Genomic DNA, 72,089 nt, shown 5'->3' with positions numbered 1-72,089 from the left:
TTTAATTTCATGGCTGCAATCACCAACTACAGTGATTTTGGAGCCCCCCAAAATAAATCTGCCACTGTTTTCACTGTTTCCCCATCTATTTCCCATGAAGTGATGGGACCAGATGCCATGATCTTCGTTTTCTGAATGTTGAGCTTTAAGCCAACTTTTTCACTCTCCTCTTTCACTTTCATCAAAAGGCTTTTTAGTTCCTCTTCACTCTCTGCCATAAGGGTGGTGTCATCTGCATATCTGAGGTTACTGATATTTCTCCTGGCAATCTTGATTTCAGCTTGTCCTTCTTCCAGCCTAGTGTTTCTCACGATGTACTCTGCATAGAAGTTAAATAAGCAGGGTGACAATATACAGCCTTGACGTACTCCTTTTCCTATTTGGAACCAGTCTGTTGTTCCATGTCCAGTTCTAACTAGTGCTTCCTGACCTGCATATAGGTTTCTCAAGAGGCAGGTCAGGTGGTCTGGTATTCCCATCTCTTTCAGAACTTTCCACAGTTTATTGTGATCCACACAGTCAAAGGCTTTGGCATAGTGTTAATATAAGCCAAAACTCAAAATATCCCAAATATCCATCAATAAGTATGCCCATAAACAGACTGAGGTTTACTCATAGACTAGAATGAAGTGAAAACTGTGTCACCCTCTTTGTGACCCCATGGACTCTACAGTCCATGAAATTCTTCAGGCCAGAATACTGAAGTGGGTAGCCGTTCCCTTCTCCAGGGGATCTTCCCAACCCAGGGATCAAACCCAGGTCTCTTGCATTGCAGGCAGATTCTCTACCAGCTGAGCCACCAGAGAATCCCAAGAATATTGGAGTGGGTAGCTTATCCCTTCTCCAGTGGATTTTCCCAACCCAGGAATTGAAGCGCCTGCACTGCAGGCAGATTCTTTACCAACTGAGCTACCAGGAAAGCCAGAATAGTAATTAGCAATAAAAAGAAATAGGCTTCTGGATGAACCTTTGTTAGAGAGTCCAAGCTCCTACTGCTCACTGCAGGACAGACCAATATATATGAGTTGTTGGGGAAATGTATAGGGACTTTATTTGGAAAGCCAGCAGACTGAGAAGACAGTGGACTAGTGTGACAAAGAACCATCTTTTTCAAGTCAGAATGCAGACTTCTTTTATGCTAAAAGATGAGGGAATGTGGCTGGTTGTTGCAAAACTCTTTGGGCAGGAATCCTTGGCCCTTGGAGCTGTCAGTGTAGCTCTGGTTACAATGTTCCTATAAACTTCCAAAAAAGACAGTCATTATTTTCTGTTCTGCAAATAAGTGTTACACCTTGAGAGGTCAGAGCCTTGAGAATGTGTCATCATGTATGTTTGAGTATAGGCAACATTCCTTTACACAGGTGCTGAGCCAGCATGACAAAGCACATGCAAAAAAGCATAAAGGTTAGCCCTGAAGAAATAGATCTAATATGAAGTAATGTTTGTTCTTTTCTGTGACACCTTGATATAATTATGGTGAGTGAAAGTAATCAGAAAAAAAGTACATACTTTATGATTCCATTTATATACAGCTCTATGGATTGCAAACTAATCTACAATGATGGAAAGAAGATCAGTGGTTGCTTGAGAAAGAAGGTGATATGGAAGGGGTGGGTGGGAAGGGTTGACTGAAGAGATTATAAGGGGACAAGGAAGTTGATGGAGGTAGTGGTTATGCTCATTATCCACACATGGTGAAGGATTTGCAGATGTATACAGATAAAAACTAATCAAATTGTACACTTTAAATATGTATATTATGCTTTGCATCAATTATACCTCAATAAAACTGTTAACATTTTCCTCATGCATCTCTGAAATGATCTGATGAGTTGAGTTGAATTCACTCACTCAGTCGTGTCAGACTCTTTGCAACCCCATGAATCACAGCACGCTATGCCTCCCTGTCCATCATCAACTCCCGGAGTCCACACAAATCCACGTGTGTTGAGTCAGTGATGCCATCCAACCATCTTATCCTGTTGTCCCCTTCTCCTCCTGCCTTCAATCTTTCCCAGCATCAGGGTCTTTTCAAATGAGTCAAATTTTCGCATCAGGTGGCCAAAGTATTGGAGTTTCAGCTTTAGCATCAGTCCTTCCAATGAACATCCAAGACTGATATCCTTTAGGATGGACTGGTTGGATATCCTTGCAGTCCAAGGGACTCTCAAGAGTCTTCTCCAACACTGCTGTTCAAAAGCATCAATTCTTTGGCACTCAGCTTTCTTTATAGTCCAACTCTCACATCCATACATGACCACTGGAAAAACCATAGCCTTGACTAGACGGACCTTTGTTGGCCAAGTAATGTCTCTGCTTTTTAATATGCTGTTTAAGTTGGTCATAACTTTCCTTCCAAGGAGTAAGTGTCTTTTAATTTCATTGCCGGAATCACCATTTGCAGTGATTTTGGAGCCCAGAAAAATAGTTAGCCACTGTTTCCCCATCTATTTGCCCTGAAGTGATGGGACCAGATGCCATGATCTAAGTTTACTGAATGTTGAGCTTTAAGCCAACTTTTTCACTCTCCTCTTTCACTTTCATCAAGAGGCCCTAGTTCTTCACTTTCTGCCATAAGGGTGCTGTCATCTGCATATCTGAGGTTATTGATATTTCTCCCAGCAAGAAATAACCCTAATTGCCAACATCCGGTGGATCATCGAAAAAGCAAGAGCGTTCCAGAAAAACATCTATTTCTGCTTTATTGACTATACCAAAGCCTTTGACTGTGTGGATCATAATAAACTGTGGAAAATTCTGAAAGAGATGGGAATACCAGACCACCTGACCTGCCTCTTGAGAAACCTATATGCAGGTCAAGAAGCACCAGTTAGAACTGGACATGGAACAACAAACTGGTTCCAAATAGGAAAAGGAGTACGTCAAAGCTGTATATTGTCACCCTGCTTATTTGACTGCTATGCAGAGTACATCATGAGAAACACAAGGCTGGAAGAAGCAGAAGCTGAAATCAAGATTGCCAGGAGAAATATCAATAACCTCATATATGCAGATGATACCACCTGCCAGGGTCCAGCCCCGGTGGATCCAGGGAATTAGAAGGTGGGGACGGCGTCGGCATCTTTGGAAAAATACATATTTAATTACAGATATAGAGAGATTAGAAACGGATAGTGTAGTAAGAGATAGTGTAGTGGAGAAAAGGAGGCTGAATCCAGATGGGAATTCAGCCAGAGAAACGGGAGCAAGAAAGAAGCGACATGGTGGAATCAGTCTTTCCGGAAACTGATCCGATTTCTTTATTTTGGGGTTTGCTTATATACCTTTTGTTACACATAGGGATGAATACAGAGTCACGCGGGGGCCTTAGGGATATTACATCATCTTCTGGCCATGAGTGAGACCTGCTGACATTCTATGATCCTTTCTTTCTGATAACCAAAAACCTTATTTCCTCCAAGGGTGTTTTTTCTTAAACCAGGCACCACCCTCCAGATAAAGTTGCATTCCTATAGGGTGAGGGTGTAGTGAGTTACAATCAAGAAAGGAATTTATTTAACCCAAGGTTAACAAGATTAATCTTAAAGGTTAATACCTATCTCTCCTATATGCTTAAAGGTTAATACTTATTTCTCCTATATGTTAGTTATATTCATTATAAGGGCAGGGAATATGGAGATTTAGCAGCAAACATCAGCCTGACAAATGAAAATCCTTTCACCAATGCTCCCCTTAAGATCTATTTAGTCTTAAGATAGCGATAAAGTTACATTTTTACATAACAAAGACACAGTGATTTATAACAAAGCACAGTGATCTATTACAAAAGAGAAAATTCATTAACTCAAAAAGTCTAGTATTGCTAACCTTGAAAACTACTATATTTCCTTTTCTATATTCCAAATACATTGAATATATTCCCAGGTGCCTAAGGATATGGAGGCCTGGCGGCAATCATTGACTCAAGAAGAAAAAGCCATATGCTAATTAAGACTCTCAAAATACTCCAAAACTCTCTGTGCTGTTTATGGTTGAGAGGTAGTAAACAATCATGTGGCAGGAGTATGGATAATCCTGTCACACAAGCTAGTTTGTCAGCAGAGAGGTTTGACCTGAGACATCCTTGTCCCACCCAGAGCAGGGAATTAGCAGCAATCATTGACACAACAAATGAAAAACCCTTCACCGATATAATTCCTAACCAACCCACTATACTGATAATTTCTAACTCCCCAAAAGAATTTGCCTTTTGTAAGTCTAAAACATCTCGTGCCTCTCAGATTGGGAGGCTGTAAACAATCACATGTGGCTGGACCAACCTATACAGGCGGGCTAGATAACCTTCAGAGGAGTCCATAAGCTGAAACATTCTTGTCACGCCCAGGAATTTTTATTGCCTTGGAGCTGCAAGTTAACTCCTTCTCCAAGAGAAACAGTTATGGGGGAGAGCCCCCGTAAAGTCAGAGATGTAGGCGAGAGCATAAAACAGACTCTGGTTTTGGGGTAGATGCTTGGGAACAGGGGGTTTCCTGAGGCTTGAACACGCCTTTGCGTATGCCAAGCCTCCTTCCTCATGACCTTTGCCATGGGCGGAGTTCCTCATGCTGGCCCCCAACAACCACCCTTATGGCAGAAATGATCTGAGTCATGCTTAAAAAGGAGTTACTGATGCAGCATTTTCTAAGGTAAAGAAAAGATATGAGGATAGGAATTCAGTGAAGATGCATTTAATAGGGGTCCTGTGAGAATTCATGAAAGACTGGGTTGGTATATTCTCTGTGGGAATTATCTTGCTCGGTACTGTTGGTTTACCTAAGAGAATATTCCCCTTTCCCCTACACAAAAACTGGAAACTCATTTGGTCCCTAAAAGTCCACTCTAGTTTTATGACGCATAATCACTTTTCCCCCCTCAAAGTCAGTCTCAAGTTTAAAATAATTCTTGGAGTCAAAGAAGGCACTGGAATGCTCCATAAACTTTATTGTATTAATTAAATTCATCACCATGTATTCAATCAAGAAGTATCTTTTGATTACCTACTTACTTTGTGCAAGTCTCTAGACTAATCACCAAAGTTTCGTGAGTTCTGTGAACAGGTGATAGCAGATAGCAACTGCCATACCCATTTAGCAAGATGAACAAAAGAATTAAAAAATTGCCTTTCAAACAGAGCCATCAGTCTTATGTTGATGGCTAAGGTTTCCAGATTTGGCTTTAAATGTTTATCCTACATAATTATATAATTTTTAGGGAATTATATATGTACCAGTTACTATGTTGATAGGTATTATACAAAAGCCCAACATCTATCTTGAGCAAAAACTTTGTGCCCTACATCAGCCTTTGTTTCTCTGGTAGTCAGGCTGGCCTCAGGACAAATAAAATTACATATAAATGCAACCTTGAGTTTTATTTCCTGCCACAGGTTCTAAATAATTTGGCTGTAACTCTTTGGGGATGATGTTCATGAAAAACCCTATAATCTTCATTATTGTATTTCTCAGTTGTAGGTATTTCCAAAGCTGTGATTTGTCTAAATTATATTTTTGTCAAAGGGTTATAAAGGGGATAACGTGAAAAGTCTATTGGGATATTGTTAGTAAATTTATAAAATTACTTTCTGTATCCAGTTAGACCAAGTAATTTTTTCACTCGTTGCTTTTAGAGCAAGCTTATGCATCATTGAAGACTTCAAGGGAATAAAAGCTAAGTGTCCAAACAAAAATTCTTCGTTTAAAAGCATATCTGTTAGGTCAAAGGTATCATTCATGGGGCTCAAGGAGAGCTTTTAGATGAGTGAATAATCTAAGCCTAAAGGTACAGCACTGCATGCAGATATTTCCAGAATTCTTCATCTTACCCACTTTACGTTGTTCCAAGTAGTGAATTATTGGTCCCAGTGCAATATACAGAGCCCTGGGGGCACATTCTCACTGCTGCTGGATCCAATCAAGGTCAGAGTCCATACACCAGGGGGATTTCCTCCAAAGAGAGGTTTGTCGTGTGTAATGGATGCTCTTTAGCACACCATCCCCTTCTGTAGCCAGCAAGGAGCCAATGGTACCAAATACTGAGGAGGGTCTGATATCCTCTGGTCTTGTGGACATAGAAGAACTATTGAATTTACAATGCTAGAGCTCTAAAGAATTGTGAGATCTCACTTTATCCCTTGATGTTATTTTGAGCAGTCAGTGGATATGAAATACTGGAGCTTATCAGTTCTGTAAACTTTCACCATATGTATGGAAATTTACATATTAGCCAGCCAGGAAATTCCTGTGGCCCCAAAGTAGGAAAGGCCTATGAGCCAGAAGTAACTAGCATAAAGCCCAAAGGTAAAGGTAGCTGGCACTAGAGCCAGAGATTTGTGTATTGCATAAAGCAGCAAATTTTTAGCAGCAGGTACAAACATCAAAACTGAGCAAACAGCAAAATGAGAGAGCAGAACTAAAAAGCCTGAATAATTCATTGTCTGTATATAAAATATCAGTTTAGATCACTTAGTTGCTGGGTTATAAAACTGAATAAGAAAAACAAGGAAAGACTGATAAATTGTCATAGATCCCCAAAGGCTAAGGAACAATGCAATATAGCATGCTGGACAGAATTCTGGAACAGAAGTAAATTAATGGAGAAACTGGTGAAATCCAAATAAAGTTTGCAGTTTAGTTAATAAAATGTGTCAATGTTGGTTTCTTAGATTTGACAGATATGCCATAAATGGTAGCACTAGAGAAAGTAAAATCAGATAGGGATTTTACAGGGATTCTCTGCACTATTTTTGCAATTTTTCTATAAGTCTGACATTTCAAAATAGAACATCTGTTTTAAAATGAATAAGACAAGACTCTTATCCTGCAGTAATTGGAGGATACTTGGGAAGATACAGTAATAAAGAGACCAACTCAATTCTACCACTAAATGGTTTAATGGAAAGATTCTCCAGGTGCAGGAACACAGGACAGGGGGAGCTCTTAGTCCAAACTAGGGTTTAATGAGAATATCTGAGATCAATCCTGAAGGGTTTGTCAGGAAAGGAAAAGTGACCAGAATTGCAGGTAGAAGGAAGGGTATGAGGCATGTGGAGAACTAAGACTATCTAGAAGGGCAAAGGATCAGACTAGAGATGGGAAGAGATTTGGGTTTGTGACCTGGATAAGGAGCTGGAACTCTACCTAGGGACAACGGTGAATAAGATCATCAGATCTGCAATAGCACAGGGATATATATTTTGGAAACAGAACTAATTTAAAAAATCTAAAAGATATTGCCCACATAAATACAATAGAGGGAAAATGACCAAATATAAAAGATATTATTAATGATAGAAAAGCAAAGCAAAGAGAATATCAACAAAACCAAAGAAGGTCTCTTGGAGAAAATTTTAAAGAGTAACAAATCTCTAAAAGTAATGTTCAAGAAAAGAAGGCATTAAATAAAGAATATTAGAAAGGAAAATGGGTACCTAGAAATTAGAAGTAATATATAATTTTTCAAGAAATTACTTCTAATTTCTATGTACCCATTTTCCTTTCTAATATGGAGTATTATTCAGCCATTAAAAAGAATACATTTGAATCAGTTCTAATGAGATGGATGAAACTGGAGCTGATTATACAGAGTGAAGTAAGCCAGAAAGAAAAACACCAATACAGTATACTAACACATATATATGGAATTTAGAAAGATGGTAATGATAACCCTGTATGCGAGACAGCAAAAGAGACACAGATATATAGAACGGACTTTTGGAGTCTGAGGGAGAGGGAGACAGTGGGATGATTTGGGAGAATGGCATTGAAACATGTATACTATCATGTAAGTAATGAATCGCCAGTCTATGTTCAATACAGGATACAGGGTGCTTGGGGCTGGTGCACGGGAATGATCCAGAGAGATGATAGGGATGGGAGGCGGGAGGGGGGTTCAGGATTGGGAACTCATGTACACCCATGGCGGATTCATGTCAATGTATGGCAAAACCAATACAGTATTGTAAAGTAAAATGAAGTAAAGAAATAAAGAAATAAATTAAAAAATAAATAAATAAAAATAATTCATAAAATATATTAAAAAATAAAAGTAATAAAACAAAAAACAAACAAAAAAGAATTAAAAACATAAAATTTTAAAAATTGGAAAAATATAAATTCTGAAACAGATTCAGGAATAATTAAATTAAACAATAAAAAGACTAAAAACTGCACTGAAAAAAAAAACATTTCTCCCTCTAAAACTATTAACCTAAGATAATATTAGACCAATTATACTAAACTTTTTGACACATTTGGTATCATCATGATTACAAAATTTGATAATATGTGGTCTTTTAAGTTTTAATCAATGCAATAAAGTAATAAAAATAAAATTAAGAAAAATTAGAAATAAACAAAAATTGTCATTTTTCACTGGAGATATAATGTTGCACAGAAAACCCAAGAGTATCTGTGGGGAAACTATAATATAAACTGTGCTACATCCAGAAAATGAAATATCATTCAGCACTAAAAATAAATGAACTATCCTGTCATGAAAAGTCATGGCGGAATTGTAAGTGCACATTACTAAGTATAATCTGAAAAGTCTATATAATGTTTTATTTCAACAAAATGACAATCTGGAAATGCAGAAATATGGAGACAGTAAAAAGACTGCCAGGAGTTGAGTAGGAGGGTAGGATGAATAAATGAAACATGGAGGATTCTTAAAGCAGTGAAAATAAGCTATATGACACTATAATGATGGATACATGTCATTATACATTTATTTAAGCTCACATCGTATTACAACACCAGGAGTAAACTATAAGGAAAGCTATGGGTTTGGGATATCAATTGTAACAAATACACATGGTGCCTGCTCATACACATTACACTGCCAAATGTATGTGTGTGCTCATGATCAGCTGTGTTCACTCTTTGCGACCTTTTGGACTGTAGCCCACCAGGGTCCTCAGTCCATGGAATTCTCCAGGCAACAATCCTGGAGGGAGTTGCCATTTCCTCCTCCAGGGGATCCTCCCAACTCAGGGATTAAACCCCGGTCTCCTGCGTCTCCTTCATGGCAGGTGGTTTCTTTCCCACTGAAAAGAAGTCCAATTGCCAAATAGAAGACGCCAATAACTGTAAACTCAATAAATAAACTCCTGAATGGTAATGGTAGATGGTATTCATAACTTTTAAGCACCAAACATGTACAAGAAATTACATATTTTTATGTTAAATTATGTGTTCCTCATGACATAAAGCTCGTAATACGTTATATATCTATGTTACATTTTTCACAAAACCAATTATTTGTACAATGTCTACTTTGTTAACTAGGATAAAAGCTTCATGAAGATAGATTTTCTTGATCTATCAAGACTTTCTTAACCCTTTCTGCATTTCCAAGACCTATCAAAACACCTGTGACACACAAGAGGCATTCAACAAACATGTATTGATGCTGAATAAACAGATAAATAGCTATATGATCTTGGTATTATTATTTCAGTTTTGCTGATAAAACAGGAGCATCAAATGACTTGCCCAAAGTAACATAGCTAGAAGGTTGCAGAACCAGATTTAAATGCACAATTTTTCAATGTTCAAAGAAAAACTTGCTTCTTATTCAGTTCAGTTCAGTTAAGTTGTTCAGTTGTGTCTGACTCTTTGCAACCCCATGGACTGCAGCGCACCAGGCTTCCCTGTCTGTCCATCATGAGCTCCTGGAGCCTGCTCAAACTCATATCCGTCGAGTCGGTGATACCATCCAACCAATTCATCCTCTGCTATTCCCTTCTTCTCCTGCCTTCAATCTTTTCCAGATCAGGGTCTTTTCCAGTGAGTTAGTTCCTCGCATCAGATGACCAAAGTATTCTTATTGGTACCCAATCATTGTAGCCCAGAGTACATTTACAAATCTCCTGTGAACTTTCCCTAAGGAAACTTTAGCATGCTTCATCAGTTTCTTCTTAAAGATAATGAAAAATGATACTAAATACATTAGTAAGGTTATCCTTAGCTCTTTAAAACAATAAGTTCAGCCTATTTGTCTTCTGGGAAGCAGGGTAAAAAGTTCAGAGACCAATTCTAGCAAACTGGCTGGGCAAAATTATTGAGCATCATTTTAGTTACATACTGGCAGGCCCTGAATTATTCCCATTTGCACTTCAGTTCTTTCTACATGTTTCAAATTGATCATGTTCTTGCATTATCTATCTTTAGCAGTAGGCTCTCATTTTTAACACCTGAAGACAATCAGATAATTGTTAATAAATATCTACTAAACAGTAATAGCATGACAGTGAAGCCTTTGGGGGGACATGAAACAAAACATATGTGTTTGATCTTTGTTTTCTATGACTCAGTATCAATCCCATGGAATGAACAGAATGAACAGAATCATTACGCTTTTCTAATCAGAAACTTATTCACCAGATTTGTGACACAGGTTAGGTAATACAATATCCTTTAGTGGTTAAGCTCACAAATATATTTCATCATGTGATAATGATACCAATATTCTTGACACTTTGTTAACTTCCTAAGTGTGAATATAACTTTCTGTTCACAGAGTGAAGTAAAAGTAATTCCAACATTATAAAAAGGTTCAGCCAATATGTTAACTGTGTATACATAGACAAACATATGTGTATATGTGTAATACATGCACATACTCATTTAAAGATAAATTATAGATCCTGATTTTTTTCAAAAAACAGAGATAATTGATACAGAAAATATCATGCTTGAAAGGTTGAAGTATTTTTTAGGCCAGTGAAGCAGTATGCTTTAGAGCAATATCTTTATGATTCTATAATGGTCAATACAAGACATTAAAAAAACTCATAGAACATTACAGAAAAAAAAGGAAACCTTAATGTATGTACATTATTAAAAAATCATTTAGGAGGTTGGCAAATGTCAATATGAAATGCAGACTATTACAAAAGACCCTGTGTTACAAATGTATGAAATCTCACTGAAGGGAATGGAATCAGTTCAGTTCAGTCCAGTTCAGTCACTCAGTCATGTCCAGCTCTTTGCGACCCCATGAATCACAGCACGCCAGGCCTCCCTGTCCATCACCAACTCCCAAGTAGTTTTGGAAATGAGTGAATTTTGCAATACTGAAAGTAAAGTAAACTATTCATGAGCACTGGGCAATGTTGTTTCTCATTAGAGCATGGGTTAACAATTAACAGAAATAACCATATATGTACATTTTTTGTTGTTTATTGTTTTAGTCACTCGGTCCTGTCTGATTCTTTTGCAACCCCAGGGACTTTAGCCTGCCAGCCAGAATTATTTCATCCATGGGATTTCCCTGGCAAGAATATCAGAGGGGGTTGCCATTTCCTTCTCCAAGGGATGTTCCCGATCCAGGTATCAAACCTGTGCTCCTGCATTGGTAGGCAGGTTCTTTACCACTAAGCCAACAGGGAAGTATAAATGTACATTGGAATTAAACAATTAAGTATACAGATGGCAAGGAGAAGGAGTCTGGTTTCTCATGGTTGGGAGTGGGAGATGACAGATTAGCAAGGTTTGAAGGTTAGAATGGTCATTATGTAGAGAATTAGAGTTGGAGACAGCAGCATGAGCTCATACTTAGCTTAATATAGATATAGAAAGCTGTGCATATAAAAATGTATAGCTATGGACCTCACAGAAGCAGAAGATATTAAGAAGAGTTGGCAAGAATACACAGAAAAAATAGACCCCCTCCAAAAATTTTAATGACCTAGATAACCACAATGGTGTAATCACTTACCTAGAGCCAGTCATCCTGGAATGTGAAGTCAAGTGGGCCCTAGGAAGCATCACTACTAACAGAGCTAGCGAGGGTGATGGAATTCCAACTGAGCTATTTCAACTCCTAAAAGATGATGCTGTTAAAGTGCTGCACTAAGTTCAGTTCAGTTCAGTTGCTCAGTCGTTTCCGACTCTTTGCAGCCCCATGAACCACAACACGCAAGGCCTCCATGTCTATCACCAACTTCCGGAGTCACCCAAACTCATGTCCATTGAGTCGGTGATGCCATCCAGCCATCTCATCCTCTGTCATCCCTTTCTCCTCCTGCCCTCAACCTTTCCCAGCATCAGAGTCTTTTCAAATGAGTCAACTCTTCGCATGAGGTGGCCAAAGTATTGGAGTTTCAGCTTCAACATCAGTCCTTTCAATGAACACCCAGGACTGATCTCCATTAGGATGGACTGGTTGGATCTCCTTGCAGTCCAAGGGACTCTCAAGAGTCTTTTCCAACACCACAGTTCAAAAGCATCAATTCTTCAGTGCTCAGCTTTCTTTATAGTCCAACTCTCACATCCATACATGACCATTGGAAAAACCATAGCCTTGACTAGACGGACCTTTGTTGGCAAAGTAATGTCTCTGCTTTGTAATATGCTGTTTAGGTTGGTCATAACTTTCCTTCCAAGGAGTAAGCGTCTTTCAATTTCACGGCTGCAAACATCATCTGCACTGATTTTAGAGCCCCCCAAAATAGTCTGACACTGTTTCCACTGTTTTCCCATCTATTTCCCATGAAGTGATGGGACTGGATGCCGTGATCTTAGTTTTCTGAATGTTGAGCTTTAAGCCAACTTTTTGGTAAACTAAATATGCCAGCAAATTTGGAAAACTCAGCAGTGGCCACAGGACTGTAAAAAGTCAGTTTTCATTCCAGTCCCAAAAAAGGGCAATGCCAAAGAATGTTCAAATTATTGCACAATTGCACTCATTTCATATGCTAGCAAGGTCAGGCTCAAAATCCTCTAAGCTAGGTTCAATAGTACATGAACCAAGAGCTTGCAGATGTACAAGCTGAATTTAGAAAAGCAAGAGAAACCAGAGATCAAATCGCCAACATTCGTTGGATCATAGAAAAAACAAGAGAATTCCCAAAAAACATCTACTTTTCCTTCATTGACTATGTTAAAGCCTTTGACTTTGTGGATCACAAAAAACTGTGGAAAATTCTAAAAGAGATGGGAATACCAGACCACCTTACATTCCTCCTGAGAAACCTGTATGCAGGTCAAGAAGCAACAGTTAGAATCAGACATGGAACAACGGACAATTCAAAATTGGGAAAGGGGTATGTCAAGGTTGTATATTGTCAACTTGCTTATTTAACTTATATACACAGTATATCATCTTAGAAATGCCAGGCTGGATGAAGCACAAACTGGAATCAAGATTGCAGGGAGAAATATCAATAACTTCAGATATACAGATGACACCATGCTTAGGCAGAAAGCAAAGAGGAACTAAAGAGACTCTTGATGAAGGTGAAAGAGGGGAGTGAGAATGTTGGCTTAAAATTCAACATTCAAAAAAACTAAGATCATGGCATCTGGTCCCATTATTTCATGGCAAATAGATGGTGAAACAATGGAAACAGTGACGGACTTTATTTTCTTGGGCTTCAAAATCACTGTGCATGGTGACTACATCCATTAAATTAAAAGACACTTGCTTCTTGGCAGAAAAGATATGACAAACCTAGACAGCATATTAAAAAGCAGAAACGCTACTTTGCCAACAAGGTCTGTACAGTCAAATCTATGGTTTTTCCAGTGTCATGTATGGATGTGAGAGTCAAACCACAAAGAAGGCTAAATGCTGAAAAATTAATGCTTTCAAACTAGTGTTGAAGAAGACTCTTGAGAGTCCCTTGGACAGCAAGGAGATCAAACCAGTCAATCCTAAAGGAAACCAGACCTGAATATTCTTTATAAGGACTGATGCTGAAGCTGAAGCTCCAATATTTTGGCCATCTGATACAAACAGCCAACTCACTGGAAAGGACCCTGATACTGGGAAAGACTAAAGGCAGGAGGAGAAGGGGACAACAGAGGATAAGATGCCTGGTTGGCATCACTGACTCAATGGACATGAATTTGAGCAAGTTCTGGGAGATGCTGAAGGACAGGGGAGCCTGACATGCTGCAGTCCATGGGATTGCAAATAGTCGGACACTGCTGAGTAACTGAGCAGCAACAACAAATGGCTGTATATATGGGTTAGTAAATACACATGTTTTTCCTTGTTCTGGTAGCTAAGAGAGTATAGAAGTATGATACTCAAGGAGCAAAAATATATCTAGTATCTAGATCTTGGTTCCAAATACCTTTATCCAATAAAAGGAACAAATGCTCTTTAAAGAAATATCTAATACAAGATTATGACAGAGAACACACATGATATTGAAGTCTGAAAAGTAAGAACATGCTCAAAAAGAAAAAAAACACACAATGATAGAGGTATATTTAAGGGTTATTGGAAACAACTGGAAGATTTCCCAATGGCCACAATTAAAATAATTTGAGGAAGAAAATAATAAAATGATTTTGGATTACAACCATAAAAAATGAATATCCATCAGTCCATACTGATACAAATAAATAATCAAATTAACTTTCAATGGGGGAGAAGGGACAAATATTTCATGGCGAGGAATTGCAATTTATGTAGATACTCTGTCCTCAAGGAAGGAGTGTAACTTCCCATTATATTAATGGAGGCTGCACCTTAAGACATTCTTCCAAAGAATAAATAAGGATCCCAGTAAATAAAAGAATAACTTTCAAGTGAAGAAATTTGAAAACACTGCCTCAGCCAGGGGATCAAAAGCAACATAAAGTGGTGTCATACTGATAGTCCCTTGATATATGATGAGAATGGCACTTTGGTTCTGTGCGCTAATCCCCGAGAAATCATACCACCAGTCTAGTCAGACAAACGCAAATTTAGAAACACTAAAAAAATACATATCCATACAAAACAAGATGAGAAGTTGTCACAGTCAGAGGATCTGTCACAGTCAAAGGACTCCAAGGAGACATAGCAACTAAATGTAATATAAATAATATCCTGGCTCAGTCTTAGACAAAAACAAAGGACATTAGGGAAAAATTTAGGAAATCTGAATAAATTATGGACATGAGTTGAGGACAATAATGTATCAATATTTGTTATTTAATTGTAACAAATGTACCATACAAACTATGAAAATAGGAAAATAGGCATGAGGTACTCTAGTAGAGTACTAGAACTCTCTGTACTATCTTCACAGTAACTCTATAAATTAAAACTTCTAAAATAAAAAGCTTATATTTGAGAAAAAGGAAATGGGGGGGCAAGTTTAAAGAAAAGAACACTGGTATGAAAAACAATAAATCAGAACATGAGGACCAAAATCACAATACACTATTTTTAAAAAGCAAGTAGTAGAAAGGCAATGTTCAAATTTCCAACAATAAAAGCAAACAGAGCATAAGGGTAGAAAATTCCCATCAGTTACTAGTCATCATTGCAACTTATATTCTATACATGAGAGGTTATTTCCTTATCTATTGATTTATTTGGGAAATGAGTCATTTCTATATCTGATCATCTTTTGGGGATATCAGCAGCAGCAAGATATTTAAATAATGACAAATAAAAGACTTTAGTGAGTTTCTTAAACTCCATAAGTCTTCCATTCCTTCTCCTTAATATAATAATGCTACAAACCTAAGAATGCTGTTATATGAACTAAATAAGATGATGCATTTAAAGCCCTTCCATAGTACATGGCACATAGGAAGCCCACGATAATTCTACGGGTATTCCCCCTAGGATCAATGATATAAATTATTATTATAGGTATTATTTGGCATTGGTAGATAGTGTCAGAGATGATAAAAGTTCTATGGTAAATGATTTCCCCTTATCACTATCTTTAATCACTAGTCTTCTTGGAAGACTGACCTGTTCCTACATTGTTCTGATTTCAAAGACCTTATAGTATTTCCCTTTTTATTATTTAGTCTCATTTTCCAAAACACATTTCTTTTTCCTCATTTATCCCTTATTTGCCCAATGAGTCCCTTTTGGTTACTCTCTTTCAGTAAATAGTACCACCATTATTCCCAGATTGAAATCTCAAATTAATCTTTTAATCTTCTATCTTCTTGTTCAATTCAATTAGCCATCATCCCCTACTCTCATTCCCCCCCTCCAAAATACAATAAAGTGTCCCTTAAATCTCTCTCATATCTGTCCAGTTCTTTCTTTTGCAATCTCCAGCATTAGGGTTTATAAAACTCATTCCTGGCTAGCCTTGTTATATGCTGACTTTCTTATTTCTCATGTCTCCTCATAATAAAATTTCCTCTTCCAACATTGTGTAAAATATTTTATTGAATCAGTTTGACTTAATAGGATACAAGCAGAGACCAGGTTTATTCTTTCTTCCATTCCACTTTCAAACATGTTTGTGAACTAATTCTTTCTCTGCGTCTTCCGGAATAGGCAGAGCCCCTCAAATTTCAAAGTTCTTTTAGTCACAGACTGTCTCAATCTGGTTTAATTCAATTTAAAAGCCTTCTCCTTCCTCCCCTCATCTCCCTGTCCCTGATAGAATCTGCATCAGACTTAAGCAAGCAAGGGAGGATGGGGACTGTTTTGCTTCTTCTCTATTCCTCTTTCAACTTCTCTATTCATTTTTGTTCTGATACCTCAAGTACCAAGACCAGGAGAAAAGGTAATTAGGGATAAGCTGTGTAGTATCACATAGCTATTAGAGGTGCTCCTCCTGCTGGATGTAATGCATGTGCAAGTACTGTTTCATTTTGACTTATTTCTCACTTGGGAGGCACTTGCATAGGTTATGCAAAGTTCCACTACTAGGCCTGCTGACTGCAGTTCTGAGAACACAGTCCATAACTCTTCTCTATTGTAGTGAACAGGTGGACATATAATGGACAGCACCCCTATCCCAAGAAACTCTTTCTCTCCAGTCTCTTCACTCCCATACATTTAAAAAATTGAAGTGAATGCTCATAACATTGGTAGCAATATATTTCTAATATATTAGCATGACCTCCATTAGACAGTCCTACAGGATCCAAAGTAGGTATTTCACCCCTGTTCAGTTATTCTCAGTTCAGTTAAGTTCAGTCTCTCAGTTGTGTCCGACTCTTTGTGACCCCATGGATGGCAGCATGCCAGGCTTCCCTGTCCATCACCAAATCCCAGAGCTTATTCAAATTCATGTCCATTAAGTTGGTGCTGCCATCCAACCATCTCATCCTCTGTCGTCCCCTTCTCCTTCTGCCTTCAATCTTTCCCAGCATCAGAGTCTTTTCAAATGAGTCAGTTCTTCTCATCATGTGGCCAAAGTATTGGAGTTTCAGCTTCAGCATCAGTCCTTCCAATGAATATTCAGGATTGTTTCTTTTAGAATGGACTGGTTGGATCTCCTTGCAGTCCAATAGACTCTCAAGAGTCTTCTCCAACACCACAGTTCAAAAGCATCAATTCTTCGGTGCTCAGCTTTCTTTGTAGTCCAACTCTCACATCCATACATGACTGCTGGAAAAACCATAGCCTTGACTAGATGGACCTTTGTTGGCAAAGTATATGTCTCTGCTTTTCAATATGCTGTCTAGGTTGGTCATAATTTCCTTCCAAGAAGCAAGTATCTTTTAATTTCATGGCTGCAGTCAACATCTGCAGTGATTTTGGAGCACAAAAAATAAAGTCAGCCACAGTTTCCACTATTTCCCCATCTATTTGCCATGAAGTGATGGGACTGGATGCCATGATCTTAGTTTTCTGAATGTTGAGCTTTAAGCCAACTTTTTCACTCTCCTCTTTCACTTTCATCAAGAGGCTCTTTAGTTCTTCTTCACTTTCTGCCATAAGGGTGGTGTCACCTGCATATCTGAGGTTATTGCTATTTCTCCTGGCAATCTTGATTCCAGCTTGTGCTTCTTCCAGCCCAGCATTTCTCATGATGTACTCTGCATAGAAGTTAAATAAGCAGGGTGACAATACACAGCCTTGACGTACTCCTTTTCCTATTTGGAACCAGTCTGTTGTTCCATGTCTAGTTCTAACTGTTGCTTCCTGACCTGCATACAGATTTCTCAAGAGGCAGGTCAGGTGGTGTGGTATTCCCATCTTTTTCAGAATTTTCCACAGTTTATTATGATCCACACAGCCAAAGGCTTTGGCATAGTCAATAAAGCAGAAATAGATGTTTTTCTGGAACTCTCTTGCTTTTTCGATGATCCAGTGGATGTTGGCAATTTGATCTCTGGTTCCTCTCCCTTTTCGAAAACCTGCTTGAACATCTGGAAGTTCACAGCTCACATACTGTTGAAGCCTGGCTTGGAGAGTTTTGAGCGTTACTTTACTAGCGTTCGAGATGAGTGCAAGTGTGTAGTAGTTTGATCATTCTTTGGCATTGCCTTTCTTTGGGATTGGAATGAGAACTGAGCTTTTCCAGTCCTGTGGCCCCTGCTGAGTTGTCCAAATTTGCTGGCATATTGAATGCAACACTTTTACAGCATCATCTTTTAGGATTTGAAATAGCCCAACTAGAATTCCATCAGCTCCACTAGCTTTGTTCATAGTGACGCTTCCTAAGGCCCACTTGACTTCACATTCCAGAATGTCTGGTTCTATTGAGTGATTACATCATCGTGGTTATTGTACAGTTCTTCTGTGTATTCCTGCCACCTCTTGTTAATATCTTCTGCTTCTGTTAGGTCCATACCATTTCTGTCCTTTATTGTACCCATCTTTGCATGAAATTATTCCCTTGGTATCTCTAATTTTCTTGAAGAGATCTCTAGTCTTTCCAGTTCTCTTGTTTTCCTCTATTTCTTTGCATTGATAACTGAGGAAGGCTTTCTTATAGCTCTTTGGAACTCTGCATTCTCATGGATATATCTTTCCTTTTCTCAGCCTTTTGCGTCTTTTCTTTTCTTAACTATTTGTAAGGCCTCCTTGGACAACCATTTTGCATTTTTGCATTTCTTTTTCTTGGTGATGGCCTTGGTCACTGCTAAGTTTTATCTTTACAGGTTGTTTAAAGTACTTTCAACTCACACTTATGAAAAATCATCATATGCTCATAAAACCCATAGGCTTCTTAGTGTAAGATTTGTAATCTAAAGCCTTATCTAATCTTCTCTGACTGGTCATTCTAACACATTCCCTACTACTTAACTAATTCAAACATCATTTGCTGCTCCATATCTAATTATTATTTTCTAAATTCTGCCCTTATTGCTTCTTCATCCTCTATTCCTGTCCTCACTTCCCCAGTCAGGATCCTTTGTAAATAAATTAAGGAAGGGAGAAAGCCCAGTCCCTTTAATAGAAATATTATCAGAAATATCATCAGTGATGCAAGGGGACATGACTTAGCATTAGAAATTAATCAAATTTATTATTTTTGGCACATAATATGACTGTTTATATAAAAATCCCACTATAATATCTAAAAATAATTAGAATTCATGTGATATATCCACAAAAGTGACTAGGAACTACATTTGTATGTAAAAATCAATGTCTTCCTTATACAAAAATAATTAAAGAGAAAACATAATGAAAAAAATGTCAATCACCAAACAATACAAAATATAGACTCTTATAAAGAAAACTACAAATGTTAATTCAGATTTGTAACAGAAAATTTGAATAAAAACATCCATTTCTTTGAATGAAAAGACTCTTAAGGTAGCTCTTGTTTACTTTACCTATGATACAGGATGAATTTGGACTATATGTAACCACACTTATACAGAACAATATGAATTTAGCGTGTGAGTTAAATTTTGTTGATTTGATTGAACTTTTTTATTTTATTAAAAGGAAGAGGTGGTTTTTATTTGGTGTGTGTGTGTATACGCATGTGTATATTCTGACAATGATTTGAAACTAACTTATATACACTGAGATGTATAGAATTACAGATTATAGGCTAACAGGGTTGATATTAAATATGAAATAATTGAGCAGAAAAAAATATCTAAGTTTAAGCCAGAGTCATGGCACCCATATTTCTACCCAAAGAGGTGTTCATATTTTAAACCTAAAATTCCATAAGGACACTATGTTAACTTTTAGTTTATTTTCCATTCTGTCAATACAGTCGCTTAATCCTGGTTGGATTTCATATACCTTTCAGAAATTAGAGAGCTATTTATTCTTAGTTGTTTTCTGCTACTTTGTTTTGCTATTAGAAGCTTGGGTAGATGACAAAATAGGAACTAAGATTGTTAAATCTCAACTTGAAGAACCTCACATGTTAGTTACCAGTTTATCCTCAAGAAAAAAAAAATGTCATTTTTAAAGGAGATTAATGAAGGTGGAGAATTAAAACAAAAATAAAGTTAGAATAATTAGGGAATTATAGTCAAATTGGGGGTATACAGTGGATGCTCAGAACAAGACTTGCTTATTATTTCTCTGCATTTAATAGCTCTCCTTTAGCAAATGCTATGACTAAAGACTATCGGAATATCAAAAGCCCTGTGTAACCAAATTTCAATAGGAAAGAACAAATCTGACTCCATATTAGATGTTTCTTTTACTTTAACCTTTGTATTCTATTGGAGAAGGCAATGGCACCCCACTCCAGTACTCTTGCCTGGAAAATCCCATGGACGGAGGAGTCTGGTAGGCTGTAGTCCATGGGGTAGCTAGGAGTTGGACACGACTGAGCAACTTCACTTTCACTTTTCACTTTCATGCATTGGAGAAGGAAATGGCAACCCACTCCAGTGTTCTTGCCTGGAGAATCCCAGGGACGGGGGAGCCTGGTGGGCTGCCGTCTATGGGGTCACACAGAGTCGGACACGACTGAAGCAACTTAGCAGTAGCAGTAGCAGTTGTATTCTATTTCTATTGCTTTGAGTTAAGAATGTTGCCTCCGGAGTGAAATATATGGGATAGCTCTTTCTGAAGGCTCTGACCTTTAAGGGTATAACACTTTTCCATTCATATAGAGATAAAAAGTTGCACAATCGAGAATAAATTTGTCTTGCTGGAGGTTTACAGAAACAACTGACCTAGATGGACTACTTGCTATTAGAACAAAAGATTCTTACACAAAGAAATTTGCAACAGCCACCACATGCCTCCATCATCACTCCTTTTAATATGCTTTGCTGAAACCCTTTGGGGGAGTTTGGGGTTTGTGGGGGGTGGGGGGCAGGAGCCACCTGTTCTCCTTGCATGGTCCTGAACAAAATTTTTTCTGCTCAAAACTCTGATGTTTTGGTTTGTTTGATCTCACTGTATATGCGGCACATGAACTTGCTTTGGTAACAATATGAAACCCTGAGGTCCTATCCAATATCACTAATATCTCCAAGTGCTTTTGCTCAATCTCCAAATCCATTGTGCGTTTGATGTAGAGCCATTCAGGGAAGCTAAACAACCCTGTGCTGTGCCCCACTGTGCACAGCCCTCATGTTCTCTCAAGAAGAACACATTAACGTGCTCTCATTATCCATTTTATCTTGAAATAATGCATGAATTGTTCATAAAAACAAGGAAACAAAACTACATTATTACTAACCTCAAAGTCCCCCCCTCAGATATAAATAAGGTCAAGTGGATCCATTGGTTACTTAACTGCTTACTGGTAATCCCTCTTGACTAAAATATTTCTTACATTAATTAAAAATGTTTAAACTGCTATTGTTTGGAGAGATGATATAATGTAAAAAGTGACCAAGGCTACCATAGCCCAGTCCCCTTACAGTGCTTTATGGTGTTCTAGCAGTCTCTGAGGTGGAAGGGATGTCCCTCCGACTCGCCCATTCAGAAGGACAGGCATTCATTCATTCAACAAATATTTGCTATTCTGAATGAGGACTATGTGCCAAACACTGGGGATCTGACAACAAATTAAAAAAGACAAAAATCCATGTCCTCATGGACTTTTACACTCCAGTGGGGAGAGACAGACATAAGCAAAATAAATAGATAAGCCACTCTCTGGCTCTATATCAGGCTATTTCAACCACATCATCCCTTGAGGCCACAAAGATGATGGTGTCCGTTGACTTCTAGCTAGTTCGGATCTTGTCTCCAGTAATTTTCTTGGCTACTTTTCCTTCTTGCTGGGTATCTCTGCTGCAGGGTTTTCTCTGCTTTCACATCCAATTCCAGAAATGTCTGCAATGTAATGAGTTTCTGCTAAAAACAGTACTACCCCCAGCAAGGTCCATTAAACACACAGAGGTGCAATGACTGGAAAAGAGCCATTGTTTACGATATTGCAAGAAGAAATAAGCTGGGAATGTACATTATTTATGAACTGTTTATGATGTCATCCAATACTGTCATAAACATGGGCTGACAAAACTATATAATAAACACAGCAGCTGTTTCCTCCACCATCTCACTGCCCCACTGTTTTAACTGCTAATGCAGGTTTTAATTTTCACTCTCAACCTTTTATGATACTGATTGACCTAGCAATATACTAATCAATCTTCATGCAAAATCTCATTATATAGCCAGCTAAGTACAATAAATCATGCATTCAAGATGTAAAAACGCAGCATGTAGTTTTGAAGCAACTTTATTAAAAATGAAAGTTATGAAACTTTATTGGGCACTGTGATTTTGGTGGGTGTGGGTACTCTGTGCTCTGAACTCAAAAGCTAAATTTCTAATTTTCTCTTTTTGAAGTAACAGTTTCTGTCTGTTTTACACTTCTGGTGTGAAAATGAGTCTTTGCAGAAACAGAGATAAGTTAGCATTGCTTTGGAACTATTTGCACTTTATCCTTTTGATAAGCATCTTTTGATCAACAAAGGAATTTATTTTAGTTGATAGTGAAAATACAATCAGTGCCCACTGCTGCTTTGGTGTTGCATCAAAGGCATGGTATTTTTGTGGCAATTGAAGCTGGAAAGAGGAGGAACAGGACAAAATGCATCAAACCATGGGAAGTAGGGCAGGGCAAGGAGGAAAAGCCTGAACATATGCCCTTCAACTTTTTCCTAATAGACTACATATTTAGGAAAATCCAACTACCCGTATCTGTAAGAGAATATCTATTAACAAATGCATTGATTATGTTACTTTACAAGTCCTATCATGAACGGCAGTCATTTTAGATTACAACTCTGTATTAAGAACTCTGCTTTACTGAAAATAATGACTTGTTAAAAATGTTAAGTGGAAGTTTATCTTATGAAATTAAACAACTTATCAACTTATGATACAGAAGCCACTAAAAACCAGTAAACACTCTAGGAATTGTAAATGGAAGAGTAAATATTATTCTAAAGAATGAACTGTGGGTCCTGATTAGTTTGCTTTGCTGTGCATCTGAATCCAATACAACATTGTAAATCAACTATACTCCAATTAAAAAAAAAAAAAACAGGAAAAAAAAATGAACTGTGGGGGTAGGGTGATATGGATAAGGGGATCAACTGTACAATGGAGGAGAGAAACCTACAGTTTTGGTGGTGAGCAGAATATAGGTTACACAGAAAAGCAAATATAATATTGTACACATGAAACTAATACAGTGTTATAACCCAATGTTACCTCAATATAAATGAATTAAAAAATAGAAATGGATATGTTATTGCTATATCTTTATTCTGGTGTTTGTTGTAGTTTGGTCACTAAGTTGTGAGTTACTCTTTTGTGACCCAGTGGACTATATAGCTCACCTGGCTCCTCCATCCATGGGATTTCCCAGGCAAGAATACTGGAGTGAGTTGCCAATTCTTCTCCTGGGGATCTTCCCAACACAGGGATCGAACCACATCTCCTGTATTGGCAGACAGATTCTTAACCACTGAGTCAGCCAGGGAAACCCTTCTTCTGGCAAATTAACCTTCAAAACAGTAATGATTGGCTTTATTAACTCAGTACTGCCCACATTGATGCCCATGACTGTCAGCTACTGGTACACAACACGCTAAGCAGAGAAACTGAAAGGAGGTGTTTGTAAACTTTTAGGGCTGTTTGATATACTGATTTTGATATCTGTTTAATTTAATAAAAACCAAATCCAGATTGTGAAAAATTCTTCCAGATCTACTTTGGTTTTCGACAAATAAATGGCAATGGGGAAAAGGGGAAGCAGAAATTACTAGAGAGAGAAAAAAATGTATATAAACATTAAGCAAATGCAATGCATGGTACTTGTTTAGATTCTGATTTAAATAAACTATAAAAAGACATGCTTTAGACAACTGGTAAATTGAGTATGGACTAATCATTAGATAGCATGTTTGGTATTATTAATAATGAAAATGGCAATGTATTTATGAAAAGTCACTACCTGTAAGGAAAGTGTTCTGAAGAATTTATGGTACCTGGCTATTGTTTTTAAAATAATTTAGAAAAAAGTAGAAAGATAGAGGAAATAACATTGCAAAATGTTGATAACTGTTGTAGCTGGATAATATGTACATGGCAATTTATTGTGTTTTTCATTTTCTACTTTTTCTTTTAAATTACCGTGATATAATTTTTTAATAAAAAAAAACCCCATGGACTTGTATTTTTTAATTTTATGTTTAATATTTCTAGTAATTTATTTTTATTGTATTTTGCAAAAGCATCTCTCTGAAACATTGTGAAATTGTTAAAAAGAAAGATAACATCACCCAATGATAGAAAACATATGCCCCTCCCCCCAAAAAAAAAACCTAACAAAAAACATAAAAGAAAGGAAATGGTGATTTGTTTTCTTTTATTTGTATGTGATAAGTTTTGAAAAAAGTTATGCCATAGAGATTAAAACAATTTATTGCAGCATTTCTGTTTTTAACCATTTTATTTCTCTCTTCCAACCCAGTTTTGCTTTCACATGTAGGCAATTGGTGGCTCAGAGGTTAAAGCGTCTGCCTGGAATGAGGGAGACCTGGGTTCAATCGGTTGGGAAGATCCCCTGGAGAAGGAAATGGCAACCCACTCCAGTACTCTTGCCTGGAGAATCCCATGGAGGGAGGAGCCTGGTAGGCTACAGTCCACGGGGTCACAAAGAGTCGGACACGACTGAGTGACTTTACTTACTTTGATGCTACTGGGTCAAACATTATATTGCTTCCATGGGCTTTAGTGAAACAGGTTTTAGAGTATCTTTTCACTTTGTTTCATTTGTTAATCATCTCAAATAAATTCATTTAATTTTTTCACACATGCACATATTTTTAATGATGTCTTTAGGCCTTAACTAGAATCAATTTCATATCTTTGGAATAACAGTGGTAATTGGTTGCTTATCTCCCTTTCCCACTCCTGCCATAGATTTATCCATACCCAATGAGTGTCAGCTGAAACATGGTCTTTGTCAAGGTTTCTTTACATAAGCTTTCTGTGATTTAGGATGAAACTAATGGGGAAATTTGTGCAATCAAGAGACTATACTCCCAACCCTACCAAAGCAACTTAATGACCGAAACAAATAACCCCAGGAAATAATAAACTCTTTACAAATTTCTATCATAACAAGGGCAAGTAGAAGTTATATTCCTAAGGAACAACTAAGAAAACACCCTGAAATAGAAGATCCTAAAGTAGGGGAGGGATTCCAAGATGGCTCAGTGGTAAAGAATCTACCCGCCAAGCAGGAGACACGGGTTTAGTCCCTTGGTGGAGAAGATTCCCTGGAAAAGGAAATGGCAATCCATTCCAGTAGTCTTGTCTAGGAAAACACATGGACAGAGGAGCCTGGTGGGCTGAAGACCATGGGATCTCAAAGAGTTAGCCACTACTTAGCGACTACACAACAGTAGACATAGGGGAGTGCAGTTCAGTTCAGTTCATGCACTCAGTCATGTCCGACTCTTTGCAGCCCCAAGGACTGCAGCATGCCAGGCTTCCCTGTCCATCACCAACTCCCCAAGTTTGCTCAATTTCATGTCCATTCAGTCGGTGATGCCATCTAACCATTGAATCCTCTGTCGTCCCCTTCTCATCCTGCCTTCAATCTTTCCCAGCATTAGGGCTTTTTCCAAGGAGTCAGTTCTTCACATCAGGTGGCCAAAGTATTGGAGTTTCAGCTTCAGCATTAGTCCTTCCAGTGAATATTTAGGACTGATTTCCTTTAGGATAGACTGATTGGATCTCCTTGCAGTCCCATGGACTCTCAGGAGTCTTCTCCAACACCACAGTTCAAAAGCATCAGTTCTTCGGTGCTCAGCTTTCTTATAGGCCAACTCTCACATCCATACTTGACTACTGAAAAAACCATAGCTTTGCCTACAGGGACTTTTGTCAGCAAAGTAATGTCTCTGCTTTTTAATATGCTGCCTAGGTTTGTCATAGATTTTCTTCCACGGAACAAGTGTCTTTTAATTTCATGGCTGCAATCACCATATGTAGTGATTTTGAAGTGCCCCAAAATAAAGTCTGTCACTGTTTCTATTGTTTCCCCATCTATCTGCCATGAAGTCATGGGACCAGAAGCCATGATCTTAGTTTTCTGAATGTTGAGTTTTAAGCCAACTTTTTCACTCTCCTCTTTCACTTTCTTCAAGAGGCTCTTTAGTTCTTCACTTTCTGCCATAAGGGTGGTGTCATCTGTGTACCTGAGGTTTTTTCTATTTCTCCCAGCAATCTTGATTCCAGTTTGTGCTTCATCCAGCCTGGCATTTATCATGATCTACTCTACACATAAGTTAAATAAGCAGGGTGACAGACAATATGCAGCCTTGACGTACTCCTTTCCCAATTTGGAACAAGTTTGTTTTTCATTGAAAAATTCAGACTTAAATTGAAGAAAGTAGGGGATACCACTAGACTATTCAGGTATGAACTACATCAAATCCCTTACAATTATACAGTGGAAGTGACAAATATCTTCAAGGGATTAGATCTGATAGATAGAGTGCCTGAAGAACTATGGACAGAGGTTCCTGACATTGTACAGGAGTCAGGGATCAAGATCATTACCAAGAAAAAGAAATGCAAAAAAACAAATGGTTGTCTGAGGAGGCCTTACAAATAGCTGTGAAAAGAAGAGAAACTAAAGGCAAAGCACAAAAGGAAAGATTTACCCATTTGAACGCAGAGTTCCAAAGAACAACAAGAAGAGATAAGAAAGACTTCCCCAGTGATCAATGCAAAGAAATAGAGGAAAACAAGAAAATGGGAAAGACGAGAGATCTCTTCAGGAAAATTAGAGAAACAAAGGAAACATTTCATGCAAAGATGGGCACAATAAAGGACAGAAATGGTATGGAGCTAACAGAAGCAAAAGATATTAAGAAGAAGTGGCAAGAATGCACAGATCTATACAGAAAAAGATCTTCATGACCCAGATAACCATGATGGTCTGATTACTCACCTAGAGCCAGACATCCTGGAATGCAATGTCAAGTGGGCTTTAGAAAGCATCACTACAAACAAAGTTAGTGGAAGTGATGGAATTACAGTTGAGCTATTTTAAATCCAAAAAGATGATACTATGAAAGTGCTGCACTCAATATGCCAGCAAATTTGAAAACTCAACATTGACCACCAGACTGGAAAAGGTCAGATATCATTCTAATCCCAAACAAAGGCAATGCCAAAGAATGTGGAAACTACCGCACATTGCACATGCTATTAAAGTAATGTTCAAAATTCTCCAAGCCAGGCTTCAACAGTATGTGAACCATGAACTTCCAGGTGTTCAAGGTGGATTAAGAAAAATCAAAGGAACCAGAGATCAAATTGCCAGCAATCTGTTGGATCATCATAAAAGCAAAAGAGTTCCAGAAAATCATCTACTTCTGCTCTATTGGCTATGCCAAAACCTTTGACTGTGTGGATCCCAACAAATTGGAAAATTCTTAAAGAGATGGGAATACAAGACCATCTTACCTGCCAAATATAGGACAACTCAATTAAGAATCTGCCTAAAACTCTTTTCCCCATTTTGTTTAAAAGATGCTATGGACTGGCTTTATCCTTGAACAGAGCAATATGTTGTTGCTGAGGAAGAATTAAGGGGCTCCTAAAAGGCAATTATCTACTACTAGCAATAAAGACTGGGTTTGCCCACTGGTTCAGTGGTAAAGAATCCATCTGCAATGCTGGAGACATAGGTTCAATCCCTGGGTCAGGAAGTTGCCTTGGAGGAGAGCAGGGAAACCCAGTCAGGAATTCTTTCCTAGAGAATCCCACAGTCAGAGGAGCCTAGCAGGCTACAGTCCATCAGATCACAAAGAGTTGGACGTGACTGAAGCTACTGAGCATTCACACAAGCACACACAGCAATAAAGACTGAACTGAATATAAAGATATTCAGATGTGTAAATTTCAGAGTCCAAACAGTATGTATAATATGCATTCATTTACATGGAGTTCTACCAAAAAAACTAAATAGTGGTGAAAAACATCATCATAATTGTAATATACTGAATATGAGGGATAGAAGTGGGTATTAACTTAGAAAATTTCTGGATTCGTGGTAACATTCAATATCTTGATAGGAGTTTGGATTATGCATGTCTATACATTTGTTAAATCTCATCAAATGCTACACTTAAGATGTATGCATTTCTCTGTTGGTAAAACATACCTCAATAATGGAAACATAAGTGTAGAACCTGTTAATTATATGCATGCTGATGTGTCTAGGGTAAAGTATAGGGATGTCTGCAACTAACTTTGAATTTAATTCAAAAACCAAGATTGATTGGTAGATAAAGATAAAGATAGATGGATAGATATGTGATTAAGAAAATATAGCAAAATATTAATTATAGAATCTAGGTTAAGACTATACAATCTTTAACTATTTTGTATACTTAATTAATTTATTTATTTTTTATAATAGATGGATTGGTGGGAAAATGACGGTTTTCCCTCCTTAAATTTTCAACTCTTTTGAATTGAAATACTCAAAAGCACTTCCTGAAAACCTGTCAGGCCTTCAGAAATTCCCTTTATGAAATAATATAAGATTTGTTAGGGCTTCCCAGGTGACACAGTGGTAAAGAATTCACCTGCCAATGGAAGAGACACAGGAGATGTGGGTTCAAGACCTGGGTTGGGAAGATTCCCTCAAGTAGGAGATGGCAACCCACTCCGGTATTCCTGGAAAATTCAATGGACAGAGGAGCCTAGAGAGCCCCAGTTCATGGGGTTGCATTGCAAAGACACAACTGAGCAATTGAGTACACATGCACATAAGACTTGTTAGATTATTTTTCCAGTATCTTTCTTTTGAAATGCAAACTCAGACACATGCAAAATATATGGCATTGCAAGAGAAGAAAATCTACTTTTAAGCAACTAGTTATATACTTGGTACTGTCATTATCTAATTTAATTCTTGAGAAATTTTTTTAAATTAGGTATTATTTTAGGTGCTAAGGTCATGATTTTAGTATCAGTGGCCCCTTAAATTCTATGATAACTTAGAAATCAGTATTCCACACAACACTGTAGATTTTATTAATATCTTGATATCTTTGGGGCAACAAGATAAAAAATGTTTTAAAAACTCTGAACACACATTCTGAAGAATCATTTTAAAATGGAGAAAAGATCTTCCTCACTTTCCATCAAAATCCAGCAATCCTGTACGTTAGCAAGGGAGCTCCTTTAGGAGATGCTTTTCTGTCTTTTCGGTAGTCTCAATTCAGTTCAGTTCAGTTCAGTCATTCAGCCGTGTCCGACTCTTTGTGACCCCATGAACTGCAGCACTCCAGGCCTCCCTGTCCATCACCAGCTGCTGGAGTCTACCCAAACCCATGTCTATTGACTCGGTGATGCCATCCAACCGTCTCATCCTCTGTCGTCCCCTTCTCCTGCCCTCAATCTTTCCCAGCATCAGGGTCCTTTCAAATGAGTTAGCTCTTCGCATCAGGTGTCCAAAGTATTGGAGTTTCAGCTTCAGCATCAGTCCTTCCAATGAACACCCAGGACTGATCTCCTTTAGGATGGACTGGTTGGATCTCCTTGCAGTCCAAGGGACTCTCAAGAGTCTTCTCCAACACCACAAATCAAAAGCATCAATTCTTTGGTGCTCAGCTTTCTGTATAGTCCAACTCTCACACCCATACATAATGACTGGAAAAACCTAAGTCTCAACTATCTACATTGAACTCAATATCTTGGCATTTGATGACCATAGTCGACTATTAATATTTTAATATTAATATTTTAAAAATGCAAGAATTATAATCATACATTGTCTTCCTCTATCTATATCTCAGATCCTGAAGAACTACAGCTGGCTCTAAGCAAAGAAATAAAAGATAGGAAAGGAGACTTGTTCTCTGAGAAAACAGTTTGTTTGGGAAGATCTAATGTCATGTTCTTGGCTTAAGCTTATAAAATTGGAGTGGATAATAGATTCTGAAGTTTGTAGCTCTCCAAGTTGGGCATATAGCAGAGTCCACTCCATTCTAACTGAACAAACTGCTTTAATCCTATAAACAGATACCATCCAAACATTTCTAGAGAACAGTTTGTAGAGTTTATGAACTTGTCAGGAGCCCCATAGCCAGACACAGTAGGGACACAGTTCAAACCTGTAATTGTTCGTTTGTTTAACGTGATTTTTCTCCATACCAAGTTACGGTTTACACACAGTGTGAATTGGTTGGATAAGATTCCAGCACATAACTAACAACTGAGAATGGTGGACCATGGCAGCTTCATCTGAACAGCACTGACATTGGTACTACCTAAGCTGAGTGCCAAAGAGTTGACGCTGTTGAACTGTGGTGTTGGAGAAGACTCTTGAGAGTCCCTTGGACTGCAAGGAGATCCAACCAGTCCATCCTAAAGGAGATCAGTCCTGGGTGTTCATTGGAAGGACTGATGCCGAAGCTGAAACTCCAGTACTTGGGCCACCTCATGCGAAGAGTTGACTCATTGGAAAAGCCTCTGATGCTGGGAGGGATTGGGGGCAGGAAGAGAAGGGGACGACAGAGGATGAGATGGCTGGATGGCATCAGTGACTCGATGGACATGAGTCTGAGTGAACTCCAGGAGTTGGTGATGGATAGGAAGGCCTGGTGTGCTGTGATTCGTGGGGTTGCAAATAGTCAGACACGACTGAGTGACTGAACTGAACTGAACTGAACTGAGAGATGGCAGGACTGGAGGTGTCAAGAAAGCCTGGAGCACAGTGAAAGAGTTTACAACAGGTAAACAGTGCAAAGAAAGGAAAAGAGGAAGGCATCCAAAATAAACTTCATCCATCTCCCAATTTGTCAACCCCATGCATTATTCTAATTGGTTATATGTGTAACAGAGGTAGGATTATTGTACACACTGGTTTGCCCAGGATGGTCCTGGTTTATGTTTGTTATCTCTGTGGATTATAAATTTTATGGTCATCCTATTTAGAAAGGAAAAATAATGTATATTAACAAATGTTCATTAGGAAAAAAAGTATGCCTTATAAGAAGAAAACGTTTTTTAAGTTGAATGTAATTGTAATTAAAGGGCAGCCAGAAGTATTTTGTGCAGCTACCATTTTATTTGCCCTGCTATTCACTTACTGGCTAACCTCTTCTTGGAGAATCAATCCAGCTACAATGACTGTTTATGGAAAAGCTCTGAGGTCATAGGTTTGTTATTCTCCTTTCAGAAAGTGATCTCTGGTCTAGGCATATTGCTCAGATACCCAGGTATTTTTACATGACTATCACACGTACATTATTATATAAATGTCTATTTCACGTTCAGTGTGAATTTTCATTTGTCCTTTCAAATATGAAATGAAATCTGTCTAAAGAATGAGAAACCACCATCTCTAGTTCTTAAGTGTTAGTTCCCAGTTTACTTTGTATTTATGTCTTATTTTATATAGATAGTGAAATAAATACTCACAATGCTTTAAAGATTAAATAGACTGAAGAAAATCCCCTTTAACACCCTGCAAAAGCTAGATAACCTTTCTAAGTTTGTTGAGATAGTACATAGTGACAGTTTATTAGAAGCCATTTAAACTTTGTCAAACTGCTACAAAGATATATGTTATCTGCAAAGGATTCCTTGGCAGAGTTCAAAGTAAATTCTGATTATGCATGCTTATTCATTGATAAGACTGATCAGGGAAGAAGTAAATGTAGGTGTGTATCTTCCTAAGGGATCTCAGTAGAATTAAAGCCTCTCCTGTTCACATCACATTATCAATTAACTATGTAACCTTGGACACATCACCTCACTTCTCTATACCTCAATTTCCTCATTTGAAGAACTAAGATGTTGGGTTTAAAATTTTTTCAGTTGAGAAACTTTAGAAAACAATGTGATATTTTGATCACACCTGGAAAAAATATTTTTGTTCTAATATCTTAAGCCTTTAAAATTTGGAACAGGAGACTATGACTTTCAGTTCAGTTCAGTTCAGTCACTCAGTCGTGTCCGACTCTTTGTGACTCCATGAATCGCAGCACGCCAGGCCTCCCTGTTCATCACCAACTCCCAGAGTTCACTCAGATTCACGTCCATCGAGTCCCTGATGCCATCCAGCCATCTCATCTTCTGTCATCCCCTTCTCCTCCTGCCCCCAATCCCTCCCAGCATCAGAGTCTTTTCCAATGAGTCAACTCTTCGCATGAGGTGGCCAAAGTACTGGAGCTTCAGCTTTAGCATCATTCCTTCCAAAGAAATCCTAGGTCTGATCTCCATCAGAATGGACTGGTTGGATCTCCTTGCAGTCCAAGGGACTCTCAAGAGTCTTCTCCAACACCACAGTTCAAAAGCATCAATTCTTCAGGGCTCAGCCTTCTTCACAGTGCAACTCTCACATCCAAACATGACCACAGGAAAAACCATAGCCTTGATTAGATGGACCTTAGTCGGCAAAGTAATGTCTCTGCTTTTGAATATGCTATCTAGGTTGGTCATAACTTTTCTTCCAAAGAGTAAGCATCTTTTAATTTCATGGCTGCAATCACCATCTACAGTGATTTTGGAGCCCAAAAAAATAAAGTCTGACACTGTTTCCACTGTTTCCCCATCTATTTCCCATAAAGTGATGGGACCGGATGCCATGATCTTCATTTTCTGAATGTTGAGCTTTAAGCCAACTTTTTCACTCTCCTCTTTTCACTTTCATTAAGAGGCTCTTTAGTTCCTCTTCACTTTTTGCCTGACATACAAAACGCTTAGTGTGCATTGAACACCTTGCCAGGCAATTTCCTTATGTTGTAGCACTTAAAATAATCCTGGAAAGAATAAATAGCATACCTGAGGATGATCTACTAAAGAAGAAATAGGCCAAGCAGATTTTAAAAATTGCTCAAGACCTTATGTTAGTAACTGGCAGCACCAAGGGTCAATGTCAAGACTCCCCATTTCAAACTCCATGACACTAATCAATATGATGCCCTAACCCCACACCAGGCCCAGTCTGGGCATGTGGGGTTAGGACTCTGAGGAACCACTGTCTGTGGCCTTGACACTAAATAACTATATACCTTTGACAAATCTTTTATTAGTTTCTGAATTTTTAAGTGATACACTCAACAAGATGGCTTCTAATATTTATTTCTTACTCCACAGCAATCATCTGAAAGTCTATCATGTCTAATCTCAAGTCCTTTTCTGATGCCCATAAAGTCTTAACTTAAGAAATTATGTCATTCACTTCCTTATTGCAATGATCAATGCAAATACGTGATGGTAGCTCAAAACTGGTTATAGTGAAGATGGAGAGGACTCAGGAGATTTTAAGGATATTTAAGGAATAAAGCCTGTAGAATTCAATTACATATTAGGATACAGGATATATCCTGTAGGAGAGAAATAGTAATAAGAGGAGGACCCTTCAGTTTCTAGTTTTTATAAAAGGGTGAAGGTGGTGTGATTCGCAGTTGGCTGAGAGTATTTGGCTAAATCACAAGGGTGTTTATACAGAGGTAATTTTCCATTTTCTAGCTAAAAAAGGTTATCCAATATGACATTTGCTGCTGGTATTTCACAGTGAAAAAAACAGCTAGTCTCACATGAAAACACACTTGTGCCACAATCTGCTGAAGTAGATGGTTAGAGGAATCCATGAAATAAGAAAGAAAATGTGTCTCAGTCCTTTCTTTGCAACCCATAAACTTGATTACATGGATAGTCATGTCTATTCAAAGACTCGGGACTAGAACATTACACATAACTCTGGCTCTCAGATACACTCTCTGCCTGGCTCAGCCACCCTCAGGTGCAGAGCACAACTTGTGAGAGCCTCATTCCAGGCTGCAGTGAAAGAAGCAAGATTAAAATTGTACTAATGAGAGGCACTTACTAATGTTTTCCTTTTCTTCCACACAGCTTAGCCTAAATGTTTCATATTTCAGTTCATAATCTTAAATCTGTTTTCATATGATAATGTTCTCCTGAGGAATATGCAGGAGGTTGGCTCTCCATGACACTTATAAGAGGATAAATCTCATAATAATGTAATATTGGCAAAAAACCTTGAGTATCTATTTCAGTTTCTCTATAAAACATCCCATGAGTGTCTGTCTTCAATTTCATTGTATTATTGCACCCTTTATTTTGTCCAGACATAACATGATAACTAATATTCAAACTTTGCAGCTGTCTGGGAAGGAGGATTTCACTGTGCAATTCCGTAACTGCTGTAATTGCTGCTACAGTAGTTCACCATTTAGAGTTTCAGCAAAATGAAGATCCAATGCATAGATTGTTATCTTTGTTTTCAAGTGTCATTTTTGATGGTTCCCAGAGAATATTTTTGAATTATACATTTTAGAAGTTGCTAAAAGGCAGAGCCTAGTGGCTTATGATTTTCATCTCTATAACAGCCAAGGGAGTATTAGTACAGTAGTAGAAAATAGTACATAATGTTAACACACAAAATGTCATTTATTTTAATACATCATTTCCCAAAGGTATGTGTTTTCTTCTACTGTCTTATTATTATTATTATCTATATTATGATTTACTGAATTTTTCTTTGATTCAATATATTTTATTCAATATGTTTATTTATAAAGTAAATGTTATCACTATAGTTTAACTGGGAAAAAGTGAGTCCTTTTTCAAATATACACTAAGATAAACACAAGTGCCATAGTAGACAGCTTTGAAAGATGGTTCTAGTGATCCTCTCCACCCTATGTTCATGCCCTTGTGTTGTCCCCTTCAGTGTGGACTGGAACCTTGTATAATCTCCTCCCCTGCAATGTGGACTGGAACCTTGTGTAATCTCCTCCCCTGCAGTGTGGACTGGAGCTCATGACTTGCTTCTAATGACCAGGATAAGTACAGCAAAGGTGACGGGATGCAACTGCCACAGAACTCGGGCTGCCCCATGACAGACACAAGTAAATCCAAACCAGTAAGGTTGAGATCCCCCATTAGGTATTGTTAAAGGTCACCAGGTAATTCCCATATGCAGCTAAAGTTGAGAAACACTAACTGAATTTTAGGACTGCCCCAGGGAATGGCCCTTGGACCTTCTCTTCCTTTAGTGATCTCAACACAGACTTCCAATAACACCTAGGTGCCTGAAACTTCTACATATCTAAAACTCCAGCATGTATTTCTCCCTTCAAATCTAGATTCCTATAGCCAATTGGACTATTTCAAATTAGTACTGTGAAACTGAACTACTGACCCCACTCCAAAATTTTTTTCTCCATTATCTTCCCCTCGGAAATTGGCAACTCCACCCTTCAAATACTCAGGAGGAAAGACTGTATATCTCATATGCCACCTACTAACAAATCCTGTTGGTTCTATTTTTAAAATATATCCAGAATTCAACTTTCCCTGTACCACCACTACTACTACCCAGGTCCAAGCCACCATCATATCTTATCTGAAATATACAAAACCCTTAATCTGCCCCAACTGCTTCCTGTCTTGTTCCTTACAGTCCATGAATTACCCAGCAACCAGAGCAGTCCTTTTAAAATATGATTGATTATTTCACTCATGAGATCAGTGATTCACACTCTCACCAAGGGTAAAAATGAAAGTCATTAGAGACCTATGAGAACTTATAAGATCTAATTTTCCCAATTATGACCACCCTGACTTCATCTTCTACAAAACACACATGTAGACATTAATATAGCCATCTGCCTCGGACCACAAAAGCTTCTCAAGGGAAGAAATTCCTGCCTGTTCTGTTCATTACCAATTTTGTTCTCAAGAACAGTTTTTGACATAGAGTAAGTGCTCTATTAATACTTGCTGATTTCCATGTGAATTTTTAGTGGTAAATATTATTTTCAGAAAAAAATTGTGATAAACATATTTTGCCATTCCCCCAAAGAATGGCAATTATATAAATCTTATAGGGGAAAGGGTGTTTTAGAATTTAGAGGATAAACTATTTTATATTTTACCTTGAATTCTTCATGAATTTTTATTAAGCCTTTCATCTGAGGCTGTACTCTTAAACCCCATGAACTTCTTGTTCTCACAGATATACTATACAATATTCCTCTGCCACAGATTATATTGCTAAGGCCATCCACAGAGTCAGGGAAAAAAATAAATCTATATAAATGTTTAATTACATCCAGCTTTCCATTCCTATCCTGTGAAATACATGTTTTTGTACATGAAGAAAGATGATAACAGCCTCATGCTTTATTATTAATCATCATTGATCCTTTTGGGCTCTTTACTTGTCAGGAACATCATTTTTCAACCTGATGTGGTTGTACTCCAAGTAACTGAATCATTGCTTAAAAACTCACTGTTACTTTTCCAGTTATAATCTTTAAAAATTAACTGTTTAAATTTCTACCAAGCTTTAAGCTAAGTACCAAGAGGATCTGTTCTGTGTTCATTTAAATGGATTTTCTCATTCTGCAGGTTGTTTAATGAGGATATAAGCTTCTTTTTTGTGTGAAATGCAAATTTTGTAAAAGACTGTTGTTGCTGAAAATCCATTTTAAAACACAGTTAAATGGTAGATTGCATTGATATATTAGAAAAAATTATTCCAAGATAAATGATTCTGAATAAAAGAGTTTGATAGAATGATTGTATCTTTTCCTGGAGTCTGAGGCAAAGAGAAATTGTTTCTAATATGATAATGGCCAAAATTTACATAATGCTAAATATATGCCAGGAACTTCACATATATTTACTTATATACACCACACAATATCCTTTGAGATATGTTTGATTCTCCCATCTTATAATAATAAGAAAAATAAAACAATAATGAAGAAAAACAAGACCTGTCAAGATTACACAGTTTATGTGATATCAAGATTCCAACAAATTTTCTTTCCAAAACTAATTCCTCTTAAGCATGCTGCCGTATTGATTCTGTTGTCAAAATACAACAATTTAAAAAGAGGTAAGGATAGACTTGTATATTCAACGTAAAATGTATGACTATACTGCTACTAGAAATATTTGGACCAAAATTTCCCAACTCATGGAAATATTTTCCAAGTCTATACATAATTGAGACTGCCACAGTTCAAGCAAAATCAGCCTTGGACTCGGTCACCATTTCATATCCGTTCCTTTGATATTTTCCCAAAGGCAGAGATTCTCCATTTGTAAGGATAGTGTCCTCATCATGCTTCCCTCAGTTAATAAAGAATTCGCCTGCAGTACAGGAGTCCTGGGTTTGATCCCTAGGTTGGGAAGATCCCCTGGAGAAGGGAAAGGCTACCCACTCCAGTATTCTGGCCTGGAGAATTCCGTGGACTATATAGTCTATGGGGTCACAAGGAGTCAGACACAACTGAGTGACTTTCACTTTCACTTTCTGTCTTCATCATGGTGCTTTCAGAGCCTGGATATGATTCCAGAATTCTGCCTGGATTGCCTACTGTTTCCACTTTCCAGTTGTATCCTCCTTTCTACTTCCCTCACCTATTTCTTCCTAATTTTAATATCTATGAAACCAGAGTCAGTTACAATAGTAACAGAATGGGAATTATTGAGCACATCTGAAGTAGCTCTAATTATTTCCCCATCATATGGTTATGAATGCAGATTACTAGAATAAGGCATTTTATAAAGCTCATCTACAAGTTGGCCCATAAATTAAAGGGATAGCTCTTATTAACAATGTAGGTTTGTGAGTGTAATAATTTATACCAGCAAAGAAATGTTTCTTCTAAAGGATTTCCACCAACCACAAAAATGAGTATATGATTGTCATTGAGGTTTTACCATAAATACTGTCACAACTGTTGAAATAAATTTCTAGGCCCAAGGCGGAGTGGCTCCCGCCCAAAATGCCACATCAGCAAACTGAAACTTAAATAACTTTCCTGCAAATATACTCTGTTCCTGCAAATGCTCCAGAGTATATCCAGTCAGCCAGTTCACAAAATGCTGAGCCAGTTCTGAGCTCTATACTTATTTCCTTGCTTCTTATTCATTTCCCATCTTTCTCTTCCTTGTTCCTTATACTTTCTTCTATAAAAGTTTTCCAGCTTCTGCCCCACTTTGCAGTTCTCTGGACCCTTGAGAAGAGAGATTGCTCACTTCATGAAGTGTTGAATAATGTTTGTTTGTATCACGTACATTACTTCCTTATTTTAAAAAAAATTGAACTACAGTTGATTTACAATGTTGTGTTAATCAAGGGAGTGATTCAGTTACATTAACTTGTCTTCTTTCATAGTTTTTAATACAAGAGAGTTCTGAGATGAGTAGGAATAATATCTCAAAGAAACAAAAATAGCTTATCTAAGTTTACACAGTAAGGAAGTAACAGAGACAAAATATGAACTGAGGGTGTCTGACTCCAGAGCCAAGTAATATACTATATAATAGTATACTATGCTTATTCATGTTACCAGCACTATATTCTCAATATCTGTGAACCTAAAAGTCTTATAAGGATTTGACAAAGATCAACTGAATGTATTAGTGACAGAAGCAAAATCTGGACAATAAAATAGTTTATCAAATGTGTTAGTCTATCAAAAAAATTAAAATGTATAGTATCAAAATATTTTTCCTTTAAATCATTTAAATGCATTAAAGAGCAAGGGAAAAAAGCTAAGCATGTGGTTACATAATATATCCAGAGACAAATTCTAGATCAGGGATGAACAAACTTTTTTCCAAAGGCTAAACAGTGAGGATTTTAGGCTTTTCAGGTAATACAGCTCTCTCTCTAGCAACCTTTCAATGACACTGTAAGGAGAAGCCAGCCATGCTGCTGCTGCTGCTAAGTTGCTTCAGTCGTGTCCGACTCTGTGCGACCCCATAGACGGCAGCCCACCAGGCTCCCTCGTCCCTGGGATTCTCAAGGCAAGAAAGCTGGAGTGGGTTGCCATTTCCTTCTCCAATGCATGCAAATGAAAAGTGAAAGTGAAGTCACTTAGTCGTGTCCGACTCCTAGCGACCCCATGGACTGCAGGCTACCAGGCTCCTCCATCCATGGTATTTTCCAGGCAAGAGTACTGGAGTGGGGTGCCATCACCTTCTCCGAAGCCAGCCATAGATATATATAAATTAATGAGTGTAGTAGGTCACAGTAAAACTTTATTCATGGACACTCAAATTTGAATTCTACATAATTTTCAACAGATCATGAAATATTATCCTACTTTTGATTTTTTCCAACCATTCAACAATTCAAAATTGATTCTCAACTCATGGGCTTCCCAGATGGTGCCATGGTAAGGAACCCTCCTGCCAGCACAGTGGACATAAGAGACGTGGGTTTGATACCTGGGTCAGAAAGATCCCCTTAAGAAGGAAATGGTAACCCACTCTAGTACTCTTGCTTGAAGAATCCCATGGACAGTAGAGCCTGGTGGGCTACAGTCCATGGGTTGCAAAGAGTCAGGCACAACTGAAGCTATTTAGCACAGCACATGGGCCACATATACAATTCAAGCAGCACTTTAGAACTGGGACACAGACCATAGTTTGCTGTACCCTGTCTAAGCCTCTTTTGCAGTATCCTTGCAAATAGTGAGATTTTGAGAAAAAACAGGAATTTGATTTCAAACCGAATGAGAGTCACTGAAATGTGCTGGAATTGGTGTGTGTGTGTGTGTGTGTGTGTGTGTGTGTGTGAAACAATACACAGGAAGCAGAGTCATTTGAACATGAGTTGTGACAGACAAACAAGACAAAGAGCAGAGAAGTAGTACAAATGAGAGGAAGAATTCTGCTATACAGTTAACTAGCAGAAGTTATACCATTCATAAGATAATGGGAGAGACAAGGGGCCACTTACTTTAAACACCAGACATGTTCAGAACAGACAGGTCAGAAAAATAACATCAGCCACCTAAGGTCTAATTACATCTCCTTCAGCTAAGATGGCAAACAAATGATCCTTTTTAAATGAGCTGATTCAAATGTGTCATGTCCAGTCGTTAAAATGTACAGAAGAAGGCAGAATACAGATCTGAGTGTGCTATCTTCCATTTATACCAGAAGATGTAAGACTGCTGAACGGGGCTGCAGAAAAGTGCACAATCATTCAGGGGAACCCAGGCAAAGCCTTCGGTCCGTCTCTAGCCAGACTCTCCCCTGTCCTCACAATAGCCATACACAGAGTTCTTCTCATTCTCAAGGGGCACCCCAACCCCTCCCCACTCTCCAACTCTCCCCTACTGATGACCTTGTTGCTGTTGCAGAGAGAAATTGAAGCTATCAAGAATAGCCTTCAGCTTCTTGCTTTTTGAGTGACAAACATCAGGATCTGGTTTCACTCCTTCTTTCAAATCTCAGAAGCTGAAAATGTCCTTTGGTCTTCTTTCAGGCCAGTCCCTGCACCTGAGACCTCAGTCTCATCTCTCTCCTTTCTCTAGAACAAAGACTCTGTTCCACTCTGGATCCCATTTCTGCTATATTTTCAAATGCCTCTTTCCCTGCTCCTTGTGCATGGCCTGCAAATATACTTGAGCCTTTCCTAGCTTAAAAACAAATCCAGGCAAAAAAAAAGGATGATCCTAAAGGATGTTACACTGAGTGACTGAAGTCAAACAGAGAGGCAAATATCATATGATATCACTTATGTGTGGAATCTAAAAGGAGAGTACAAATAAACTTATCGACAAAACAGAAATATAGTTAGCAAACAAAGACCGGGGGCTGACCGTGGCTCAGATCATGAACTCCTTATTGTCAAATTCAGACTTAAATTGAAGAAAGTGGGGAAAAACAATAGACCACTCAGGTATGACCCAAATCAAATCCTTTATGATTACACAGTGGAAGTGAGAAATAGATTTAAGGGACTAGATCTTATAGAGTGCCTGATGAACGATGGACGGAGGTTCGTGACATTGTACAGGAGAGAGAGATCAAGACCATCCCCAAGAAAAAGAAAGGGAAAAAAGAAAAATGGCTAGCTGAGGAGGACTTACAAACAGCTGTGAAAAGAAGAGAAGTGAAAGACAAAGGAGAAACTGAAAGATATACCCATTTGGATGCAGAGTTCCAAGGAATAGCAAGGAGAGGTAAGAAAGCCTTCCTCAGTGATCAGTGCAAAGAAATAGAGGAAAACAATAGAACAGAAAAGGCTAGAAATCTCTTCAAGAAAATTACAGATACCAAGGGAACATTTCATGCAAAGATGGACTCAATAAAGGACAGAAATGATATAGACCTAACAGAAGCAGAAGATATTAACAAGATGTGGCAAGAATACACAAAAGAACTAAGCAAAAAAGATCTTCATGTCCCAGATAATCATGATGGTGTGATCACTCACCTAGAGCCAGACGTCCTGGAATGTGAAGTCAAGTGGGCCTTAGGAAGTATCACTACGAGCAAAGCTAGTGGAGCTATTACAAATCCTAAAAGATGATGCTGTGAAAGTGCTGCACTCAATATGCCAGCAAATTTGGAAAACTCAGCAGTGGCCACAGGATTGGAAAAGGTCAGTTTTCATTTCAATTCCAAAAAAAGGTAATGCCAAAGAATGCTCAAACTACTGCACAATTGCACTCATCTCACACGCTAGTAAAGTAAAGCTCAAAATTCTCCAAGCCAGGCTTCAGCAATATGTGACCCATGAACTTCTGATGTTCAAGCTGGTTTTAGAAAAGGCAGAGGAACCAGAGATCAAATTCCCAACATCTGCTGGATCATGGAAAAAGGGAGAGAGTTCCAGAAAAATATCTATTTCTGCTTTATTGACTATGCCAAAGCCTTTGACTGTGTGGATCACAAGAAACTGTGTAAAATTCTGAAAGAGATGGGAATACCAGACCACCTGACCTGTCTTTTGAGAAACCTGTTTGCAGGTCAGGAAGCAACAGTTAGAACTGGACATGGGACAACAGACTGGTTCCAAATAGGAAAAGGAGTATGTCAAGGCTGTATATTGTCACCCTGCTTATTTAACTTATATGCAGAGTACATCATGAGAAACGCTGGGCTGGAAGAAGCAGAAGCTGTAATCAAGACTGCTGGGAGAAATATCAATAACCTCAGATATGCAGATGACACCACCCTTATGGCAGAAAGTGAAGAGGAACTAAAAAGTCTCTTGATGAAAGTGAAAGAGGAGAGTGAAAAAGTTGGCTTAAAGCTCAACATTCAGAAAACGAAGATCATGGCATCCAGTCCCATCACTGCATGGGAAATAGCTGGGGAAACAGTGGAAACAGTGTTGGACTTTATTTTGGGGGGCTCCAAAATCACTGCAGATGGTGATTGCAGTCATGAAATTAAAAGATGCTTACTCCCTGGAGGAAAGTCATGACCAACTTAGACAGCAGAGATATCACTTTGTTAACAAAGATCCCTCTAGTCAAGGCTATGGTTTTTCCAGTAGTCTTGTATGGATGTGAGAGTTGGACTGTAAAGAAAGCTGAGGCCAAAGAATTGATGGTTTTGAACTGTGGTGTTGCAGAAGACTCTTAAGAGTCCCTAGGACTGCAAGGAGATCCAACCAGTCCTTCCTAAAGGAAATCAGTCCTGGGTGTTCATTTGAAGGACTGATATTGAAGCTGAAACTCCAATATTTTGGCCACCTCATGCGAAGAGCTAACTAATTTGAAAAGACCCTGATGTTGGGAAAGAGTGAAAACAGGAGGAGAAGGTGATGACGGAGGATTAGATGATTAGATGGCATCACCGACTCAATGGACACAAGTTTGGGTGAACTCCAGGAGGTGTTGATGGACAGGGAGGCCTGGCATGCTGCGGTTCATGGGGTTGCAAAGAGTCAGACACAACTGAGTGACTGAACTGCACTGAACTGAAAAGTGAAAGTAAAAGTGTTAGTCCCTCAATCCTGTCTGACTCTTTGCTACCCCATGTACTATAGCCCATTAGGCTCCTCTATCCATGGGATTCTCTAGGCAAAAATACTGGAGTGGGTTGCCATGCCCTCCTCCAGGGGAAATAGAGTTACAGATGAAGAAAATAAACTTATGGTTATCAAGAGGCAAAGGGGTGGGGAGGGATAAATTGAAAGTCTGAGATTGACATAAACACATTACTATATACAAAAGAGATGACTAATAAGAACCTATTGCATGGCACAACAAAGTCTACTTCATACTCTGTAATGGTCTATATGGGAAAGAGTGTGAAAAAGAGTGGAAGTATGTATTGTATCACTGATTCACTTTGCTGTACACATGAAACTAACACAACATTGTATTTTGTTGTTGTTGCTCAGTTGTCAAGTCCATCCAACTCTTTGCAATCCCACCGACTGCAGCATGCCAGACTTTCCTGTCCTTCACTGTCTCCCAGAGTTTGCTCAAGCTCATGTCCATTGAGTAGTCCTTAGTCCATTAGTTCTTCCAATGAATATTCAGGACTGATTTCCTTTCAGATGGACTGGTTTGATCTCCTTGCAGTCCAACGGACTCTCGAGAGTCTTCTTCAACACCACAATTCAAAAGCATCCTTTGGCTCTCAGCTTTCTTTGTGGTCCAGCTGTCTCATTCATACATGACTACTGGAAAAAACCACAGCTTTGACTAGGCAGACCTTTGTCGGTAAAGTAGTGTCTCTGCTTTTCCAGATGCTTAGAAATGCTTTCAATGACCAATCATATTGCGAGAAAAAAGTCTCTATTTGTTAATGCACTAAATACCTCTAGAAGAATTTTTCCCTTCAATTTTTTAAACGTTTGAACTCCCTTGTGTATAATTAACATTGTCTTCAACATTTGTATGGCCTTTTCTAGGATTAGAAGAAAATGGAGAAACACAATGCAGAGAATATTCTACTTATAATTAGATCCCTCTGAAATACTTTCAATTAAAGCAAGATTACTAGAAAAGATCCTTGCCTTGCCTTTGTACTTGAATTTGAAATCACAAAGTCTATCCTGATTAGTTTTGAAATAGAAATTCAAGATTAACTGCTATATTCACTGGAGTTTTTGATTGGAAAACGTTTCACCATATTATTTTGAAATGCAAATTATGTGAATAGCATTTGTTCTATAGGTGTCATTCATGAAATAGTATTTTCAAGTCATCTTTGTTAAATGTAAGCATGAAAGATATTGAGGTGAAATCCAATCAGGAGCAATTTTATGCAGAAGCTGCAAAAATCAAATCACATTAAATATGTGTATATAAATTGATGAGTCAAATTCATCATTTTTGTGAGGTTCAGTTCAGTTCAGTTGCTCAGTTGTGTTCGATCTTTGCTACTCTATGGACTGCAGCATGCCAGGCCTCTTTGTCCATCACCAACTCCCAGAGTTTACACAAACTCATGTCCATTGAGTAGGCGATGCCATCCAACCATCTCACCCTAGGTCATCCCCTTCTCCTCCTGCCTTCAATCTTTCCCAGCATCGGGGTCTTTTCCAATGAGTCAGTTCTTCGCATCAGGTGGCCAAGTATTGGAGTTTCAGCTTCACCATCAGTCCTTCCAATGAACACTCAGGAATGATCTCCTTTAGGATGGACTGGTTGGATCTCCTTGTAGTCCAATGGACTCTCAAGAGTCTTCTCCAACACCACAGTACAAAAGCATCAATTCTTTGGTGCTCAGCTTTCTTTATAGTCCAACTCTCACATCCATACATGACCACTGGAAAAACCACAGCCTTCACTAGACGGACCTTTGTTGGAAAGATTGTGAGGTTACAAAGAAGTAAAGTGTATAATTAAACCTAATACTTCATTTTATGTTTTTCCAAATATCTTGAATAATTTTCTTTAGTTATTCCTTACCACTCAACTGTTTATAGTTTACATCCCTTCAACTTTACCTTTTCTTAAAATAAATGATGTTGACAACAGAATCATAGAATCACAGAATCAATTAGGATCAACATTCATTTTTCTTTACACATCCATGTCTGTTCTTTTTCAGTTTGTTCTGTGCGTGTAGGAGAGGGGGAGAGGACTCACTAACCGGGATCAGCTGCCTTAATATTTTCTCTGTGAACTTAACCAAATGTGAACACCATCAAGAGATGAAGGAGGAAATAGAATTGGTCACAGTGCTTTATTCCCCTAGTTCTATCCTGCAGGCTTGCCTGGAGGCTGGCTGCATCTATCCAACCTGAATCCAGTTTATGTCAAGCAGCCCTCTCTATATGCAGCTGTCTCTAACTCAAGGTACAGGTAATCATGCCCTCTCTTCACACTGTGAGGCCTAGGATTAGTAAAATCTTCTTGTTACTAACTCTAGCATGAAGTGAAATGAAGTCACTCAGTCGTATCCGACTCTTTGCGACCCTGTGGACTGTAGCCCACCAGGCTCTTCTGTCCATGGGATTCTCCAGGCAAGAATACTGGAGTGGGTTGCCATTTCCTTCTCCACTAATCTGAACTAGGAGTAAATACCAAAACAAAATGTTGCCTGATTTCTCTTGGTATACCTCTATTCTTCTTATATTTGTGAATATGAGAGCCTTTTATTAAATTCTGTTCAAAATATTCTAATTTGAGTAACTCGTCTAATCCCTGATGGAACCAGGACTGATATTGTAATTAATCTAATTATATATGTACATGTATGTATGTGTGGCTCAGCAGTAAAGAATCTGCCTGCCAACACAGGAGGTAGGGAGACACGGGTTGGAGCTCTGGGTAAGGAAGAATTCCTGGAGGAGGGAATAGTAACCCACTCCAGTATTCTCGCCTGGAAAATCCCATGGATAGAGGACCCTGGTGGGCTATAGTTCATAGATTTGCAAATAGTCAGAAAGGATTGTATGACAGAACACACACACACATACATATATTTTATATATATAGTTAAAATCTGGTGGAGAGATGTTTATTGACTTAGAAAATCAAAGAAAACTGAATCCTAAACTGACAGTGGGGTAAACTATGAAGAAATGGATGTAAACAGCAAAACGAAATGAATCTAATAGTAGAGGTGGTGATAACCAAAAATAAGACTAAAGTTTGAAAAATCTGTTAAAGAACCATTTGGACTTTAAGATCCCATCTGCTTATTCCATGCAACCAGGTGGCAGCCCCATTCCAGGTCAAGGAGAAGATCAGGGGTTTGCATAAATCATAGAACCTCACTTAAAAGCTGTATCACTTATAGTATACAAGGGTAAACAAAGAAATTAAGGAAAAATTAATACCCTGGCTCCTAATTAGGCTCCACATTTTCTTCTCCAATTTGGCTCACCAAACACTTCATATGATTTAGAAAGATACCTGGAGAATCCAACGAGATCAGAGAAAAGACCCAAAGACATTGATAGCAGGAACTTCTTAAGCAAATGGAAACGTAGAATCATCCCATGGAGAAATTCACAATTGTCTAACTCAGTCCATGAGACTAGAGCAACTATTAATATATTTTTAAATGTTCTATAATTTTATATGAACATGTAATCAAGCACTACCAAGTACCAAAGATACAGAATTTCTACTATGGAAAACAAGGATTGAAACAACTTTCCAAAAAAAGCATCATGAAGATAGCAAAGACTGTGCATAGAGATAAACTTCAAAAATTTATCAGCAATATATTAACATTTTCCAGAAGGTAATAAAAGATCTTGCACTCATGAATAAGAACAGAATACTATAAAAAAGAAACATTCTGGGAAAAAAATGAAGAAAATTTGGAAATTTAAAATTTGATAGCAGAAAGTGAAAACTCAATTGGAGAATGTTGGAAGATGAAATTGTCGAATTCTTCCTGAAAGTATAACAAAACACAAAGTAATTTAAAATAGAAAAAGGAAAAAGATTTAAAAAATAGAAGAACAATGAAGGAAGTCTAATATCTGAAATAGTAATAGTTACAGAAAACAGAACAGATATGGAAGCAGAAATCATCAAAGAAATAATCTTAGAAAATTCTGTGTAACTGAAAGACATGGTTTTTCATACTAAAAGAAACAAACTAAGTAAACAGATTATTAACTCAGAGAGAAACCAAAGAACATTTAGAACACTAAGGATAAAGAAAAGATACTACACGCCTACAGGAAGAGATGCAAAGGGCCATAAAGTCTCAAAAATTATATTCTAAGATTTCTCAACAGCAACTATAGATACTTGAAAATAAACGACTTCAACAACATGAGGGAAAATGTTGTCCAATCTAGAACTGTATATCCATCCAAATTATTAGTCAAATGTGAGGATAAACTGATGTCATTTTCAGACATGAAAAGTCACAGAAGTTTAACTGTATATATAGAGGGCAAGCAGTCTAGGTAGAAGCAGGTCAGAATGCTCTGAGAAGAGCATATGTTACTGATATAATACCTGAAAGGAATGAACACCTTGAAAAGAGATTTAGATATCTGGAAGAAAGTATGAATTAAATTATTGATAAATACCTTATCCAAAAATCAAGCAAAAACAATAGAATTACTAATACTACTGAATAGGTGAGATTATATTAGTAATAAATATAGTTTTAGATAAAGAAAAAGCAATATAATCTTCAATTAAGCAAGAAATAGTGTAATGATAGTTTACTACATGACTCATCTTAATTTGCATATTTAGGAAGATAAATATGAACATTAATATAACCAAAATGATGATTAAAAATAATACTGGGACATTGGAGGAAAGGAAGGTGCGTATGTGAGTAGTGGCAAAATGGGAGAATTTGGTAAATCCTTAAGGGAAAAATCAAAAGATAAAGCCTAAAATTTTAAAAATAATAACATAGCAATATATACATATTATTTAGATGTAGAAGTTAAGAAAAGAATCAACTAATAAATTATTAATTTTTTATTGAAGTACAGCTAAACCACAATTCTGTGCCACTTTCTAATTTTAATAGTTGATTCATTATTCTTAAACTCAGTACTGTTTCAACCCCCTGGCATTCAACCTACTCAACTATATTTCCTCACTTCATTATAAGCAATGGTAACATCAACCCATGTTTTCCAACCCAGCTTTTTCATGAGTACAAATCCTTGATGAAAATTATTCAATATAAATTGAATCCATTCATTCATTAATATATATGAATTATGTATTTCCTCAACCTAAATTATTCCTAAAAATGTAAACCTAAAAATGTATTTCCTCAACCTAAATTATTCTCAATGGTAGGCAAATATGAAGCATCCAATCACTATCTGCCCTTTCCTAAGCTCTCTGCCATTGGACTTTTCAGTTAGCACAATGTTATTTGGGAATTGGCCTTGTCAATATATTTTTCAACATTTCCAAAATCACAAAGAAACATTTATATCATTCTTTCTTTAAAATGTAAAATGTTGGGGTTTTTATATAACGGTGTTTTGATACTCGGTATGAAAAATTCTACTACTACTACAAAAATTCTATCACCCTTCAAATAAGACTTAGTTTCAATATCAGAACAAGAAAGGGTTGTTCCTAATTCCTGTATTAAATGGGATATATTATCCCTGAAGGACTTTACCCAGTCGTCAAAGATGGGAGGTTCTGACAGGACATATGTTTTAGCTGTACACAAGTTCATCAACTCCTGTCAGTAGGTAGGGGCGTTAGAGGGCCAGGCTTCAAGAGCACAAAATGAACAGCAGGAGTAAGCAGGCACAGGAACTTCCTCAGATGTATAGGCAACCCACTTCCTATCTGTCCCCAAGTCTACATACCTTTCTGTAACTCTGTGACCTGGATGTTAAATGCAGTAGTCAGGGATACTGCAGGGATTGATGGACTTTTCTGGAGCACTGAGGGACTCATGCCTTGGGCAAGGAATGTAATCATTCATATATACAGGGTTTCTTTTTTGCTTCTGTGACAGATATAACATTGATTTCTTATTTCAGGAAGTCATTTAAACATCACTCAAACCAAAGATATGTTAGGAACCCATTTAACTATTTGCTGGCCTAAATACATATATAAATGGAATGAAATGGGCAGTGTTCCTGTAGCAACAGGCAAGACCTTTACTGAAGCAGTGGTTTCCCTGGGGACAATTAGCAATGACCACAAAAGGTCTCTTAGGGTCACAAAGAGTCAGACAGGACTGAAACAACTTAGCATGCACACACACGTTAATACAAAGTGAAAAATGAAAGTGTTAGTCGCTCAGTCGTGTCCTACTCTATGCTACCCCTGGCGGGCTATCCCTACTATACCCCGCCAGGCTTCTCTGTCCATGGGATTCTACAGGCAAGATTACTGAAGTGGGTAGCCATTTCCTTCTCCAGGGGATCTTCCTGACCCAGGGGTCAAATCCGGGTCTCCTGCATTGCAGGCAGATTCTTTACTGTCTGAGCCACCAGGGAAGCCCCCTTAATAGAAGGTTATGCACTTTAACCTGGGCTAACACAGAGACTGCTGGAGAGGGGTAGGCTAAAGGAAGACGGATTTGGTTACTTTAGTATTTGCCAGCCTCAAGTTTAAATCAAATTCAAACATTCCATATTTCATGATAACTCTCTAAAAATCCCTGGGGCCATATTTATAGCACTTGTACATTCCAGCTGCAGTGATTCTGCAAGGAAAGAAGAGCCCTGTGTCATTTAGTGCATTATGGTCAATTACAAATCTGAACTGATATATCGATGCCAGGCTCTGATCTGGGCATGTCACATACATTATCTCACATAAACAGCACAGTGATCCTTGAGGTAGGTATGGTAACATTCAGTCTACATATGAGAAAACGGAATTTTATAGAAATTGAGCACCTTGCTTACAAGTGGCATAGCCATGATTAGAAATCACTTTGTCATACTGCCTCTTCCTCAGTGACGTTAACATGGAAGTCTTATCCTGAGAGAAACTATGTCTGCTGAGATCTTCTACCATCCCCAGATCCCAGCCCTCTTTCATGTCACAGCCACCAAGAACATGGGATGAGAAAGGAAAGGGTAAATGAGGTAGATAGATACCAAGGACAAAGGGAAAGGGGTTGAGGAGACAGCGTTTTAGATTTTACTTTAAAATATGTAAATAAAAATATGAAACAAATGTGGAAAATATCAACAAATGCTAATTATAAGTAGCTGGTGTATTAATTTCTGTTGTATAATCTTTATACTTAGCCTATATGGTTGAAATAGTTCATGTTAATTTTTCTAATATTTATTTAATATAAAAAGTAGCTCTGGGCCAAATTGGGACATAAACATGACTACCACGCTGATGTTTTAGACTGTAATCTAAAAGAAATAGTCAGCAAAGTTTTCCATAAAGAAAAGGACAGTCTTGAGACTGTGACAACTCTCATAGCTGAGTGAAGAATGGATTGAAAAGGGAAAGTAAAGGGTCAGAGAATCAGTGAAAAGGCCACTCCCACAGTTATGACAGAATATGACAAGGTGTGAAGCATGGTGAGGATCAAGGAAAATTAAGAGGATAGAATGGAAGTGAAAAACTTCCAGGAGAGGGTTTGCTGTGACTTTGTGACTGATGGACTGTCAAGGACAGAGAAATCAAATATAATCCCAAACTTCCCAGGCTGGTTGGTTAAACTGACATACAGTCAAGGAAAAAATGGCACAGGTCTGAAAGGAAAAGTTATCAGTTCAGTCTGGCGCTCCTATTTAGAAGTGCTGACAGGATATCAAACGTGAGACATCCACAGGCAATTAGAAATATGGGCCAAGAGCTGTCGAGAAAAATCAGGGCTGAAGGTAGATCATTGCTGGTCTTCTGTACAAGAGTGATCAGCAAGGACAGGAAGCTGAATAAGGCTGTCCAGAAAAGAGAACCCCCAAAAACAGAAGGACAGAGGATAGGGAGAAAAGCTGGGGAACCTAACAGTACAATACAGTTAAGAAATGTCTGCCTCATGTAAACACACCCTTAGCAAAGAAATTCTCAAGATCTTGAATTCATCCTGAGGGAGTCGAGGCAGAAGAGCACTGCCAGTATATCTAGGATGTTCCAGGAATAGCTGTAAGCATTTCATATGATCTTACTTGTCTCTCACAACAGCTCTGTAAGGCGATATTATGATGTCAGTTAGATAAAAGGGGAACCCATAGCTCTGAGTTAGGAAGGAATTTACCCGAATTCACACAGCTAACAAGCGGCACAAGCGAAGAAGTAAAGGGAAGTGACAGTCACTCAGTCATGTAAACTTTAGAGGCCCTGTCTTAGCGCTGCTGTCCCTGTGCTTCCTGTCTGTAATGAAGTAGTAAGTGAGAACATGAAAACAGAGGTTTCAGAATCAGAATGAAAGAGCTGTGGTGTAATCTGACCTCAGCAGGTACCCAGTAAGATTGCCATCCACTTTAATTCCCCCTAAACACTGCAATCCATAGCACATAGAGGAGGTGAGAAATTCGCTTTAGAAATATCAGTGTTGTTTGTAAGTCCTGCTTCTTACAAACAGAACCCATGAGTACCGGGGTTTAAGCCTCCAAATCCCATGTATAATTTGAGTCTCAGCCTGTTTCAAATAGCCCGCTGGCAGCTTATACTCAGTGCACTGTCTATGACATAGAAGGTAAAGCAGGAAAAAAAAAAAATCAAAATCAATACCATTGTTACCATTCTATCAATAGGCATAGTACCTCAGGGATCAAGGTTTCTGAAAGATCAAAAGAAATAAGGAAAAGAGTTAAGTTCCAAATCTATACTTGGTTTCTGCCACTACCCATGGGGTAGGATAATACTGACCAAGCTCTCCCTATTAGCACTCAATCACTAACAATTTTTTTAAACCTCAAAATCTGCCACACTGTTTTTTGAATGGCTCCTTAATATGGTAGTGTCCTAAATATTCTGATATATTATGTCACCTGTATTGCTCCAAAAACCTATGACCTGAAATGACCCGCAGACAGAATAAATTTTGCACATAGAAACGGAAAATATTTTGTACCTTGGTCACTGGTCTTGAAGGATGGAAATTATCAAGAAACTACAGTACTAGTGGATTGCTACAAAGTATGTATTTGCTTATTGCTGTTCTGGGTAAGCTTTATCATATAGTAGCCCACAAAATGCTGAAAGGACATGGAATGAATGATCTGAAGACTATAAGTTAGAACTGTTGCCAGCACATCAGTAAAACACACAGAAATCTTTCCAGACAGACCAAAGAACTACGTAAATGCCAAGTCACTCTTTTCTCTCATCTGGTGTGAAAGAGATAGACTGAAAATCAACCTTGTGTTGATTCCTCCCTTTAATGCACTGACTTGTTAATCTAATAGCTTAGTTTTATGGGCTAGCTATTTCAGATCAAGAGTCGCACTCCACAAACCCATAGTTTACACTACCAACTGTGCACCAGATGTAAATGAGTACAGTAAGCACAGGAATCAATGGGACACATGAATAAACATGCCCAAGTGGCAGAGAATACTGTTAAAAGAACAAGAAACAGTAGTTGAAGAAAAAAACCTCTCCTGAGGGGAATTTTATATTCACTCTTCCTCTTTTTAATGGCTTTGAAAATTGAAAGCAGAAAAATATGACACATTACTAAAACTGTAAATATTCTTGTGTGATATTTTTGCATAAAGTGTATACATTCATTTTGGTTTCTTTAAATCTCTCATTCTTAGAAACATTGACTCAAATCAAAAGAAATACTGACATATGTGAGGTGTTTTGCAGAATTTATTTTAATGTTTTAACTTTGCATTAAGTAGTTTTTGTCAATGTTCTGTTTTAAGCCAGTTCAGTAAACTGTCATGCATACACATCCATGAGTATATGCTTTGAATTTGTTTAAAAAAAGAGTTTTGACTTGCTAGTACCGTAGAAAAACAGCATAATTTGAATATGGATTGAAATTCAGCAACTTAAAACCGCTTTCAGTTTAGGACATAGTTGATGTCCATGATCAAGGTACATTTTTGTGGAATGTACAGTACATACAACTTTTCCAAATTTGGCCCATTTGAAGCAAAAGCCTATTTGTACTGCCAGGAGGATCTGGGAAAACATCAATGTAGCTCAGAAATATGGATGGTCTTGCCTGCTGCTTCTGTGTTTTAATCTCAAACTATCACAACTCATGGGTGAAAGGCAAAATCTGACTCATTGATTTTATTACCATATTTCATCAATTCTAAGACATTTTTGCTTATTGCAGTTCAGTTCAGTTGCTCAGTTGTGTCCAACTCTTTGCAGCCCTATGGACTACAGCACGCCAGGCTTCCCTGTCTTCACCAACTCCCAGAGCTTCCTCAAATGCACATCCATTGAGTTGGTGATGCCATTCAACCATCTCATCCTCTGTTGTCCCCTTCTCCTGCCACCTTCAATCTTTCCCAGCATCAGGGTCTTTTCCAGTGAGTTAGTTCTTCACATCAGGTGGCCTAAGTATTAGAGTTTCAGCTTCAGCACCAGTCCTTCCAATGAATATTCAGGACTGATTTCCTTTAGGATGGACTGGTTGGATCTCCTTGCAGTCTAAGGGACTCTCAAGAGTCTTCTCCAACACCACAGTTCAAAACCATCAATTCTTCGGTGCTCAGCTTTCTTCATAGTCCAACTCTCACATCCATACATTTCTAACTGGAAAAACCATAGCTTCTGCATATTTAACCCCCCCAAATTGTGATGTATCTTTAATCTATTGCATCATAGAATTAATTAGAAGCATTTGTCTTTCTTAATGGCATATAAAATAAATGTATATACTACTTTTGCTGGCATTTTGGATTAGATGAAGTATGAAATAATTCAATCTCACTATATCTTAGTAAAATAAATAACATTTCCAATTAGTAAAAGCAAAAGATTTGAATCATACAGTATGGTTTTAAAATACATTTTATTCATTTTAACTAGTCTTAATTCACACCTTAAAGTTCTTAGAGGAATTTTATAGTATGAATTTGCTATAGGGATTATATTTAAGTCATAACAGTAGATATAATAAGGGCTTAATAAGTACCAGATTATATTTTGTAAACTTTCTATATGCATTTTTTATCTAGCCCTTGCATCAACCTTATTTGTCAGGGACTTGAAGGGGAACAAAAACCTTTCCCATGCCTAAGTTTGAATCAACTGAAAACCAAACTGATGGTAAGATAGAAGGGAGATTAAAATACTACCTTTGTTACTTAAACACTTGATGTGTTATCGACAATATGGCCTGCCGCAGTTAACAGGGTTGACACACAAAGAAACATCCAGGTGGGAAAATACTTGTTCCTTACTAATTATATAAGGTAGGAATAATATTAATCCCATTATAAAGAGGAAAACTGAGGTATGGAGAGGTCCAACTGTCATATGCTGGCATGCAACAAGAGTGACTTTTCTAAAAGCTTACCAACAATCCATACAGTCACTAATCTGTTCACACCTTTTCTTCACAGATATTAATACCACATGGGTGAATTTCATAGATATCTTCCTAACCACTGGCAACACTGGGCAAGCAGCTTAACCTCTCTGCACCTCAGTTTTCTCATCTATGAAATGGAGAATAGTAATAGGACCCACCTTCAAAGGATGCTACGAAGAAGATGACTGATGCATGTAACACGGCTTAGAAAAGAGTCTAGCAGTAATAAGCATTAAAGAAATACTGCTGACTGATGGGCTGAGCCACAGGAACACACCATTTCAAAGTGAAAAATGGCCAAGCATGAGCAATGTCTTATGGTTCGATTCACTATTATCTGAAAGAATCGTATTTGGCTATCATCATTTCAGGGTTAAACATGGATACACTGTGGTATCTTTAACCAAAGAATGTTACATTCATGAAAATTCTTCAGGTTTCTGAATGGAAACTGGCAAAATCAAGATGTGAACAAAATGAAAAGGAAGTTTCTCTACTATCATACAGTCCCATCAAACACCTGACCAGATGAGGACACTGATCTGATTATTAGGTTTTCTACAGCTAAAGCAGTCAGGCATGAAGATTAAGTAATAATACTATATTAATTTATCCTTTTGAAATTTTAACAACACTGAATAAGCTCTTTGGCCTTGTTTCATCTCAATGTACTTGTCAGCAAGAAGATTGTGCTTGTAAGGAAGCTACTCCCCATACTCTACTGTAAACCCTAAAAATATAATTAAAACACTAATGAGAAAGATTAACTTCTTCATTGAAATTCCTTAGTGCTATGAGTTTAGGAAAGCAAATATAAATTATTGCTTAATTTATTTTCCGTATCTTTCTCAAATTTGTAGAAATAAAGTGAAAGAAATAAAAGCATTTTTTATACGTTAGGAATGTATCTAAAGACCACCTAACCTCAACTGCTCTTTTCTAAAAATAATACTTGATTTTTTAAAATGCACTAATGTTCCTTTCCATCTTCCACAGATTTGAATTTCTTATTTCTCTAGAATCTTAGAAGCTGAAACCAACTGTCTTCTAGCTTTGGTGACCATTTGCATCTTTGAAAATTTAAGATTATGCCCACTCCATTTTTTGTTATAATATTTATCTTATTTTGTTGTTTTCATTAATTACATCCCACATTTCCTTCATTTGTTCATATGGGGTGAAATCTATTATAAAATTAAATTTTGAAATATACAACAAAATTTTTTTAAGAATTCCCCATTCCTTGTGAATTGTAAATTCAGTTCATGTAATGGTATGTAATAAAAAAGGAATCCATTGTATGCCTTGCTCCTGGTAATGCTAGTTGTCACTAGCCAGATTTAGGCCTTTGAGAGTAAATTCCGAAGAAAATACTATACTAATACACTCCCTTTTCATCCTTCTAGCTAAACATACATTTCTTCATTCCTAATATTTATCACAACTCATTATGGCAATGTTTAAAATGTAAAGACCTTTGAATATTTAAATTCCCCATAGAAATAAGCAGAGAGAGCTGCAGCACATTTCATGTGTTCAGTGCATAGTTGGTGAATGAATTTCTCTCTCCAAAGACTCCATACTGCTATAATCTATACATTCTGAAAATATCTTGGGATTTTCACTCAGTCTGAGCTCTGACTTTACAAGGTGACTTGGGGTAGAGGCTGGGGGTTGTTTCCTAGAAGAAATGATCTTTCAGTGATATTTTGAACATACAAAGAGGAAGCTGAAAGCAAACCATGTGGGAGAAGTAGTAGAAAATCATTTAAAAAAGTAACGAGAAAGACAACATAGTCATGAAAAAGTAAAAAACTGTGCTGGAATGAAGCACTATCTAAAAGGGTGAAAACTGGGCTATTATTTAACAGGAAAAATAACAAGGGACCATGGAAGATGATGTGGCCATGAGCGTACAAACTTAAGCAGACACCTGAATACATACTACCTAGCATGCGCATGACTCGTTCAGCTGCAGCATCAATACACTGAATGAATGTTGGGCTAATTGGAACAAACACCCATCCATTTCACTTGAGTAACTTGGCATTGATGACACTGTGTGACTTATGGGTGCTGCCATCTGCACTTTACCACCCTTCTTTTGCTGTATATTCTATCAATAGATATATTTCTCTGCTGAACTCTCTCACAAATTTACTGGTTTGGGAGTTGTTTACCTGGGAAATTCCTGAGAGGATTGTTGATCTATATATTTACATGATAAGTGAATTTTGTGGATGGGGGCTGTTTTAGGTGCAAAAATGTAACCCAGAGTCTTTGGGAAAATTCCAGATTCCTTTTAACACTTGTTAAAAGATCAGTGTTGTAGCATAAAACTCTTCAGGTTCCAGTTTGAAACTCAGCTTTTCCTATAGAGTTATTTAACTTTCTATAATCAACTTTCTGTAATATCTACTAATTCTTTAGAGAAACAATATGAAAAAGCACCTTTAATAAATATTTGTAAATCATACAGTCTTATAGATTTAAAATGTTCTACATAAAGAGGTTCTCAACTCTATGAAGACTAACGTTTGAAGTATTGCAGTAAAAAGGTTGTCTACTGATAGCTTTTTCTTTTTTTTTTTTTTTGCTGGTTGCATAACTCAAAAACAACACAAGCAATAATTGTGAGAGGTATTGCTTACATAATGAATTGAACCAAAGATCTTGTGCAGTCAGCTAAACTTTGAACTCCCCTTAAAGCTTTTGGCTTTGAGGATTACTCATGTTTATATAACAACTATGTTTCTAAATTTCATTCAGTTCAGTTCAGTTGCTCAGTCGTGTCCGACTCTTTGTGACCCCATGAATCGCAGCACGCCAGGCCTTCCTGTTCATCACCATCTCCCAGAGTTCACTCAGACTCACGTCCTTCGAGTCCGTGATGCCATCCAGCCATCTCATCCTCGGTCGTCCCCTTCTCCTCCTGCCCCCAATCCCTCCCAGCATCAGAGTTTCTTCCAATGAGTCAACTCTTCACATGAGGTGGCCAAAGTACTGGAGCTTCAGCTTTAGCATCATTCCTTCCAAAGAAATCCCAGGGTTGATCTCCTTCAGAATGGACTGGTTGGGTCTCCTTGCAGTCCAAGGGACTCTCAAGAGTCTTCTCCAACACCACACTTCAAAAGCATCAATTCTTCAGTGCTCAGCCTTCTTCACAGTCCAACTCTCACATCCATATATGACCACAGGAAAAACCATAGCCTTGACTAGATGGACCTTAGTCGGCAAAGTAATGTCTCTGCTTTTGCATATGCTATCGAGTTTGGTCATAACTTTTCTTCCAAGGAGTAAGCATCTTTTAATTTCATGGCTGCAATCACCATCTGCAGTGATTCTGGAGCCCCCCAAAATAAAGTCTGACACTATTTCCACTGTTTCCCCATCTATTGCCCATGAAGTGATGGGACCGGATGCCATGATCTTTGTTTTCTGAATGTTGGGCTTTAAGCCAACTTTTTCGCTCTCCTCTTTCACTTTCATCAAGAGGCTTTTTAGCTCCTCTTCACTTTCTGCCATAAGGGTGGTGTCATCTGCATATCTGAGGTGATTGATATTTCTCCCAGCAATCTTGATTCCAGCTTGTGTTTATTCCAGTCCACTGTTTCTCATGATGTACTCTGCATAGAAGTTAAATAAGCAGGGTGACAATATACAGCCTCGACGTACTCCTTTTCCTATTTGGAACCAGTCTGTTGGAAACCCATATTTTCAAATGCATACACATGATAGTGGGGTCACTTCATTACATTTTAATAATTTAAATGTAGTAATCCAACATAGTATGAGATTAAATAGGACCCAATAGAAATTTTAATGTGACATATGATAATTTCACAGGCCAAAAGCTTTATGTATCATTCTAATTTTGGCAAACATAATAGCAAGGGTAAAGTTACTCATAGCCTTAAAGAGATGTTCAAGGGTAGCAAAGGAAACAAAAGTTTGTAAGAATGCATCATTGTTCAACATCTGTTTCCATTCTTATTCTTAATTTGCTGTACAAACTCAACCAAGTTCTTTAGGTTTCTTCTACTGTGACTCTTTCTCAACCAAACAGGAAATTGGCAATTACACTGTGAGCTAGTTCTATGTGGTCAGTGAGAGAATTTAGGTTAATAAGTAGAATTTTAATCCTAGATAATCCAGTGATCCTCTCTCTGTTTATGGAGATTTTCCGTTAGAAGCAGGAAGAGCAATTAACTTTCAGAGGACAGATGGCATTGGATTACAAATAACACCAGACTTCTCTAAATAATGCATAGAGCAAAGGACAGCACTATTTTAACCCCAATAACTCAAAAAAGTCTCTGAAAATTAAGTACCAGAAAAAAAAAAAAAAAACAGACACTTGTTTCAAATGTATATATTTTAGGAAACCGCTAAATAAAATAGAGATGACCATCACTCAGTTTAATGTTATTTATCCAGAGAGAGGCTATGCAGTTTGTCTTTATGGTTGACCCTGATTCTGCTGTCTCTGTGTGTCATGTCTTGGCATAGATGAATTCAGCTACTGAATGCAAGCTTCTGATGGGCCTGTTATGCACTGCCCATAAAGGCATGATTTTATGGATCCCCATGCAAAGACACACAAAGAACCCACCTTTTGCCAGGCCCTGGGGGGCCATGGGCTTCCCAGGTAATGCTGGTGTTAAAGAACTCATCTGCCAATGCAAGAGACATAAAAGACACAGGTTGGATCCCTGGGTCAGAAAGATCCCCTGGAGGATAACATGGCAACCCATTCTAGTATTCTTGCTTGGAGAATCCCATGGACAGAGGAGGCAGGTGGTCTACAGTCCATAGCACTGCAAAAAGTCAGACATGGCTGAGGCAACTTAGCCCACTTGCACAGGGATGCCATAGTGAATAAGGAGTCCCCATTTCACTGCTTCCCTATATATTATTTAAGACACAGTACTTGTCTTCAGAAGTGGAAAGAAGAGACGAATCCAACGGAAGAATATGAAGTCATCTGAAACAGCGAAAGCAAAATAGACTCACAAATCACGGACACTGAGAAAAAGGTCTCTCTGTGGCCTAGGGCCTTCAGTGGGGTGATACAACAACTTGGGGTTCTCTATAGCTATATTACAGTGAAGATACTTCTTACATCATAGGATTCTTATACAACAGTACTGTGTTCCCTGAATTTTCATAAGTTTCTGCTGCCACATAAAATGCTGCTGGCACTAGGTGTCCAACATGTTCATTTTATAAATATCCATGGAGAGACTATGTGGCAAGCATAGTGCATATGCCAAGTTTGAAAACAGGAAAGGCAATAATGAATAAATGTGCGTCCCTAAATTACAAGGGAATCACAATTAAGGGAGGAGAGACAGATAAACAATTGTATAATATGATCTATTCATTATAAGATTATGAAGTAGAAAGGAATTGTAATTATGTGTGGGGATTTATTTGTGGGGCAGATTTATGAAAGCAGTGACATTGAACTGAACATGGGGAAAAGGTCAGAATTTTGTTAGGTAAATAAAGAGGACATTTCAGGCAAAAAGAATGTCACAATTATATTCATGGAAGGAGGACAACACCAGATGTTTTCAGAGAATAACAAATACTATATTTCATTCTTGCTGGTTAGTAGCAAAAAAAAAAAAAAAAAGGAAAAGAATGAGATAATGCTGGGGCTACGGTTTGGAACCAAAGCAGGAAAATTCTCTGAATGTCATGATTCAGGATACATGTTGCACAGAACAGGTGATGGTGAATCAAAATTACAGAATCAATCTTTTTGCTATGAGCATTCAGCCCTAACTCTCATGGTAGAGATGAAAAAACAACTAAAGCCAGAGAGGTTTAGTGATTTTCTGATATCACACAAATGATTAACTGGAGAACTATTGAATATTTTTCAATTGGGGGCCAGAACGATCTGCTTTTGCTTCTGGAATGGTAACTTTAAAATATCTTATGAAATGAAGTAGAATAAGGAAAGATTGAGGATGGAAAAAAACAATTAAAGATATCTATCTTGGGACTGAGCAAGATATTATGAGAACCTGAAACAGGATAGTATGAAAACAGAAGATTAGAGATGATGGTGATGGTGATGATAGTGACGATGAGAAGAAAAGCAAACATGTCACACAGTGATGTCTGCAGTAAGCACTACATGAAATACTTTTTACATATGCCAATACATTCAGTCATTGTCACTATACCCTGATTAATACCCCATTTTACAGAAAGTGAAAAGTAGAAAGATAGTGAAGTTGCTCAGTCATGTCTGACTATTTGCAACCACATGGACTAGCCTACCAGGCTCCTCTGTCCATGGGATTCTCCAGGCAAGAATATTGGAGTGGGTTGCCATTTCCTTCCTGACCCAGGGATCGAGCCCAGGTCCCCTGCATTGCAGGTACGTGCCTTACCATTTGAGCCACCAGGAAAGCAACTCCATTTTACAGAAGAAGGAATATAATCACAAGAAATACTTACTGCCAAAATAACAGAATTTCATTGGAAGATCAAGGATTCAAACTTGGCATTCTGGTTCTTGAGTCTAAATTCCTAATTAATGGATATAGCATCTCATGGAATAGAGTCTACAGACAGAACAAGAAACCGGTATTGTTGTTGAAAGAGAAAGATTTAAAGCCATGATAAAAAGTTTGAATTTGGAAAAATGGTGTCTTTTTAAAAAATGGAAATAGGCATGTCCTCAAAAAGTGTTTGAGATCAGTTGAGAGGTATTAAGAAATATAAGAGTCAAGTCTAATAAAGGGATTTAAAGCTTAGAAAAGTAGATGACATTAGGAAGTCAACCTTAGAGAGATGAAAGCTCAAGTCCCAGGCATGAATGAAATTCTCAAGGAAGAAGAAGTGAAAGTGTCTTGTCATTAAGGAAAGAAGGTAAGAGGAGTTCATGAAAGATTCTGAGAGCCTTTCAGAGAACAAACAGGGGAAACCAAGAAAGGCCAGGTTATGGAATCCAGGAACTGAGCATTTTGAGAAAGGACTTGTGTTGAGCAGAGACCAATCAAAGAAGAGGAGGATGAGAAAATGTGATGTGATTGGTAGGTAGGAGTCACTGATGACTTCTGATGTGGCTGTATAAAACAACTGTGGGAGCAAAAATCTGATTGTTGTTGTTTAGTCGCTAAGTCATTGACTCTTTTGCGACCCCATGGGCTATAGTCCACCAGCCTCCTCTGTTGATGAGATTTCCCAGGCAAGAATATTGGAATGGGTTGTCCTTTCCTTCTGCAGAGAATCTTCCCAACTCAAGGATTAAACCTGAATTCCTGTATTGGCAGCTGGATTCTTTACTCCTGAGCCACATGGGAAACCCAACGTAGATTATCTTTGCAGAAATTTGATTAGAAACCATGTAGAAAGGAGATGAGGAGACCATGATATTCTGGTGATTCAAGGAAACAGAGGCATAGGCTGATAATGACAGTGGCAGAGAATCATGTGAAGTTTTTGAAACTGCTGACAGCCAATCATATCTGTAGACAATATATGTCTATATTAGCCTTGTGATTTTTAAATCTAAACATTAATATCATTTCTAAAATCGCCAAGTTGCTGAATGAGTTCAGAGAGGGCCCAATATTTAGGAAATAAAATAACTGTTCAAAAAGACAACCAATGAAGGAAAATAATGGTGATATTAATGCACTGCTTAAGCACAAAGCCTCTGAAGGAATTTTAGTTCTGGATCAATTAGTATTGTTTCTGCACATTAATATGATATCAAGGATAGGGCACAATGTATTTTTAAAAAATAGAACATAAAACTATAAGAAAAGAAACTAAAATGACAAATCATTCTACCATCATCATTAGTAACACCACAACTACCCAGGAAATGGTGTCATTTCTTCCTCTCTACTTTCAACATTCTTGTATTACTGCACTCACCATCAGTTTTACTACTATTGAATTGTTACTTTGAGCAAGTGTCTTTGTTCCCATTTAGATACTTAAAGAATGTTCACTAAAGAGAATTGTGCCAAATATTATAGATCTGAAACCATCAGCTTGTGCTTAGATAGAAACTGTGAAAAGCACAATTCCACTGTTCTGAGGGCTTTTATTTTATAAAAAAGAATATAATGTATTGCATTTAAGAGTATCAGCTATGGTATCAGAAAGACTTGGGTTCAAATCCTACCTCTGTCTTGCCTATATATGTGTCCTTGGCAAAATTATTTATTTTCGATAAACTCTAGTTTCCCTGTATATGAAATAAGACTAATAGGGTTAATGATAAGACCATTTTTATTTCTAATTTGTATACAATATTGTTAGGTAGATCATTTGTTTCCCCTTGGTCAATGTCATTATTTCTAATACAAGAAAACATATACAGAAATTGAATATAATTTCCCTATGGTAAAGGAGTATCCATTTTATAGAATATGTTTTAATTTAACCTAGTGTTATTTGGAAAAGGTATAATGACATTAGCACATTTAGAACTATATCAAATATATTGGGATGAATTCCTAAGTACATAGCATAGTTAGTTGCATTTCAATTACACTTTGTTGATTAGTGGAAAGAAAAAGGCATTATAAATACACTGCTTCAATATAAAACATCAAAAGGAGAATTTTTTTATGTATAACAATTGGCAAAGTGTAAACACAGAATGTCGATGTTTTTCATTTTTCTCTTAAAACACTGAACTGAGTTCAGTGCCAGAGGCAGAGTGCCAGACTATCGGGTTTGACAAGCTCAGGAGAGGGAAAGCCTGCCTTCCAAAATAGGAAGGGCAAGAAGCCCAGAAAAATACTTCATCCCTGAAACACATGAACACTTTAAGCACTTGACTCTTCCTTAATACACATCAGTTTTTCAGCACACCTAGAGAAATTATTTTAATATCTGAATATGCTTATATGAATCTTATAAATGTGCCTGGTAATGGTAAAATACAAGGCATTAAGTCAGTCTGAAGTATCTTTTTAACCCATACTGGGAAAAAAAAATTCTTCAACGCAACTTTTAGACTCTCATTATTTAATGAAAATTAAGATTTTAATGCATAGTTTTTTGAAATGTACCTTGACTCTGTTGAGTATCATACACTGAAGAGCACCTAAAAACAAATCTTGGGATTTCCTGAAGGATGAGGAGAGATCCGTGATCTCTGCTTATTAATGTCAAAATCGAGTTTGACACAAAGCAAACATGAGAAAGTAAGTGTTAGAAAGTTGCCTGTGTGTGTAAAGTCATTCTATGTTTAATTTGGAAAAAAATTAAGAATAACATCAAATGACATAAGATAAAACTCAGCTGGGAATTTACACTTTTCTGCAATAAAGCCTACTCCTATTAATATACGTGTACACAGAAAATTCATGTATGTTATATACAGTGCATAGTGTTAGTCACTCATTCATGCCCAACTCTTTGCGACCCCATGGACTGTAGCTGGCAGGGTCCTCTGTCCGTGGAGTTATCCAGGCAAGAATACTGAAGTGGGTCACCATTTCCTTCTCCAGGGGAAATTCCCAACACAGGGATCGAACCTGGGTCTTCTGCATTGCCAGCAGATTCTTTACTGTCTGAGCCACCAGGGAAGCAACTGCCCTCCCCCACCCCCCTGTAATAACTGAACACTGAGAGCTCAATTAGCAAGACAGATAAATCACTTAGTAGAAGATTCATCCCCTCATAATCACATTATCTCATTTCTCCACTTTCTTTCACTAAAGCACAGATACTTTTCAAAGTCATTGGGCTTTCCAAACGAGTAGCAAGAGAAGCCACCTTTCTCAAGAGGCAGAAATCAGCCAAAATGGGATTCCCAGGGTGAAAAGTTTATTTGCCTCCAACACCTCCTTGATGTAGGCACATGGTCTTGCAGTCTGTCACTCGCCGGCCAATTAAAAAAGGGAGGAGAGTGGGAGGTAAGAAGAAGAGAGGAAGGGCAGGAAAAGAGTAGGAGGAGAGAAGCATAAGGAAGAGGAGAGAAAAAGCAAGCTCAACCAACTTCAAATACTCACAGTAAAATGAAAAGTTGAAAGAGACTGAGTCATCCTTAGACATTGCCTAGTACTTTATCCAACCTTGCTGATGGCTAATATTTATAGAAATGATATAAAATGCTTATATGGACATGCTGCCAAGAAGCAAAACTGAGCCTCCATGGAAGCAATCTTTAATCAGCAATTATGCTTGAGAATCCAAAGATGTCACATTAAAGCAACCTAGCTAATAATATACACTCACTTGCTGATTTATAATAGTCCAGTAACAACACCAATTCAATTTATCTAACTGTCTGTGCACCTCCTCAGGGAAGGGAAGACTTATAATTTTGATAGTTTGATAAATGATTTGTATTTATGTAGTAGCTGTGTTAAGCCATGTATGATTATTTCCCCAGCTTTCCCTATAGGAGTGCCTGAGCAAGTGGAATGCTTAGAATGTTCTTCCCATCTTCCACATATGAATTCAGGATGATTTGAAATGTGGCCAAGACAGTACAGTAATAGATATGGCAACTACTGTAGTAGTACAAATTCTGCAATACTAAATTTGGAATCGTTTATGTTCCAAAAATGTTCCTGAATATCTATTCTTAAACACATTGAAAGTGAAAATCGCTCAGTCATGTCCAATTCTTTGCAACCCCATGGACTATACAGTCCATGGAATTCTCCAGGCCAGAATACTGGAGTGGGTAGCCGTTCCCTTCTCCAGGGTATCTTCCCAATCCAGGGATCAAACCCAGGTCTCCCACATTGCAGGCAGATTCTTTACCAGCTGAGCCACCAGGAAAGACCAAGAATACTGGACTGGGTATCCATTCCCTTCTTCCGTTGATTTTCCCCACCCAGGAATCCAACTAGGATCTTCTGCATTGCAGGCGGATTCTTTACCAGCTGAACTCCCAGGGAATCCTTAAACACATTACACACACAGATATTAGACATTTAAATAAACACATACTTTATTCATTCAACAGCATCTGTTAAACATCTGAGTGTCAATGAATGTAGCTGCTAGGAACACGTTAATAAAACATGAATCTTGTCTTCAGAGAAGGTAAAACAAAAAAGGAAATATAATTTATTGAACATCTGTCATGCACCTAATATATGTGATCATGTCACTGCTGTGGAGTTTGTACTATTTTCCATATTTTACTTGCAAGAAACTAGATAGGATTCAAGGAGACTAAGTGATTGTTTATGATCAATTACCCAGTAAAGTAGCAAAGTCAATATTTCAACCAAAATATGTCAAACTGCAAATTCCAAGTTCTCTCCACTATTCTGCCAAGAGCTAAAGCAAGATGGGTAAGTAAACATTTGCAATAAAATATTTAAAGTAGTAGGACGGAAATACGCACATTGTAAAGTAATGGCAGGAGGAGGAAATGGCAACCCACTCCAATATTCTTGCCTGTAGAATGGGGTCGTAAAGCAACACGACTGAGCAATTAAGCAAAGTAATGGCAAAAAGAAGCAGTAAGTTCTGACTAGGGTGAAAGAAAAGGAAAAAGTTCTGATGAGTCTTTTCCAGAGAGAGAATATATGAGCACCGTGTCCAGTTAACAAACAGTGGTTCTCTAGTCTTTATTGGTTCAGATAGTACTATGCTCCTATCAAACCCTTTGCTGTTCCCAAAATACACATTTGTGTGAGTTCAGTCTCTTCAGTCGTGCCCAAGTCTTGCGACCCTATGGACTGTAGCCTGCCAGGCTCCTCTGACCATGGGATTCTTCAGGCACAAATACTGGAGTGGGCTGCCATGCCCTTCTCCAGGGGATTTTCCTGACCCAGGGACCGAACCCCCATCTCCTGTGTCTCCCGCATTGCAGATGGATTCTTTACTGCTGAGCCACCAGGGAAGCCTCCCCGCCAATTATACTCTTCACCTATCCTCTGTCTGTCCATACAGTATAATTTGCCTAAAATAGCTCATCCTTCTTCTACCTGCTGAATTCCTAGAAGGAAATCTAATAGACTTAGAGACATGAAAATGTATAGAAATTTGCCCAGTGATCTGTTCATTCAGCAAATATGTGAGTCCCTATTTATATATAAGATACTGAATATTCAGAAAAAGGACTAATAAATGTTGACTTGTTGAAAATCTAGTTGGAGAAGTAGAAAAATAACATTATCATTATAATAAAATATATGCTATGTTAAAAGAAAGCACACAGGATATGACAGAACAGCTGAGGGCAACAAAAGGGGTTTCCCAGAAAAGGACACCTTGGTCTGTGTCTTAAAGACTACGTTGTTTCTGATATACAGTGAAAGCTTTGTATTGTTGGAAAATATTATTAAAATCTTGGCAGTAGTGCAGTGTATTGTTAATTGTGTAATGAACAAAAGAGCTGATTGAATGAATGAGACCAGCAAAGTACAGTAACAGTTTCATAGTGCAATTCATGTCTTCCCTATGCACCAGCCAGGAGAAATTTGACAATCAATGATGTGTTCACTGGTGAAAGTTAATTTTTAATCTAAGACTCTATCAGACTTAATTTACTAACAATATTGATTTTCTGATATAATCTGAAAATGAAATGAAATTTAGTTGATTGGCATCGAAGAGGAGAAATAATCATGACTGAATTGACAAAGAATGAATGATAGCCCTATTCTGACCTGAAACCCATGTCTACATGAAGGACTTTTCTGAAACAGTTCAGCCCAACAAGAGGATGTTTACTGCAGGTTCTGTGATACTTTCTCCATCTGTCTCTCCAAACTTTCCCCCTTCCTCTCATCCTCCTCCCCACTTTTCTCTAGATAGATATATAGATCACCTTTTAAACCCCTTACAAAGGACATAAATGTGTATGTAATAAATATATATTACATAGAGACTTGATACTTTTTAAGGGGTTAAAAAGGTGATCTTATACAAGAATAATTATGGCTAAAATATGGATTAAGAAAAATTAAGTATTCTATAAAGACAATTTTTATACTGATGACAATAATTTCCTTTCCATTTCTCTTATTACAATCCAATTCTAAACATGTTAATTCCTGATGTTGTTCATTTCCAAATACCTTCAGGCTTTTACATTTGAATTATAAGAACAAGTCTATAATTCACCTATCTTTGTAGCAAAACAGAGGTTAGCCTTGAAATTTTTCACCTTTATAATAATTTAAGACTTTTAATTATTATGATCCTAATTCTATTTTTTAGTTTTTTGTTAATAATGATTTCTATACTATTTTCCTGGTGAAGTACATTTTTAAATAAGTGTGCAAATTCATTTGCAATAGCAGTGTGTTATAGGGAATGCTGTAGTAATATTTCAATTATGTTATAAATATCTTCATTTCGTACTGAAATTGCCTCTCTATTCAAGTCTATACTAACAAAATAATACATAGATATAAATCAGTTACTAAAATTCAAAAACAGCAAGGGAATGAGTATTACATAAATACTAGAAGGGTCTTAAAGTAATAAATAAAAATGTACATTTTACTTAAAATATCTGGATAATTCCCTCAAATCATTTTTTTTTAATTTGCTGATATAGGTCTGCCCTGTATCTCTAAGAGAGATGATTTTCATGAAATGTCAACGATAAAATTCTCATTATTTTCTCTTACTTTTGAGATGTTTAAGACATAAAGGTAGACATGAAAACCTTTAATTTTAGGATTTTGGAAGGAAACATCAGCTAAGTCTCCAAATTAAACAAGAGGTTTATTCTCTATTGTTATATTTTTATAATGCCATCTATTTATTTATAGAAAAATGTTCAATTATCAACTAGATGTTAAGCTGTCAGTACAGAATTTTAAATCTGGGAAAATTTCCATAAGAAACTGAATCTAAATAAAGTGCTGGTATATGTTTCCTTATAATTTTAGCACCAAAGTATATTATATGCTCCTCAACATTTTCTACATGAGCAGGCCCACGTTCCTACTGATGTTCTCCAGAAATGCAAAGTAAGACATGAGTTGGCAGCTTCCTGGAAAGATGAAAGAGGTTTTAGAAGCCAAGCTGTGCACCTGGCCAGATTCCAGATGAGTGGTTCCTTCCTGAGATGAGGCTGTTTCTGCCAGGAATAGCCTAAAGGCAGTAAAAGTGAATGGCAAATAAGTAAAATGACAGAAGATTAAGGGAAGACAAAATATTTGATCTCTAATTTTATACCAAAGACTTGTTAATTATGAAAAATCTTATCCCTTGATTGTGTTTATTGCATTTATGTTCAGAATTGGTCTAAGGGAATTAGAGATGAAAACTCAACGAGCAAGCAATACATTTCTTCAACATTCTTTCCTCAAAGAATGAAAAGATAAACATTCTGAGAAGCAAGCAAAACTGATTTTTTAAGAGCAGGCCCATGATGCCAGTGAGGAGTTTACCTTCATTTTTCCAAAATAGCCACTAAAAAAATCATCAGCATGTGTATTATTCAGAGTTATTCAGAGAAATAGAACATGTATGTGTGTGTGTATGTGTGTGTGTGTGTGTATCACGACACATATATATATCATGATATATATATAGCTATAGATATATGTCATGACAGTCCCATCACTTCATGATGGTGGTCCCATCTTTTCATGGCAAATAGATGGGGAAACAGTGGAAACCATGACATGCTTTTCTTGGGCTCCAAAATCACTGCAGATGGTGACTGCAGTCATGAAATTAAAAAATGGTTGCTTCTTGGAAGAAGAGCTATGACAAACCTTGACAGCATATTAAAAAGCAGAGGCATTACTTTGCTGTCAAAGGTCCGTATGGTCAAAGCTATGGTTCTTTCCAGCAGTCATCTATGGATGTGAGAGCTGGACTGGGCACCAAATAATTGACGCTTTTGAACTGAGAATATTGGAGAAGACTTTTGAGAGTGCCTTGGACTGCAAGGAGATCCAAACAGTCCATCCTAAAGGAAATCAGTCCTGAATATTCATTGGAAGGACTGATGCAGAAACTGAAACTCCAATACTTAGGCCACCTGATGTGAAGGACTGACTTATTAGAATAGACTTTAATACTGGGAAATATTGTAGGTGGGAGGAGAAGGGGATGACAGAGGATGAAATGGTTGGATGGCATCACCAACTCAATGGACATGATTTGGGCAAGCTTCAGGAGTTGGTAATGTACAGGGAAGGAAGCCTGGCGTGCTTCAGTCCATGGGGTTGCAAAGAATCAGACGCAACTGAGTGACTAATGAGTTCAGGAATTGGCTCAAGCAATTAGAGAGGCTTTCAAGTCCCATGATCTGCAATCAGAAATCTTGAGACTCAGGAGAGATGATCATGTAGTTTCCAAATCGATAGGTCTGCAGGCTTGAGAGCCAGAAAGAGCCTATGTTTCAGTCAGAGTTAGAAGGCAGGAATAATCAAGACAGTCAGTCAGGGGGAAATTCCTTCTTATTCACCTGAGATTCAGTCTTTTTGTTCTTTTCAGACCATTAAGTGATTAGATGGGACCCACCCACATTAGTATTAGTGCCTTGGACTTCCCAGCTGGCTCAGTAGTACAGTGTTCAGTGGCTCAGTCCTGTCTGACTCTTTGAGACCCCATGGAATGTAGCCTGCCAGGCTCCACTGTCCGTGGAATTTTCCAAGCAAGAATATTGGAGTGGATTGCCATTTCCTCCTCCAAGGAATCTTCTCACCCTAGGGATCAAACCTGCATCACTTGTGTCCCCTGAGTATTCTAAATTGGCAGGTGGGTTCTTTACCACAGCACCACCTGGGAAGCCCAGGGAAGCAATTCAGTAGATGCTGGTTTTATGCCTGGGTTAGGGAGAACCCCTGAAGAAGGAAATGGCAACTCACTCCAGTATTCTTGTCCAATCGCATTGACAGAGAAGCCTGGTGGCTTACAGTCCCCATGTTTACAAAGAGTCTAACACAATTTAGCAACTAAACAACAATACCACCCACCAGGATGGGGAACCTGCTTTACTCAGTCTACTGCTAAATATTAATCTTGTCTAAAAATACCCTCACAGACACACTAAGGACACCTGGCTGGTCACCCATTGGCCCTATCAACTTGGCACATAAAATTAACCATTACAGTATAGTAAGATACAGAAGGAAAAATAAGACAGCATTTCATCTATTCAAATCTGTTTTTAATTTCTGAAATTCGAGCCACCAGCATATCAAATCATTTGTTCAAGACTGTAAAGGTCATTAGTATTGAAGCTCAAATTAGATCACAGATGCCTCATCTCATAATTGTGGAAATTACTACTTTTCAAAAAAAGTGAATTTGAAACTTGAAAGTATGACCTTTTACCTTTTCTTTTTTTTCCTCTCTCTCTCTTTCAGTTTTGATTTGTCTTCATTCAATGCAGGATTACTTTCTCTTCTCACAATTTCAGACAATTTTAATCTGTTCTTCAAACACACACTGACCACCTTTTAACACTTAGGGAAAAAAAAAAAAAAAAACTGTTGACAAGAAATCTCATTAGACTTATCCCCAAAATCTCTTCTCACTAAAAAAAGATAAAGTGTATTCTAACAATGGAGCGGCGGCTGCGTGGCACTGGAGTGACTTTGAGGAGATATCCCATGTCCAGGGGCAGAGGAGAAGCCACAGCAAGACAGTAGGAGGGGTGAAATTGTATTTAGAATCAAAGCCCATACCTGCCAGAGATGCTCAGAATGCTTAAACAAACGCTGTGTGCACCAGGACACAGAGACCCCACAGAAACTGCGACGGAACTGTTTGAGCATCTCATGTGGAGGTATGGGGCAGCAGTGGACTTTGCAGGGGCAGGGGCTCTGCGGGGGTAGTAGACCTGGGTATGGTACAAGCCCTCCTGGAGGAGGTCGCCATTAACCCCTCCATAGAGCCCCCAGAGCTTACGCAGGACTGGAGAAACAGGCTCTTTGAGGGCACAAACAAAACCTTGTGCTCACGAAGACCCAGGAGAAAGGAGAGTGTCCCCACAAAAGACTGACTCAGACTTGCCCATAAGTGTCCAGGATTCTCTAGCAGAGGCATGGGTCAAATAGCTGTGAAAAGAAGAGAAGCGAAATGCAAAGGAGAAAAGGAAAGATATACCCATTTGAATGCAGAGTTCCAAAGAATAGCAAGGAAAGATAAGAAAGCCTTCCTCAATGTTCAATGCAAAGAAATAAGGAAAACAAGAGAATGCGAAAGACTAAAGATCTCTTTAAGAAAATTCGAGATACCAAGGAACTTTTCATGCAAAGATGGGCACAATAAAGGACAGAAATGGTATGGAGCTAACAGAAGCAGAAGATATTAACAAGAGGTGACAAGAATACACAGAAGAACTGTACAAAAAAGATCTTCATGACCCAGATAAACACAATGGTGTGATCACTCACCTAGAGCCAGACATCCTGGAATGTGAAGTCAAGTGGGCCTTAGGAAGCATCACTACTAGCAGAGCTAGTGGGGGTGATGGAATTCCAGCTGAGCTATTTCAAATCCTAAAAGATGATTCTGTGAAAGTGCTGCATTCAATATGCCAGGAATTTAGAAAACTGACTGGAAAAGGTCAGTTTTCATTACAATCCCAAAGAAAGGCAATGCCAAAGAATGCTCAAACTACTGCACAATTACATGCATCTACCATGCTAGCAAAGTAATTCAAAATTCTCCAAGCCAGACTTCAACAGTAGGTGAACCATTAACCTCCAGATGTTCAAGCTGGATTTAGAAAAGACAGAGAAACCAGAGATCAAATTGCCAACATCCATTGGATTATTGAAAAAGTGAGAGAGTTCCAGAAAAGCAGCTACTTCTGCTTTATTGACTATGCCAAAGCCTTTGACTGTGTGGATCACAACACACCATTGAAAATTCTGAAAGAGATGGGAATAACAGACCACCTA

Source organism: Oryx dammah, unplaced genomic scaffold, assembly GCF_014754425.2.
Source record: "Oryx dammah isolate SB20612 unplaced genomic scaffold, SCBI_Odam_1.1 HiC_scaffold_18, whole genome shotgun sequence".
Lineage (NCBI taxonomy): Eukaryota > Metazoa > Chordata > Mammalia > Artiodactyla > Bovidae > Oryx > Oryx dammah.
Note: the sequence above shows the minus strand (reverse complement) of the source record.